We start from the raw sequence: 72089 nt of genomic DNA on the forward strand, positions 1-72089 counted from the left end.
GACGACGTGCCCTTGGGCGCGAGGCGGCGGCTTAGGTAGGGGAGTTCGGCTCCGTGGGAGGAGCTCCCCTCCTCAGGAACCTCTTGGCGGCGATGCGGTTGGCCTCCAGTGGATTAAGGTAGAGGGCTCGGGCGCGAGCAGGATCGAGGGAGGCAAGGGAACACTCGCTCTCTTTTGGTGGATCGATGGAGGAAGTGGGTGGCTGCTGGTTGGATGGATGGATCGACGGAGTGCAGTGGCTGGGCGCGGAAGGAGATGGGCAGGTGGGTGGATCGGGAGGGATCCCGAGGAAGATGCAGTGGACTGGTGGCAGCGGAGGGATTCGGAGGATGGGACAACTCTCCTAAATATTAGGGTTAGACTCATATTTATAGCTGTGGGTTAGATTGGATGCAATCTAGTCCTTCCGATCGAAATCAGACGGTCCGAGAAAAATAGGTTAGGAGAAACCAACAAAGAACCGAAGATACTTTAGGAGTGTTTGGAGATGATCCGGACCCATCGGTAACGACAGTCCGGTTCGGGTTCGGGGAAGTTTTAGACATGGGCGAGGGGTCGATGCACTGTGCAAAGATGGGTTAGGCAGACGAGGTCAAGTGTGTGGTTGGACTGGGATTGGTCAAGGAAGACAAACGGTCTGACAACATTGCCACGGAGAAGACAAGAGAGAAGAGAACAGTCTGGCAGAGACAAGGAAGAAGCGGCAACCACGAACGGATGCAAATTTTGAAAACATGATGGCAACGGAGTGCTGATGCAATGCAAATGATGACATGATGAATGCAACAAATAAATAAAATACACAGAACAATGAAATAACTGCAAGGCTTCTGGAGCGTCAGTCTCGGGTCGTGACAGGTCCGGCCAAGAGGATCTCCACTCCGGGCTCCACGCGGCTCGCGCGCCGCCCAACGCCGTCGGATGCGGGCGGCACGAGCCGGCGTCGTCCGCCCTCGCGCAGCGACGTGCGCACACCACCACACGATTTTCGGGCTACACCGCGGCAACAGCGCCACACACAAGCCGAGAACAGGCAAACATGCGAGCCGCGCTCACTGTGGCGCGAGAGCTGCTGCGTTGCAGGTTGGCAGAGGGTGGCCGCGATGCCCTGCTGGAGTGGGTCGCCGAGCTACTTGATGCCGCCTAAAGGGGGGCAACACCTTTCTGCACCCTGCCCATGTCGCAGTTCATGGCGGGGGCGCGTGCCGGACTGTGCCGTTTCCGCACCCCCCCGGAGCGTCTGGGGGACTCGACGACGTCAACACGGCCCGCAGCGCCGCTCGTCCTACCTCGACTGTGCCGCCCCCAGGCGAGGCAAGCTTGGGCGGTCCCTCCTGGGACCGTGCCGGGACGCCGCCCCGTGGTCATAAGAGCCTGGCGCCAGGCCTGGTGGCGCACGACGTAGGGCACCCAGGCTATGGCCCTGGCGCGGCAATTTCTGACGCCTACGTGCCCCCCATGATGGACCTATGTACGTGCCAAGGGAAGGCCTTCGCTCATTCCCCGAGCCAGGCTGGGTAGTGGGGACACAAGAGACTAAGGCTTTCCACGAGCCGCTCGGAAGCTTCACCGACCCCTTCAACGACAACAGCCGTTGGGTACAAGAGATATCTCAGGAGCATGATTATGCTAACCATAGACCGTAGGTGAACCAGGCCACAACGACGACCAGAGACCCCAGGGCGATGGCCCCGCTCCATGCGGGAGAAGCGCACTGGGGGCTGCGCGGGTGGAGCCCGGAGCTAGGGCCTCCCCCGCGCTGCTGGGAGCAAGGCACTGCACGGAGGTAGGCCCTCTGCCGGGGAAGGCACCGGTGACCCCTTCCTCCGGTGGAGGGCCTACGGGCGTCGAGGGTGCCGCTAGCATCTCCCTTGCCCCTTGGTATTGTCCTGGTTTCCGGAGGCCCCAACGTTGGTCGGGGAGGCGCAGGGCGCGGCCCTCGTCAGGCGACATGAGGCAAGGCCCATGCCTGTGAAGGTCTCCGCTCGTGACACTCTCACGTAATAATGAGTGGGGCTGTAAACGCCCCGGAGTCTCCTGGGTGCCGCCCCCGGGCTTCACAGGGGCTCCCTACCACGTCCACGTGGAAGCACCATGCTCTGCGCTGGCCGTCGACACTGTTCCCCAATGACTAGTCTCATGCCTAGTGAAAGCACTTAGCTCCGCGCTGGTGAGAAGACAAGAAGACTAGCTAGGTGCCAGATGCGGCTGTTTGCTTTCGCCCCTTTTTTTGTAACTCGATTCGCTGCCTTTTCGGACTGAGATTTGAAGTTCCTTGTGTTTATCAAAAATGGGGGGATTTTTCTCTTGATTTGTGTCGGTTTCTTGCTTTCTCACTACGCGTTTTACCGTGGGGCTCATGCGTGCTACCCTCCTGCGAGCGCCCCGCGAGTGGGGGCTGTGCGTGGTATCCGCGCGCCAAGGATCACCATGCACATACCTTGCCGTGATCCAGCAATCGGCTCCTCGCGAGGCCCTCTGGGGAGGGCCAACAGGCTTCCCAGGGGACTTAAAACCTCGCGAGCCCCGGAGGGCTCACCTCGGGGGGCAATGGGATCAACACGCCAGGACTCGCTCAAGACCTACGGAACCAAGATAAGTTGTAACAACTACCCCGCTCGAGAGCCCCCGGGACCGCGACGGCACATCCCGAACCCTGTCTTTTAAAGGCATTTTATGATTTCATACATTATAAGGCCCCCCCTTCAAAAATGCTTTCACGCCTTGTCGGGCTATGCCTGAAGGTTTTTGTGTGCAGGTCAAGGCAAAGGGAAATGCAGGTCTAGCCCTAGGCGTTGCCTTCGGCGCCGTCCTCGCCCTCTTCATCCACGCCACCCGAGCTGTCGCTGGCATCGTCTTCATTGGCGTCATCCGCATCATCTTCTCCGGCCGCGACCACGGCCGCGTCATCCTCATGAGCGAACTTTGCCGCCAGGGCGTCCACGTGGTCGTCCACCCAGTTCGCCAGGTTGTCCTGGATAACCCTGGGCACGGGGGCTATGGCAGCGTTGAAGTCAAAATGGGGGTCGAGGTTGAGGAGGTGACAGACGACCCATGAGAACGCACGCCCGAGAAGGCCATGACTTCTATCTTCAACGGGCTCACGAGCCCTCACGGCTCGATCTTCTAGGCGGGTCATGATCTCGGTGAATAAGCGGAGGTGGATGGTGTACTCTGTCGGATCTCGGGTTCCGGCAAAACCCTCAAGGTTCGAACTCTGGGGTGCACGGGAAGTTCTCCCCCTACCGATCCACGTCCTAGCTTTGCTAAAACCTCAAGGGCCAACTCGACGAACTCTCAACACAAAGAACACAAGATTTATACTGGTTCGGGCCACCGTTGTGGTGTAAGACCCTACTCAAGTGTGGTGGTGGTGGATTGCCTCTAGGGCCGAGGATGAACAGTTACAAGGGGAAGAACAGCCTCCTGAGGTTGAGGTGCTCTTGTGCTCTGTGTGTGGGTGAGGATGATCTCCGTCCCCGTCTATGGTGGTGGCTAGTCCTATTTAGAGGGGCCCTGGTCCTCTTCCCAAATATTGAGCGGGAAGGGAGCCAACAATGGCCAACTTGAAAGGGGACAACTAGTATAGCTTATCCTGACAAAAGAAGTGTTGGCCTGCCAAAGGCTCCGGTGGTGGCGCCGCCTTGCACTCCATGGTGACCTCCGTCCTGCCGTCCTGCTGGTCTTGGTCTCGTTGCACTGATATGGAAACCTTTGCTTGAGGCCTCAGTGCTCTGCGCCTGCGCTTGCCCCCTTAGCACCAAAGCGGAAACAAGGACACTGCACGCTGGCGCCCGCCTGGTCTCGACCGTCATGGCTCACGTCACGAGAACCTCGTGAGGTTTTCCTTGCCTTGATCTCTCTGCCCCTCACGAGCCAACCTGGTGAGGCTGCTCCTGAGGGGGTCTTGTGTCATCTGCCTCACGAGGCTTGGCCCCTCGCGAGGGTCTTGAATGCTTGTTGGTGAAGATGGGCCGTACGGGCCCACTTGCAGAGCCATGCCGTGGGCCACAAGCAGGCAAGTCTGGGGATCCCCGTTCCCAGAACACCGACAGTAGCCCCCGGGCCCAAGGCCGCTCGGGCTTGGCTTCGAGGCGAAGCCAAAGGTCAAGTGCGGAGCGCCATGGGCCCCAATAGCCTGCGGCCTTGGTCGACGCGTGGCAGTTGATTGGACATGGGCGTCTCCGCTTTCCCATGCTGCCTTGATACCCGCCTGGCTAGGCGGCCACCGCAACCTACACAGTTATTCTTCAATCGCCTACGCCATACTCCTCCAATTCCTCTGCTTCCCCGGGACTCCACTCCTCTTTCCGATCTGACCTGAGCTCCGCTAACTCCATCGCCATGGCGCCGAAACAGGTGGATAAGGGGAAGAAGCCTCTGTCTTCGACCAGTGCGCCTCCGACCGTCGAGCCCGCAGTTGGTCGATCGATGCTGCTCAATGATGAGGCCATGGGCAAGGTGCGCCCCATGCTCGCCTCTTGCTTCAATGTGTGGGGAAACACGGTAGCGTGGCCTGCGTCTCGAGCTCATATTGACAGGACAGTCGCCGAGGTTCCGCTCTTCATCGATGATCTCTGGGCTGGCCTAGTCCCCCCTTTTTCCGCCTTCTTCAACGCAGTACTTGAACATTACCACATCCACATGCTGCATCTCGACCCCCAATCCATGACTCTTCTCGCCGTCTTCGCCTTCGTTTGCGAGGCCATGGTGGGCATTGCCCCTTACGTGGCCCTCCTCCGCCACTTCTTCTCGTTGCATCTAGTGGGTCCCCGGTAGAGCTCGAGATGTGTGAGCTTCCATGCCATGGCCGAGACAGCCGGCTCGGGGATCGATTTTGACCTCCCGCCGTCCGCGGGCAGATTTCGGACGCGCTGGGTGTATGTGGACGTAGGGCTGCTCAGCCCCCTGCGTTCGCCTCCGTCGTCGCCTGCTGTCCCCAACTCCGGCTGGGGCCATGAGAAGCTCGTGAGCCCTTGCCTTGTCCCCGTCTGGCTTAGGCTGAAGAAGCTGAAAGACCTTGGTGTGACTACACCTATGGTGGTGAACGAGTTCGTCAGGCGCTGAGTGGCTCCACTCCAGCGCCATTCTCGACCGATGTGGGCCTTGCTCAAAAGCAAGGTCCGTGTGAGGCTTCAGGTGTCCGGGCTCCCTCCTGAGACGCGGCAGACGGTGCTTGAGGTCTTGGTGGGCGCTCCTTTGCCAGACGGCATGCCTCGGAAGAGTTGCTTGTTGTACCATAGCTCGAACAAGGAGGAGTTTGCGGAGCACATGCCTTCCTTTGATGAGTGGGGGCTGCGCCCAGACGGCCTGGTGGGGCCACGTGAGAACCCCGTCAACGTGGTTCCCCCCTTTGCTGTGGGTGCCGAGCTCACCCCGAGTGTGGAAGCAGGGGGCAAGCACCATCCAAGGCCGGTGCCCCCTGCACTGAGGTGTTGATGCCGCCTGGGGCTCCCGAGGCATCGTCCTCAGGAGTCTGTGATCCTTGCCCTGGGGCGGCAGTTGCGGGAGCGACGCAACGCGCGACTCCTGAGACCTCGGCGGGTCGCCGCGAGGTGGCGCCCGACAACCCTCCTCAGCTTGGCACCCCTGAGGCTGTCCCCTTAAGCGCTTCTCCTGCTACACCTCGTGCTAGCCAATGCTTTGGTCGGCTCTGCATGGACTTCGAGGAGCTCCAGAAGAGGAAGAGGTCCCCGAGCGACAGCGGTGGCATCTTCGGGCCGTTGAAGTGGAGGAAGTACATTGCCATTGACGAGTAAGTGTTGTATCTCTATGGCTTCTTAAGTGCTGCCTTCCTTCCTGACGTTGGTTCTCCAGGGTCCCTTCCGCCATAGCCGCTGAGTCTTCCGAGAAGCAGCCTCCTCTCTCTTCGACTACCACGCTGGCCTTGAGCGCCCCGAGCCCGCACGCCGCTCTTGGTGGGGGGTCGGTTGGAGAGGCGCACTCGCTTCCATGGCGCCTTGAGCCCGCGACCTTGTCATCCCTCCCTTGCGGCCTTGCTTGGAGCTTGGCGGGCGTTCCCAGGACCCCACGTCTGGTCATGGACGGTGGCTGGTTGGCTTCAGTCTTCGGCTCCTCTTCAAGCAGCAGGCCTGGACTAGTTCGGCCCCTCGCGAGGCCTCGCTGGCGCCTGGGGCAGCGCCAGCCCCCGGCCCCCTAGTGAGAGGGGGCACACCGCTTCAGGCCTCACCCACAGCCCCCGTGGTGGAGGATGAGATGGGCCGTGTGCTTGAGTTTGAGCACAAATGGAGCGTCGTTCGCCACGAGCTCTTTCAAGAGGCGATGGGAGCGATGAACCGGCTCGGCAGTGAACTCGCGGACGTCGACGCGCGCCTCGAGGCTGAGGGTCTTCGGCTAGCGGAGGAACGGCGTAAGCTGAAGGTGGCTATCAACCTTGGCCGCCATCAGCGTGATCTTGATAACGCGAAGGCCAAGGCATCTCTTGAGGTCTCTCGCGAGGCTTGCTCCCGAGCTTTGGAGGAGGCTCGCGAAGCTGCGGAGAAGTGCGCGTGGGAGCTCCGGGCCTGGAATGCGTCCCTGGAGCAACAGGTGGAGGCGCGTAAAGCCGCCCTTGCCTCGCTGAGGGGGACGCCCGCCGAAGAAGAAGAGGTCCGGAGGCACGAGGAGGTGTTGGCACTGGAAGCCGTGGAGCGTAGCCTCGAGCTTGAGCGATTGGAGACGAGGGAGCGTCAAGTTGCCCAAGCGGAAGATGCCGTTGGCGCACGCGAGGCCAAGGCTCAGGAGGAGGTTGATCGTCGGGTGGCCGAGGTTTGCGCGGGTCTTGAGGGTAGGCATGACCTGAAGCTGCAGCTTGCGGAGACGGACGCTGCAGGTAGGGCTGCTGCCCTTAGGCCCATGCTAGCTGAGGCAGAGAGGCGCGAGGAGGCCACGGCAGCCGCCCTGGTTACGGTGCAGGTGGATCTGGCCTCCGCCCGCGCCGAGCTGCTATCTCTTCAGAAGTGGGTTGCCCACGACGAGGCCATCGCGCGGCAGAACAGGGAGGAAGTGCTTCAGCGGCGGACATTGGAGCGCGAGCACACCCCCATGCTCCAGAGTCTCAGGAACAGGGCCAACACCGCGCTGGGCCATATCTGTGACGAGAATGCCCCTCATCCTCATACGGACGACTACGCCAGCCACCTTCGCTTCTTCTCTGATGTGGTGACGCGCCTGGTCATGACATTTCAATATGATGCATGCTCATGACATTTCAATATGCTGTGTTTTGATCTAATGCAACTAAAACCAGAGGGGTTTGGGTCATTTTAAACCAACGATTCAAAGTTCAAACTCACTTGTGATCTTAAATAGTGCTTTATCACGTTTTGCACTAAATTGCAAGTTAACTTGTTTAAATATGCATGAATCCAGTACAGATGGAAAGATTGGATTTTTCTGATCATTTTTCATATATAAAATTTTGCATTTGGAGTTACAGATTAATTTCTATGGATTTTAGAAGTTAGCACTATTTTCTGAAATTTCCTGAATAAGAATAAGTCCGGAAAGTAAGTTCCTGCGTCAGCACTGCATCAGCAGGTCAACTGGGGCTGTCCAGGTCCAACCTGACTAGCGGGACCCACTGGTCAGTGTCACAATTAGTTCATTAGCTAATTAAGGTTAGTTCAAATATTATACTAGGTTTGACCAGGGGCGGGGCCCACATGTCAGTGACCCAGGGTGGTCAAATCCCTGGTCAACTGGGTCAAATCGCCGGCGTTTAGCCGCCGGCGACGACCAGACGTGGCCAAGGGGTGCGGGTTTCGCAGTCTAGCGACCAAACGGGCGGCGGAGGGCATCTACGCGTAGCTGGAGGCGAGCCGCGTCAGGTGGTGGTGGTGGTTGCGCTCGGGGTCGCCGGAAATGACGCCAGCGACATGTTTGGCGGCTGCCGGAGTTCGGGCGAGCTCGAACTCATCGTTCCTGTGGTCCTGGAGGCACGAGGCTAGCTTCTACGTGGGCTATGAGGTGCGGTGAGTGCGTTGGGCACGGTGGTGAGGCCGTTGCATGGCCGGAGCCACGTCGGGGACGTACTTAGGCAGTGATGCGTGCGGGCGAGCTTCATGCGGTCGCTATGGTGCACGAGAGCAAGAACGGGGAGGGGGAGGACGGAGCAGGGCTCACGGGGATCTCAGCGGAGCAGACGACGAGGTCAGGGGGGGCAGTCGGAGCTGAGCAGGGCGGCAAGGTGGATCTCCGGCGACGGGCGGTGAAGACGAGGTCGAGGAGGCGTCTCCGGGGCGTGCGAGCGCTCGGGGCTCAGCTAGCTCGGCAAAGTGGAGGACGGCGGAGCTCGGAGGCACGTCAGGGCGATGAGGGGGCGACGGTGGCTGCGGTTTCTGCGGCGGGGCGGGCGCGCCTGCATCGGCCATGGCGGGGAGAGGATGAGGGAGAGAGCCAGGGGAAGAATGGGGTGTCGGCGGGGTCAGGGCGGCGCCGAGGAGTGACTTCGAGGCGTCACCGTGCTGTCCAAGCGAGGCAGGAGACTAGGGAGCTGCGTGGCGAGCTCGGCGTGCGCGGGCGCGCTCCTCTCTGCCTGCCTGGCAAGAAGAAGCAGGTGGCTGGCACGGGCCAGCATAGTGCTGGGACGGCCAGTGAGCTGTCACGTGGGCTGCGCCAGGTAGGTGGCCAGGTAACTTCTCTCTCTCTCTCTCTCTTCTAATTTAGTTTCTGTTTTCTATTTTTCTGCAATTGTTTTGACTTAATTAAAATGCTATGGTATTTTCAAGAACCCTGAAAATAATTGTGGGCTCTGTTTGGAATATTTCCAACAGCCCTCACTTAAGTTCAGAATTATTTGGACATTTAAAATATTTTATATCATTTAAATATCCAATTGCAAATAACATATGATTTAATCCAGTGACCTTGTGATGTCCTAGAAAAGTGTGCACCATTTTTGACAGAGGTTCTAGACCAAGGCAAAGATAATGAACATTTTAGAAGGGCATTTCAGGTTCATTGAAAAAGATTTTGGTAAACCCTACTTGGATTAAGGGGGTGCTGGGGGCTCTGTCATCCCCATTTCAAGTTTCTGAGGAAAAGTAAACATGATGCATGGATATTATGCAATGATAGGCAAGACGAAGCTAGGGCTGTGACAGCTCACCCCCACTAAACAAGAATCTCATCCCTAGATTCAAGCGTAGGGTAAGATGATGGGGGGACACAAACTAACATAATCTTCACGATCCAGGTTGCACTTCATAAAGGTGTTGATTCAATCACCATCTTTGTCTCGTCGTCTTGCTCTGAGAACTCCAGCCAACATGACAACGAGAGGAAAAGGAAACTCTGGAAGGATCGATCTTATCGAAGATCGAACAACTCAAGATAAACTCACGGAATGAGACATAGAAACATCTCCCGACCTGAGACACGATGCACATATCTAGAGGGATGGAGTGGAACAGATGACGAGGGTTCACTAGGTAGACAACAATTCCACACCTAAGAGGGTGGTGACCGGTTGTCAACGTAGCGAGGATTTGAGTTGCCATGACAGCATAAGGAGACACCCTAGAGAAGGATGACTCGTAGAATTATCCCTTAAGTGGAAAAAAGAATTACTTTTGATTCAGAGATCAGTAAAATTCTCTATACCAGCCTAGGGCGAATCTCGAGCAATCATTTGAAGGGGTTCGAAAGAATGACATACCCTGACTAGAATGAATGATGTGGACTACCTTGTTGAAGACAACATAATGGATGATCTCTACTTATCATCGGAAATGGATGGAACCTGTGGTAGGATGGCACAACGATGGTGCAAGATGGGAGTAAAATGCAAATGCTGGGAATGATTCTAGTAACTTGGGAGAAACCCAATAGTAGAGAGTGAGCCCACTGTTTGGAAAGGTTAGAACATAACCGAGGAAACTGGGAGCAAATCCCAATTAATGCCAACGATAAAACCTAGTGCTTGCGCGTGCTCTCAAGAACTTGAGCATTTCCATATTCATCAAGGTTTTACCAATATCCGTGTCAAGGATCCTGGTAACACAACATACTACCATGATGAATGGTGATGGACGATTCAGATGCAAAGGAAGCTAACACCTTCTCAGATTTCACCTTAACGAGGCCAAGGAAACAGAATCTGGATGATCGACCGAGAGACATTTAGCACTCCGCTTCTAATGTTCTCCTTGATGTGCTAGCGTAACCCATTTATTGATATGGGTTGGTCTCTAGGACATCAAGTAAAAGGTCGGACTTCGGGAACACAAGAATCCCTAAGGAGCAACTTATGGAGTATATCCTATGAGATCCTTATGGGGAGGTGGCCAACTTCCTCAATCAAGATACTACAATAATAGGTCTTCCGGCTAGGTGTGTTGGCCACGTCATCTACTTTACCGGGTTACAGAGAGACCAATATTATAGTTCTTGGGACACGTTCCAACCATCATATCTGCCTGAGATTCAGATCTGGTTGGTGTCAGGATACTCCAGACTCATCAAGTCCAGAAAGAAAAATGAAAGTTTGCAACACAAATCGACGAGATGGCGTTGCGAGATTCTCAGGAAATGGACTATGGTAGTAAGCTCCAAAACATGAGCTGGTTCTGCTAAATACATGTGAATATGCTGTCCAGACAAGCATGACCACATAGTAGTCTTACAAAGAAACACTACCAAGTCCTAGTTGGGAACCATCATCAAGGATATCGAAGTCCTTGCATAAGTCATATGATTAGCTCTTATGAAGAAACTTCTTCTCCCTGAACAAATCAGCCAGTGGCTTGGTGTGCTAGGGAATACATATGGAATGGAGGTAATTAATCTACCAAACCACATAATATTTCGCACATGCATGACTGGCTTGGGACGATTCCAGGGGAAGCAAAACTAACTTTCTCAAATTCACGGCGGCAACTTGCATTGAATGCACATGAATGCGAGGGAGTCACTTCTTTCATCCAACATATGCTTCACGAACGGGACATGAAGATAATGCTTATAAAAGTTTCCAAAACTAGCTTAATGTTCAACATGATTCATGGAGGAGACAAAATGCTGCTGATGGACACAATAGCAACTCATCGGAATTTCCATATCACTGGACTCCCGCCATTATGTGAACACGGTGATAGCATTGGTCAGACGAAAAGATGTAATGGTGTATGCTCGAGGGATAAACCATGAGTAAGACAACATTACGAACATCGTTGGTTCTGATTTGACTTGACGATAGCCCATACTCAAGTCAAAGTTTTACAAGACAATAGATCCAACAACTGATCACGAGGACCAATTGGTGAAAATATCATCTTTCTTCAACACACACACAATAACACAAAGATATCCCTACAGAAAGAACCAAATTTGGCAAAGCTTTTTATCTTCCAACTCTGCAAGTTGTTGTTTAGCTTAACCAACTAGCTCAGGGGTATCCAACATAGATTCTTGGAGAAGGGGTGGTTTATAAGAAACCAACTTGATCACGAACTCAACATAGCGGTCAGGTGACAACCCTGTTATACTTCCGAGAAGATATATGGAAAATCACGAACCACCGATATGTCACTAAGCTCGAGAACAATCTTGCTTTTCAGGGCAAGACGATATGACCAAATAAGCAAGGATTGACACTATCCTAACTCATTGATCGGAAAGTGCACCGGAAATAAGGACTAGGTAGCACGATAAACCTTAGGGTGATGATTCAATAATCAACACGCTAAGGATAAGATTATTGTCCATTAACTACCAAGCAACACAGTTGCTAGGAGTATTGATTTCCAACATCACGATTCACTTGTCGGCATTCCGGTTGCGACAACACGAAACCGAGGAATGGATAATTATGGCGAGAAGTATCACTATGTCAAGAATTCATAAGAGAAGGTGCAATTCTCATGACATTCCCGACATAAAGTGGGTAATACTTCAGGGTAGAACAGACCAAAAGCTTGATTGCATTTGATCTGCGGAATACAACTGCTTTGACCCAATCCTGGATATGGTTGAGGTACTGGGGTTTGTTTCTCCTAGTCATTCCGAATAGAATGGCTTGACGGACCACAAGAATAATAGGCATCGAGAAACACGAATGCGCGACTACTCCTCACTGTCAATTGATAGATGGGGGTCAGAATACAACTAAAGAGAGACAACTCAAAATAACATATGATTTTATGTGGTGTGGATGCATAGATTTAGTATGTCAAACAAGTTCAACATATTTCTTCCGGATAACCCATGGAGAGAGGTAGGATTGGCAGAGTCACAAGTATAATGGAGAATTCATCGAGAGCACTCTAGTTGTGATTTTTTTGGTTCAAACGAATTTCTGCCAAGGGTGGTTCATGATATTTGGAAGAATGATATACCACGGACCTCGAGGACTATCGCAAAGGTTACTAATATCCTAAAGGAACTAGCAAACACTATCAACATGAGGTGAGTGGAGTGAATCTCGGGTTCAAAACCCAGGAATAGAATACCTACTAACTAAATGGCATCACGGAATGCTTTCGAGAATGGCGGCCAGAATCATCACACTGGGAACAAAAAGCATTGCTAGATTACTGGGTGATTTTCCAGGATGCCTAGGGTCATAATACTAGCTCCATCTTTTATTTCGAGGTAGTAGAGTACCTCAACAGACCGTTTAGTGTGCTTAATCTGGCCCAAAAGGACATCAAGAACGGGAGGAAGGGATTTGCAAATGCATCAGACTGTTTAGAAACCTGGGATGACTTGGACAGCATAACGGCTGTAAATGGTCAAAAAAAGATTTGAGACATTCACAAGGTTTGGCATAGTCACTTAACAACATCATATCAAGGTTCTGGTTCAGCTGACAACATACTAAAAGTAGTAGAAACTGACTGAGGCCTGAAACCAACAATCCTAAGATTCTACGGATTAGTAACATGTGACCTGATAGAAAGATGAGATCCTAGTCCTTAACCCACGTAGGAAAGAAGAGGATGACTCACATCAGAAGGGCATAAGGTAAAGGAGTAAAAAGAGCCTTACGTCCCTTCCCACAACCAATTCCCTTATATAACTAAAGAATTTCTAGACTCAACTTCGACAAGTTTGGCTTGGTAATCCTACAGGCAGACAGGCTCTGATACCAAAGCTGTCAGGACCCCGATCCTAAGTCACACCGATCTAGCATGTAACACATCATATCACTTTGCGGCCTCACGCACGGTATTCCCACGGGTGCCACCTTACCTGGCCCGGGACCGTTGCGCCTTTAGGCTCACGTATATGTCAGGACCCCGATCCTAAGCCACCTTGATCTAGCATGTAACACATCATATCACTTTGCGGCCTCACGCACGGTATTCCCACGAGTGTCGCCTTACCTGGCCCGGGACCGTTTGCGCCTTTTGGCTCACGTATATGATACTGTCGCTAGCATCCATATGACAGAGAACCCGGGCCGACATGACTAGTCGTGAACCCAAAGTGGCACTAACTTACGGGGACAGGCATACATGAATCAACATCGAGCATGTCGGTCAGCAGCGTGCGAATCCGGGCGGTAGCACTGGGCTAACAGGACTCCGGTGAACCGGGCTGTAGCTGGCTAGGCCGGACTCCGGATGTCACCGCGTAACATTTCCCCGAAGGGACAGACACATGAACGAAGTGAATCACATGCCGGCCAGTCAAGTGTTCCGGAGCAGTAGTGTTGGGCTAGCAGGACTCCGGTGAACCGGGCTGTAGCGGACTACTATGGCTCATGAAAGCACAAGACTACATTTCCCCATAAGAGAGGCTACCAAGGATAAATAACTAAGTTGTCGGATCCCACACATACCAAGCATTTCAATCATACACACAATATGCTCGATATGTGTAAATACAACATGGCATCACAACATAACTCTACGACTCAAGTATTTATTCAATAGGATCCGAGGAGCGAGATATTACAAACATGGGTCCCATGATCCAACATTCAGAGCATACAAGTCAAAGCACATGTGGAAGCTTAACATGTCTGAGTACAGACATCTACAAATGAAAAAAGGCTGAGAAGCCTGACTATCTACCAGATCCTGCCGAGGGCACAAGATCGTAGCTGAGGTATCAAGCTAAACGTCGAAGTCCACACGGAACTACTAGCGAGACTGACGTCTCTCTGCAAAACATAAAATAGGAAAACGTGAATACAAATGTACCCAGCAAGACTTACATCAGAACTAACTACATATGCATCGGTATCAATAAAGGGGGTGGTGGAGTTAGACTGCAGCAAGCCAGCTTTTACTCAGTGGCTATCCTAAACTATGACTGTAAGTAACTCTTTTGAGGTGGCGCACATGAGTCCACATATTCACCATATCGTTACACCACTATGGATCCGCTGCCGTCTCCCTACGAGAAGGCCATCCATAGCACTCACGCTTATCTTGCGAGTTTTAGAGTATACACTTTCACTTGTCTATGAACTGTACAGGCAACCAAGTAGTCCTTTACCGCGGACGCGGTTATTCGAATAGATGATGTTAACCCTGCAGGGGTGTACTTCTTCACACACACTCTCACCACTTATCGCCGTTTACACGACATGTACTCGGCAACCTTCAAGCGGAAGCCCAACGAGGGTGTCGGCCACGGCCTACCTAAACACTCAAGTCTCTAGTCCAGGTTTATCGCCTATTCAGGTTTCATCCGCACGGAGTCCGGCCGATGTTTCCACATACGGCCCCGAACGATGCGTACAGGGCTCCGAGACACCAAACGGGCCCCCGGCATGCCCGGCCACGTGCCTACCGCATCACAGCCCACCCCTCGGGTCAGCGCTGCACACGGCCTCCAGCATACTACAAACACCAGAAACTACTTGCAACTCCTGGACAGAGGACAAGGGTGGATACGAAGCCGAGAGGGTCCATTGGTTTCGGGCCCAATGCATGGTAGTAGCTGAATCTTAAATCACACATACAGATCTCAGTGCTTAAGGACGGTTCCAATGAAACAACCCACCATGTACTCCTACATGGCCTCTCATCAATACCTTTACCAAATCGTGTTCACACACTTAGCTCAGACCCAGTAGGACATGTTCATCACCATTCCAATTCATCCCCGATGAATCAGACCTGACTCAACTCTAAGCAGTAGCAGGCACGACAAACATGTTGGGGAACGTAGTAATTTCAAAAAAATTCCTACGCACACGCAAGATCATGGTGATGCACAGCAATGAGAGGGGAGAGTGTTGTCCACGTACCCTCGTAGACCGACAGCGGAAGCGTTATCACAACGCGGTTGATGTAGTCGTACGTCTTCACGATCCGACCGATCAAGTACCGAACATACGGCACCTCCGAGTTCTACACACGTTCTGCTCGATGACGTCCCTCGAACTCCGATCCAGCCGAGTGTTGAGGGAGAGTTTCGTCAGCACGACGGCGTGGTGACGATGATGATGTTCCACCGACGCAGGGCTTCGCCTAAGCTCCGCAACGATATTATCGAGGTGTAATTTGGTGGAGGGCGGCACCGCACACGGCTAAGAGATCTCAAGGGTCAATTGTTGTGTCTATGGGGTGCCCCCCTGCCCCCGTATATAAAGGAGCAAGGAGGAGGCAGCCGGCCAAGGGAAGAGGCGCGCCAAAAGGGGGAGTCCTACTCCCACCGGGAGTAGGACTCCTCCTTTCCTTGTGGGAGTAGGAGAAGGGAAGGGGGAAGGAGAAAGAAGGAAGGGGGTGCCCCCCCTCCCTAGTCCAATTCGGACTAGCCTATGGGGACGGGTGTGGCCACCCTTTGGGGTCTTTCTCTCCTTTCCCGTATGGCCCATTAAGGCCCAATACGAATTCCCGTAACTCTCCGGTACTCCGAAAAATACCCGAATCACTCGGAACCTTTCCGAAGTCCGAATATAGTCGTCCAATATATCGATCTTTACGTCTCGGCCATTTCGAGACTCCTCGTCATGTCCCCGATCTCATCCGGGACTCCGAACTCCTTCGGTACATCAAAACTCAATAAAACTGTCATCGTAACGTTAAGCGTGCGCACCCTTCGGGTTCGAGAACTATGTAGATATGACCGAGAAACCTCTCCGGTCAATAACCAATAGCGGGACCTGGATGCCTATATTGGCTCCCACATATTCTACGAAGATCTTTATCGGTCATACCGCATAACAACATACGTTGTTCCCTTTGTCATCGGTATGTTACTTGCCCGAGATTCGATCGTCGGTATCTCGATACCTAGTTCAATCTCGTTACTGGCAAGTCTCTTTACTCGTTCCGTAATACATCATCCCGTAACTAACTCATTAGTCACAATGCTTGCAAGGCTTATAGTGATGTGCATTACCGAGTGGGCCCAGAGATACCTCTCCGACAATCGGAGTGACAAATCCTAATCTCGAAATACGCCAACCCAACAAGTACCTTTGGAGACACCTGTAGAGCACCTTTATAATCACCCAGTTACGTTGTGACGTTTGGTAGCACACAAAGTGTTCCTCCGGTAAACGGGAGTTTCATAATCTCATAGTCATAGGAACATGTATAAGTCATGAAGAAAGCAATAACAACATACTAAACGATCGGGTGCTAAGCTAACGTAATGGGTCATGTCAATCACGTCATTCTCCTAATGAGGTGATCCCGTTAATCAAATGACAACTCATGTCTACGGCTAGGAAACATAACCATCTTTGATTAACGAGCTAGTCAAGTAGAGGCATACTAGTGACACTCTGTTTGTCTATGTATTCACACATGTATTATGTTTCCGGTTAATACAATTCTAGCATGAATAATAAACATTTATCATGATATAAGGAAATATATGATACTTTATTATTGCCTCTAGGGCATATTTCCGTCAGTCTCCCAGTTGCACTAGAGTCAATAATCTAGTTCACATCGCCATGTGATTTAACATCAATAATTCACATCACCATGTGATTAACACCCATAGTTCACATCTCTATGTGACCAACACTCAAAGGGTTTACTAGAGTCAATAATCTAGTTCACATCACTATGTGATTAACACCCAAAGAGTACTAAGGTGTGATCATGTTTTGATTGTGAGATAATTTTAGTCAATGGGTCTGTCACATCCAGATCCGTAAGTATTTTGCAAATTTCTATGTCTACAATGCTCTGCACAGAGCTACTCTAGCTAATTGCTCCCATTTTCAATATGTATCTAGACCGAGACTTAGAGTCATCTAGATTTAGTGTCAAAACTTGCATCGACGTAACCCTTTACGACGAACCTTTTGTCACTTCCATAATCGAGAAACATATCCTTATTCCACTAAGGATAATTTTGACCGCTGTCCAGTGATCTACTCCTAGATCACTATTGTACTCCCTTGCCAAAATCAGTGTAAGGTATGCAATAGATCTGGTACACAGCATGGCATACTTTATAGAACCTATGGCCAAGGCATAGGGAATGACTTTCATTCTCTTTCTATCTTCTGCCGTGGTCGGGCTTTGAGTCTTACTCAATTTCACACCTTGTAACACAGGCAAGAACTCTTTCTTTGACTATTCTATTTTGAACTACTTCAAAATCTTGTTAAGGTATGTACTCATTGAAAAAACTTATCAAGCGTTTTGATCTATCTCTATAGATCTTGATGCTCAATATGTAAGCAGCTTCACCGAGGTCTATCTTTGAAAAACTTCTTTCAAACACTCCTTTATGCTTTGCAGAATAATTCTACATTATTTCCGATCAACAATATGTCATTCACATATACTTATCAGAAATGCTGTAGTGCTCCCACTCACTTTCTTGTAAATACATGCTTCACCGCAAGTCTGTATAACACTATATTCTTTGATAAACTTATCAAAGTGTATATTCCAACTCCGAGATGCTTGCACCAGTCCATAGATGGATCGATGGAGCTTGTGTATTTTGTTAGCACCTTTAGGATTGACAAAACCTTCTGGTTGCATCTTATACAACTTTTCTTTAATAAATCCATTAAGGAATGTAGTTTTGTTTATCCATTTGCCATATTTCATAAAATGCGGCAATTGCTAACATGATTCAGACAGACTTAAGCATAGATACGAGTGAGAAACTCTCATCGTAGTCAACATCTTGAACTTGTCGAAAACCTTTTTGCGACAATTCTAGCTTTGTAGATAGTGACACTACTATCAACATCCGTCTTCCTCTGGAAGATCCATTTATTCTCAATGACTCGCCGATCATTGGGCAAGTCAATCAAAGTCCATACTTTGTTCTTATACATGGATCTCATCTCAGATTTCATGGCCTCAAGCCATTTTGCGGAATCTGGGCTCATCATCGCTTCCTCATAGTTCGTAGGTTCGACATGGTCTAGTAACATAACCTCCAGAAGAGGATTACTGTACCACTCTGGTGCGGATCTTACTCTGCTTTACCTACGAGGTTTGGTAGTAACTTGATCTGAAGTTACATGATCATCATCATTAACTTCCTCACTAATTGGTGTAGGAGTCACAAGAACAGATTTCTGTGATGAACTACTTTCCAATAAGGGAGCAGGTACAGTTACCTCATCAAGTTCTATTCCTCCCACTCACATCTTTCGAGAGAAACTTCTTCTCTAGAAAGGATCCATTCTTAGCAACAAATGTCTTGCCTTCGGATCTGTGATAGAAGGTGTACCCAACTGTCTCCTTTGGGTATCCTATGAAGACACATTTCTCCGATTTGGGTTTTGAGCTTATCAGGATGAAACTTTTTCACATAAGCATCGCAACTCCAAAATTTTAAGAAACGACAACTTTGGTTTCTTGCCAAACCATAGTTCATAAGGCGTCGTCTCAACGGATTTCGATGGTGCCCTATTTAACGTGAATGTAGCTGTCTCTAATGCATAACCCCAAAACGATAGTGGTAAATTGGTAAGAGAGATCATAGATTGCACTATATCCAATATAGTATCGGTTATGACGTTCGGACACACCATTATGCTGTGGTGTTCCCGGTGGCATGAATTTGTGAAACTATTCCACATTGTTTTAACTGAAGGTCGAACTCGTAACTTAAATACTCTTCTCCACGATCAGATCGTAGAAACTTTATTTTCTTGTTACGATGATTTTCTGCTTCACTCTGAAATTATATGAACTTTTCAAATGTTTCAGACTCTTGTTTCATTAAGTAGATATACCCATATCTACTCAAATCATCTGTGAAGGTCAGAAAATAATGATACCTGCTACAAGCCTCAATATTCATCGGACCACATACATCTGTATGTATGATTTCCAACAAATCTGTTGCTCTCTCCATAGTTCTAGAGAACGGCGTTTTAGTCATCTTGCCCATGAGGCACGGTTCGCAAGCATCAAGTGATTCATAATCAAGTGATTCCAAAGTCCCATCAGTATGGAGTTTCTTCATGCGCTTTACACCAATATGACCTAAACGGCAGTGCCACAAATAAGTTGCACTATCATTATTAACTTTGCATATTTTGGCTTCATTATTATGAATATGTGTACCACTACGATCGAGATCCAACAAACCATTTTCGTTGGTGTGTATGACCATAAAAGGTTTTTATTCATGTAAACAGAACAACAATTGTTCTCTAACTTAAATGAATAACCGTATTGCAATAAACATGATCAAATCATATTCATGCTCAACGCAAACACCAAATAACACTTATTTAGTTTCAACACTAATCCCGAAAGTATAGGGAGTGTGCGATGATGATCATATCAATCTTGGAACTACTTCCAACACACATCGTCACCTCGCCTTTTACTAGTCTCTGTTTATTCTGCAACTCCCGTTTTCGAGTTACTACTCTTTAGCAACTGAACCAGTATCAAATACTGAGGGGTTGCTATAAACACTAGTAAGTACACATCAATAACATGTATATCCAATATACCTTTGTTCACTTTGCCATCCTTCTTATCCACCAAATACTTGGGGCAGTTTCGCCTCCAGTGACCAGTCCCTTTGCAGTAGAAGCACTTAGTCTCAGGCTTAGGTACAGACTTGGGCTTCTTCACTTGAGTAGCAACTTGCTTGCCGTTCTTTTTGAAGTTCCCCTTCTTCCCTTTGCCCTTTTCTTGAAACTAGTGGTCTCGTCAACCATCAACACTTGATGTTTTTCTTGATTTCTACCTTCGTCGATTTCAGCATCACGAAGAGCTCGGGAATTACTTTCGTCATCCCTTGCATACTATAGTTCATCACGAAGTTCTACTAACTTGGTGATGGTGACTAGAGAATTCTGTCAATCACTATTTTATCTGGAAGATTAACTCCCACTTGATTCAAGCGATTGTATTACCCAGACAATCTGAGCACATGCTCACTAGTTGAGCGATTCTCCTCCATCTTTTAGCCATAGAACTTGTTGGAGATTTCATATCTCTCAACTCGGGTATTTGCTTGAAATATTAACTTCAACTCCTGGAACATCTTATATGGTCCATGACGTTCAAACGTCTTTGAAGTCCCGATTCTAAGCCGTTAAGCATGGTGCACTAAACTATCAAGTAGTCATCATATTGAGCTAGCCGAACGTTCATAATGTCTGCATCTGCTCCTGCAATAGGTCTGTCACCTAGCGGTGCATCAAGGACATAATTTTTCTGTGCAGCAATGAGGATAATCCTCAGATCACGGATCCAATCCGCATCTTTGCTACTCACATCTTTCAACATAATTTTTCTCTAGGAACATATCAAAAATAAACAGGGAAACAACAACGCAAGCTATTGATCTACAACATAATTTGCAAAATACTATCAGGACTAAGTTCATGATAAATTTAAGTTCAATTAATCATGTTACTTAAGAACTCCCACTTAGATAGACATCCCTCTAATCATCTAAGTGATTACGTGATCCAAAGCAACTAAACCATGTCCGATTAACATGTGAGATGGAATAGTTTCAATGGTGAACATCACTATGTTGATCATATCTACTATATGATTCACGCTCGACATTTCGGTCTCTGTGTTCCGAGGCCATATCTATACATATGCTAGGCTCGTCAAGTTTAACCTGATTATTCCGCGTGTGCAACTGTTTTGCACCCATTGTATTTGAACGTAGAGCCTATCACACCCGATTAACATGTGGTGTCTCAGCACGAAGAACTTTCGCAACGGTGCATACTCAGGGAGAACACTTTTGTCTTGAAATTTTAGTGAGAGATCATCTTATAATGCTACCGTCAAACAAAGCAAGATAAGATGCATAAAGGATTAACATCACATGCAATCAATATAAGTGATATGATATGGCCATCATCATCTTGTGCTTGTGATCTCCATCTCCGAAGCACCGTGCTCGTGATCTCCATCTCCGAAGCACCGTCATGATCACCATCGTCACCGGCTCGACACCTTGATCTCCATCGTAGTATCATTGTCGTCTCGCCAACTTTATTGCTTTTACGACTATCGCTACCGCTTAGTGATAAAGTAAAACTATTACATGGCGATTGCATCTCATACAATAAAGCGACAACCATATGGCTCCTGCCAGTTGCCGATAACTCGGTTACAAAACATGATCATCTCATACAACACATTATATCACATCATGTCTTGACCATATCACATCACAACATGCCCTGCAAAAACAAGTTAGACGTCCTCTACTTTGTTGTTGCATGTTTTACGTGGCTGCTACGGGCTTAGCAAGAACCGTTCTTACCTACGCATCAAAACCACAATGATAGTTTGTCTAGTTGGTGCTGTTTTAACCTTCGCAAGGACCGGGCGTAGCCACACTCGGTTCAACTAAAGTGAGAGAGACAGACACCCGCCAGTCACCTTTAAGCAACGAGTGCTCCGAACGGTGAAACCAGTCTCGCGTAAGCGTACGCGTAATGTCGGTCCGGGCCGCTTCATCTCACAATACCGCTGAACCAAAGTATGACATGCTGGTAAGCAGTATGACATATATCGCCCACAACTCACTTGTGTTCTACTCGTGCATAGCATCAACGCATAAAACCAGGCTCGGATGCCACTGTTGGGGAACGTAGTAATTTCAAAAAATTTCCTACGCACACGCAACGAGAGGGGAGAGTGTTGTCCACGTACCCTCGTAGACCGACAGCGGAAGCGTTATCACAATGCGGTTGATGTAGTCGTACGTCTTCACGATTCGACCGATCAAGTACCGAATGTACGGCACCTCCGAGTTCTACACACGTTCTGCTCGATGACGTCCCTCGAACTCCGATCCAGCCGAGTGTTGAGGGAGAGTTTCGTCAGCACGACGGCGTGGTGACGATGATGATGTTCCACCGACGCAGGGCTTCGCCTAAGCTCCGCAACGGTATTATCGAGGTGTAATTTGGTGGAGGGCGGCACCGCACACGGCTAAGAGATCTCAAGGATCAATTGTTGTGTCTATGGGGTGCCCCCCTGCCCCCGTATATAAAGGAGCAAGGAGGAGGCAGCCGGCCAAGGGAAGAGGCGCGCCAAAAGGGGGAGTCCTACTCCCACCGGGAGTAGGACTCCTCCTTTCCTTGTGGGAGTAGGAGAAGGGAAGGGGGAAGGAGAAAGAAGGAAGGGGGCGCCCCCCCTCCCTAGTCCAATTCGGACTAGCCCATGGGGAGGGGTGCGGCCACCCTTTGGGGTCTTTCTTTCCTTTCCCGTATGGCCCATTAAGGCCCAATACGAATTCCCGTAACTCTCCGGTACTCCGAAAAATACCCGAATCACTCGTAACCTTTCCGAAGTCCTAATATAGTCGTCCAATATATCGATCTTTACGTCTCGGCCATTTCGAGACTCCTCGTCGTGTTGCGGAGCTCATCCGGGACTCCGAACTCCTTCGGTACATCAAAATTCAATAAAACTGTCATCGTAACGTTAAGCGTGCGGACCCTTCGGGTTCGAGAACTATGTAGACATGACCGAAACACCTCTCCGGTCAATAACCAATAGCGGGACCTGGATGCCCATATTGGCTCCCACATATTCTACGAAGATCTTTATCGGTCGGACCGCATAACAACATACGTTGTTCCCTTTGTCATCGGTATGTTACTTGCCCGAGATTCGATCGTCGGTATCTCGATACCTAGTTCAATCTCGTTACTGGCAAGTCTCTTTACTCGTTCCGTAATACATCATCCCGTAACTAACTCATTAGTCACAATGCTTGCAAGGCTTATAGTGATGTGCATTACCGAGTGGGCCCAGAGATACCTCTCCGACAATCGGAGTGACAAATCCTAATCTCGAAATACGGCCAACCCAACAAGTACCTTTGGAGACACCTGTAGAGCACCTTTATAATCACCCAGTTACGTTGTGACGTTTGGTAGCACACAAAGTGTTCCTCCGGTAAACGGGAGTTGCATAATCTCATAGTCATAGGAACATGTATAAGTCATGAAGAAAGCAATAGCAACATACTAAACGATCGGGTGCTAAGCTAACGTAATGGGTCATGTCAATCACGTCATTCTCCTAATGAGGTGATCCCGTTAATCAAATGACAACTCATGTCTATGGCTAGGAAACATAACCATCTTTGATTAACGAGCTAGTCAAGTAGAGGCATACTAGTGACACTCTGTTTGTCTATGTATTCACACATGTATTATGTTTCCGGTTAATACAATTCTAGCATGAATAATAAACATTTATCATGATATAAGGAAATATATAATACTTTATTATTGCCTCTAGGGCATATTTCCTTCAAAACAAGCATGAATGAGTAGGCACATCAGGGCTCAAACAACTCCTACTCATGCTAGTGGGTTTTGTCCATTTACTTTAGCAATGACTGGTCATCCAGAGGAAAAGGGGTTCAGCTACCGCAGCATGTAACAGTTAAATCGATGTTGTCCTAATGCAGTAAAAGAGAGCAGGAGCGAGAGAGTGGGATTGTATCGGAATGAACAAGGTGTTTTTGCTTGCCTGACAGAGTGGTAATGGGATACTGCCCTTCAGTTGGACACTCGTGAATATCCTCGGAGACAGAACCTACCACGAAGAACACATCGAAAGACAATCATCACATGGCAATATGCAACAATGTGATGCATGCAATGACATGGCAAAATGAGTGTGTCTTGGCTAATGCAACTGTAACACCCCGGATGTAACTTTCCATATTTGTAACTTCAACTTTTGCAATTTTCGGCTATGTGTTATGATATTCCCTCCGTGGTCGGGTTTGTTTTTCGTTTTGCATTTTGTTCATGCCATGCATCTCATATCATGTCATCCTGTGCATTGCATTTGCTTACGTGTTCGTCTTTTGCATCCGAGCATTTTCCCCGCTGTCCGTTTTGCAATCCGGCGGTCCCACCTCCTCCGCCGCACCCCTCTTGTTTTCTTTTCGTGAGCGGGTGTTGAACGTTCTCGGAATGGACCGAGGCTTGCCAAGTGGCCTTGGTATACCACCGGTAGACCACCTGTCAAGTTTCTTTCCATTTGGAGGTCGTTTGGTACTCCAACGGTTAACCGGGTAACCGCAGATGCCTTTTGTGTGTTGCAGCAAAACCCCCCCTCAAAACAGCCCAAAACACCTCTAAGTCACCGCCATACTCTCGGTCGTTCGATCACGATCGTGTGGGCGAAAACCGCACCCCGTTTGGACTCTCCTAGCTCCCTCTGCCTATATATTTGCACCTCCCCCTGAAATTTCGCGGATGAAACCCCAGCCTCCTTCCACCTCGCGCCACCGGACAAAAACCTCCCCGCCCGGACATGTCCGCCCGTCAACTGCACCACCGCCCCCGCCCACTCATGGCGCGCCACGTCACCCCGTCGCCCGCTCTCTCTCCTCCCCGCCGCCGCGGCCCGCCCGAGCCCACGGGAGGCCCGCCGGGCCCATCTGGTCGCGCCCCACTCGCCCGTCGCCCGAGACCGGCCCGCCGCCCGTTCACCGAGCTCCCCGCCGCCCCGGTGCGACTCACCGCCGCCGCACCTCGCCTCGCCTCCATGGCCGCCGTCGCCCTTGCTCGCCGCCGCCGTGGCCCCGCGCCTCCCTCCGGTGGCCGCACGACCCCGCCGCCGATGAGCTCCGCCCCGTCCTCCCTCGCCGGACCCCCGCCGTCCCGCCTCTTCGGCGCCGCGCCCCTTCCAACTCTGGCGACCTCAGGCGCCAGATCCCAATCCAAATCCCGGAGGTTGACTTTTTCCCCTCCCCTCGATTTCTCTATCCCGTAATGTTGACATTACATGCCTCTGTTCATCGCATCATAACTCTTCGCATATAGCTCTGTTTCGTGCGTGTAATATATCGAAATGTTCGTCTCGAGATGCTCTTCATTTTGTTCCATTGAACCATGTTCATTTGAGTCCATCTTGATGCGAAAATCTCTGGTGCAAAAGTGCTTGTTGCTGTTATCTGCTGTTACTTATCAGAACTTGAGGATTTGTTATTTTTGTTTCTTTTAATCTGTGCATCTTATGGGCACGAGCTCTACATGTGTTTTGATGTATGCGCCATCTTTACAGAGGTGTATGCCATGTATTTTTGTGAGCTCTATGGTGACTAGCACAAGCATGCAAACTAGGCTTCGTGATGTTTCTGATTTCTGCAAAGCCTGAAACCAGTTAACGAAACTTGCTATGTTTACATGGTTGCCATCATATCTTCTGGCCCATTTTGGCTTATGGTCAGTAAGGGACTTTTGTCATATGCATTTAGTATAATAATGGCATGCCTTATTTTGCCATGTTAAGTTCCTATAGCATGTTGATTGCTTGCTCTGAACATTGCTACCTGTTGCCGTTTATGCCATGTCCAGTAATTTCACCAAGTCTGTGAACCTGATATCTTTTGCACTTTTGCCATGCTTGTTTGAACCTGTTATGTTGTGATCTAGCCGTAGCTAAGTGTTCATCTTTTGTCAAGCATCTCCTGTAGACTACTTCCATATGCTTTGTTGCTATGTTGGAGTGTTGTAGCTTTGTTACTTGTTGAATTTTAAGTGCTATCTGGCTGTTAATCACAGATTCCAGTCATTATTGTTTTGCTTGCCATTTGCAAACCGTGCATCCGTTTCCGGTGATCTTTAGATCGATTTAGACCGAAATCATCTCATCTTTCCAGTGGCATGCTTGGTTTGCCAAGTTACTGCTTTGTTCATCATTTTTCCTCCGGAGCACGCATACGCATCGCATATCATATCCCGCATATTATGCAGGTTTTGCATCATGTTGCTTGTGCATTTCCCGTGATTGATTGTGGTTCTGTGCTTGTGTTCTTATTTTGGGTAGAGCCGGGAGACGAGTTCGTGAATGAGGAACCTGTTGAGTACGCTTACGAGGATCAAGTTTTCGACAACTCTCAGAACCTTGCAAACAAGATGACCATACCCTCGAAATCACTTCTATCTTTGCTGTGCTAGTTGTTCATTCTATTGCCATGCTGCGCTACCTACCACTTGCTATATCATGCCTCCCATATTGCCATGTCAAGCCTCTAACCATCCTTTCCTAGCAAACCGTTGTTTGGCTATGTTACCGCTTTTGCTCAGCCCCTCTTATAGCGTTGCTAGTTGCAGGTGAAGTTGAAGTTGGTTCCATGTTGGAAAATGGATATTTTGGAATATCACAATATCTATTATTTAATTAATGCACCTATATATATTTCGAAATTTCGCGGATGAAACCCGAGCCTCCTTCCACCTCGCGCCACCGGACAAAAACCTCCCCGCCCGGACATGTCCGCCCGTCAACTGCGCTGCCGCCCCACCCACTCATGGCGCGCCACGTCACCCCGTCGCCCGCTCTCTCTCCTCCCTGCCGCCGCGGCCTGCCCGAGCCAGCGGGAGGCCCGCCGGGCCCATCTGGTCGCGCCCCACGCACCCGTCGCCCGAGACCGGCCCGCCGCCCGTTCGCCGAGCTCCCCGCCGCCCCGGTGCGACTCACCGCCGCCGCGCGTCGCCTCGCCTCCATGGCCGCTGTCGCCCTTGCTCGCCGCCGCCGTGGCCCCGCACCTCCCTTCGGTGGCCGCACGACCCCGCCGCCGATGAGCTCCGCCCCGTCCTCCCTCGCCGGACCCCCGCCGTCCCGCCTCTCTAGCGTCGCGCCCCTTCCAACTCCGGCGACCTCGAGCGCCAGATCCCGATCCAAATCCCGGAGGATGACTTTTTCCCCTCCCCTCGATTTCTCCAAGTCCCATAATTTTGACATTACATGCCTCTGTTCATCGCATGCTAATTCCCTGCATATAGCTCCGTTTCGTGCGCGTAATATATCGAAATGTTCGCCTCGAGATGCTCTTCATTTTATTCCATTGCACCATGTTCACTTGAGTCCATCTTGATGCCCAAATCTCTGGTGCAAAAGTGCTAGTTGCTGTTATCTGCTGTTACTTATCAGAACTTGAGGATTTGTTATTTTTGTTTCTTTTAATCTGTGCATCTTATGGGCATGAGCTCTACATGTGTTTTGATGTATGCCATGCCATCTTTACAGAGGTGTATGCCATGTATTTTTGTGATCTCTGTGGTGACTAGAACAAGCATGCAAACTAGGCTTCGTGATGTTTCTGATTTTAGGGACTTGGTAATTTTACCAAGTCTGTGACTGCTGTTATTTTGTTGCGATGTATCCATGTGGCTAAAGAGAGATCCGTGCTCCTTTTGGAGATGTTCAGTAAGGATGTTTTGTAGATATGATTATGCCCTATCCATTCATGCCTCTGTTTGCAATTATGGAGTAACCTAGCATTACTCAATCTTGCTCTACTTTTGCTATAAAATATTTCTGGCAGATTGTTTACGTGTTATTCAATATTGCCAAGGTTGTTGTAGTTGTTTCATACATGCTATGTATTTGCTCTTGCCATGAATAGCTTTATAAACATGCCATCTTGCGTAGGTATGATTTTTTTGTCATGCATTGCTTTGTGGTGAGTGCATCAAGCTCACCAAGATGCCCTCTTAATGTCTGTTTCTGCCATGCTCTGTTTTTCTGCCATGTCTGAAACCTGTTAACGAAACTTGCTATGTTTACATGGTTGCCATCATATCTTCTGGCCCTCTTTGGCTTATGTTCAGTATGGGACTTTTGTCATATGCATTTAGTAGATTCATGCCATGCCTTGTTTTGCCATGTTAAGTTCCTGTAAGATGTTGATTGCTTGCTCTGAACATTGCTACCTGTTGCTGTTTATGCCATGTCCAGTAATTTCACCAAGTCTGTGAACCTGATATCTTTTGCACTTTTGCCATGCTTGTTTGAACCTGTTATGTTGTGATATAGCCGTAGCTCAGTGTTCATCTTTTGTCAAGCATCTCCTGTAGACTACTTCCATATGCTTTGTTGCTATGGTGGAGTGTTGTAGCTTTGTTACTTGTTGTATTTTAAGTGCTATCTGGCTGTTAATCACAGATTCGTGTCATTATTGTTTTGCTTGCCATTTGCAAACCGTGCATCCGTTTCCGGTGATCTTTATATCGATTTAGACCGAAATCATATCATCTTTCCAGTGGCATGCTTGGTTTGCCAAGTTACTGCTTTGTTCATCATTTTTCCTCCGGAGCACGCATACGCATCGCATATCATATCCCGCATATCATGCAGGTTTTGCATCATGTTGCTTGTGCATTTCCCGTGATTGATTGTGGTTCTGTGCTTGTGTTCTTGTTTTGGGTAGAGCCGGGAGACGAGTTCGTGAATGAGGAACCTGTTGAGTACGCTTACGAGGATCAAGTTTTCGACAACTCTCAGAACCTTGCAAGCAAGATGACCATACCCTCGAAATCACTTCTATCTTTACTGTGCTAGTTGTTCATTCTATTGCCATGCTGCGCTACCTACCACTTGCTATATCATGCCTCCCATATTGCCATGTCAAGCCTCTAACCATCCTTTCCTAGCAAACCGTTGTTTGGCTATGTTACCGCTTTTGCTCAGCCCCTCTTATAGCGTTGCTAGTTGCAGGTGAAGTTGAAGTTGGTTCCATGTTGGAACATGGATATTTTGGAATATCACAATATCTATTATTTAATTAATGCACCTATATATATTTCGAAATTTCGCGGATGAAACCCTAGCCTCCTTCCACCTCGCGCCACCGGACAAAAACCTCCCCGCCCGGACATGTCCGCCCGTCAACTGCGCCGCCGCCTCACCCACTCATGGCGCGCCACGTCACCCCGTCGCCCGCTCTCTCTCCTCCCTGCCGCCGCGGCCCGCCCGAGCCAGCGGGAGGCCCGCCGGGCCCATCTGGTCGCGCCCCACGCGCCCGTCGCCCGAGACCGGCCCGCCGCCCGTTCGCCGAGCTCCCCGCCGCCCCGGTGCGACTCACCGCCGCCGCACCTCGCCTCGCCTCCATGGCCGCCGTCTCCCTTGCTCGCCGCCGCCGTGGCCCCGCACCTCCCTTCGGTGGCCGCACGACCCCGCCGCCGATGAGCTCCGCCCCGTCCTCCCTCGCCGGACCCCCGCCTTCCCGCCTCTCCAGTGTCGAGCCCCTTCCAACTCCGGCGACCTCGGGCGCCAGATCCCGATCCAAATCCCGGAGGTTGACTTTTTCCCCTCCCCTCGATTTCTCTGTCCCGTAATTTTGACATTACATGCCTCTGTTCATCGCATGACAATTCCCTGCATATAGCTCCGTTTCGTGCGTGTAATATATCGAAATGTTCGTCTCGAGATGCTCTTCATTTTGTTCCATAGCACCATGTTCATTTGAGTCCATCTTGATGCCCAAATCTCTGGTGCAAAAGTGCTAGTTGCTATTATCTGCTGTTACTTATCAGAACTTGAGGATTTGTTATTTTTGTTTCTTTTAATCTGTGCATCTTATGGGCATGAGCTCTACATGTGTTTTGATGTATGCCATGCCATCTTTACAGAGGTGTATGCCATGTATTCTTGTGATCTCTGTGGTGACTAGCACAAGCATGCAAACTAGGCTTCGTGATGTTTCTGATTTTAGGGACTTGGTAATTTTACCAAGTCTGTGACTGCTGTTATTTTGTTACAGAGAGATCCGTGCTCCTTTTGGAGATGTTCAGTAAGGATGTTTTGTAGATATGGTTATGCCCTATCCATTCATGCCTCTGTTTGCAATTATGGAGTACCCTAGCATTACTCAATCTTGCTCTACTTGTGCTATAAAATATATCTGGCAGATTGTTTACGTGTTATTTAATATTGCCAAGGTTGTTGTAGTTGTTTCATACATGCTATGTATTTGCTCTTGCCATGGATAGCTTCATAAACATGCCATCTTGCGTAGGTATGATTTTTTTGTCATGCATTGCTTTGTGGTGAGTGCATCAAGCTCACCAAGATGCCCTCTTAATGTCTGTTTCTGCCATGCTCTGTTTTTCTGCCATGTCTGAAACCTGTTAACGAAACTTGCTATGTTTACATGGTTGCCATCATATCTTCTGGCCCTCTTTGGCTTATGTTCAGTATGGGACTTTTGTCATATGCATTTAGTAGATTCATGCCATGCCTTGTTTTGCCATGTTAAGTTCCTGTAAGATGTTGATTGCTTGCTCTGAACATTGCTACCTGTTGCTGTTTATGCCATGTCCAGTAATTTCACCAAGTCTGTGAACCTGATATCTTTTGCACTTTTGCCATGCTTGTTTGAACCTGTTATGTTGTGATATAGCCGTAGCTCAGTGTTCATCTTTTGTCAAGCATCTCCTGTAGACTACTTCCATATGCTTTGTTGCTATGGTGGAGTGTTGTAGCTTTGTTACTTGTTGTATTTTAAGTGCTATCTGGCTGTTAATCACAGATTCGTGTCATTATTGTTTTGCTTGCCATTTGCAAACCGTGCATCCGTTTCCGGTGATCTTTATATCGATTTAGACCGAAATCATATCATCTTTCCAGTGGCATGCTTGGTTTGCCAAGTTACTGCTTTGTTCATCATTTTTCCTCCGGAGCACGCATACGCATCGCATATCATATCCCGCATATCATGCAGGTTTTGCATCATGTTGCTTGTGCATTTCCCGTGATTGATTGTGGTTCTGTGCTTGTGTTCTTGTTTTGGGTAGAGCCAGGAGACGAGTTCGTGAATGAGGAACCTGTTGAGTACGCTTACGAGGATCAAGTTTTCGACAACTCTCAGAACCTTGCAAGCAAGATGACCATACCCTCGAAATCACTTCTATCTTTACTGTGCTAGTTGTTCATTCTATTGCCATGCTGCGCTACCTACCACTTGCTATATCATGCCTCCCATATTGCCATGTCAAGCCCCTAACCATCCTTTCCTAGCAAACCGTCGTTTGGCTATGTTACCGCTTTTGCTCAGCCCCTCTTATAGCGTTGCTAGTTGCAGGTGAAGTTGAAGTTGGTTCCATGTTGGAACATGGATATTTTGGAATATCACAATATCTATTATTTAATTAATGCACCTATATATATTTCGAAATTTCGCGGATGAAACCCTAGCCTCCTTCCACCTCGCGCCACCGGACAAAAACCTCCCCGCCCGGACATGTCCGCCCGTCAACTGCGCCGCCGCCTCACCCACTCATGGCGCGCCACGTCACCCCGTCGCCCGCTCTCTCTCCTCCCTGCCGCCGCGGCCCGCCCGAGCCAGCGGGAGGCCCGCCGGGCCCATCTGGTCGCGCCCCACGCGCCCGTCGCCCGAGACCGGCCCGCCGCCCGTTCGCCGAGCTCCCCGCCGCCCCGGTGCGACTCACCGCCGCCGCACCTCGCCTCGCCTCCATGGCCGCCGTCTCCCTTGCTCGCCGCCGCCGTGGCCCCGCACCTCCCTTCGGTGGCCGCACGACCCCGCCGCCGATGAGCTCCGCCCCGTCCTCCCTCGCCGGACCCCCGCCTTCCCGCCTCTCCAGTGTCGAGCCCCTTCCAACTCCGGCGACCTCGGGCGCCAGATCCCGATCCAAATCCCGGAGGTTGACTTTTTCCCCTCCCCTCGATTTCTCTGTCCCGTAATTTTGACATTACATGCCTCTGGTCATCGCATGACAATTCCCTGCATATAGCTCCGTTTCGTGCGTGTAATATATCGAAATGTTCGTCTCGAGATGCTCTTCATTTTGTTCCATTGCACCATGTTCATTTGAGTCCATCTTGATGCCCAAATCTCTGGTGCAAAAGTGCTAGTTGCTATTATCTGCTGTTGCTTATCAGAACTTGAGGATTTGTTATTTTTGTTTCTTTTAATCTGTGCATCTTATGGGCATGAGCTCTACATGTGTTTTGATGTATGCCATGCCATCTTTACAGAGGTGTATGCCATGTATTCTTGTGATCTCTGTGGTGACTAGCACAAGCATGCAAACTAGGCTTCGTGATGTTTCTGATTTTAGGGACTTGGTAATTTTACCAAGTCTGTGACTGCTGTTATTTTGTTACAGAGAGATCCGTGCTCCTTTTGGAGATGTTCAGTAAGGATGTTTTGTAGATATGGTTATGCCCTATCCATTCATGCCTCTGTTTGCAATTATGGAGTACCCTAGCATTACTCAATCTTGCTCTACTTGTGCTATAAAATATATCTGGCAGATTGTTTACGTGTTATTTAATATTGCCAAGGTTGTTGTAGTTGTTTCATACATGCTATGTATTTGCTCTTGCCATGGATAGCTTCATAAACATGCCATCTTGCGTAGGTATGATTTTTTTGTCATGCATTGCTTTGTGGTGAGTGCATCAAGCTCACCAAGATGCCCTCTTAATGTCTGTTTCTGCCATGCTCTGTTTTTCTGCCATGTCTGAAACCTGTTAACGAAACTTGCTATGTTTACATGGTTGCCATCATATCTTCTGGCCCTCTTTGGCTTATGGTCAGTAAGGGACTTTTGTCATATGCATTTAGTAGATTCATGCCATGCCTTGTTTTACCATGTTAAGTTCCTGTAAGATGTTGATTGCTTGCTCTGAACATTGCTACCTGTTGCTGTTTATGCCATGTCCAGTAATTTCACCAAGTCTGTGAACCTGATATCTTTTGCACTTTTGCCATGCTTGTTTGAACCTGTTATGTTGTGATCTAGCCGTAGCTCAGTGTTCATCTTTTGTCAAGCATCTCCTGTAGACTACTGCCATATGCTTTGTTGCTATGTTGGGGTGCTGTAGCTTTTTTACTTGTTGTATTTTAAGTGCTATCTGGCTGTTAATCACAGATTCGTGTCATTATTGTTTTGCTTGCCATTTGCAAACCGTGCATCTGTTTCCGGTGATCTTTATATCGATTTCGACCGAAATCATCTCATCTTTCCAGTGGCATGCTTGGTTTGCCAAGTTACTGCCTTGTTCATCATTTTTCCTCCAGAGCACGCATACGCATCGCATATCATGCATGTTTTGCATCATGTTGCTTGTGCATTTCCCGTGATTGATTGTGGTTCCCTGCTTGTGTTCTTGTTTTGGGTAGAGCCGAGAGACGAGTTCGTGAACGAGGAACCTGTTGACTACGCTTACGAGGATCAAGTTTTCGACAACTCTGAGAACCTTGCAGGCAAGATGACCATACCCTCGAAAGCACTTCTATCTTTGCTGTGCTAGTTGTTCGTTCTATTGCCATGCTGCGCTACCTACCACTTGCTATATCATGCCTCCCATATTGCCATGTCAAGCCTCTAACCATCCTACCTAGCAAACCGTTGTTTGGCTATGTTACCGCTTTCGCTCAGCCCCTCTTATAGCGTTGCTAGTTGCAGATGAAGATGAAGATTGCTCCATGTTGGATTATGTTTATGTTGGGATATCACAATATCTCTTATATTATTAATGCATCTATATACTTGGTAAAGGGTGGAAGGCTCGGCCTTATGCCTGGTGTTTTGTTCCACTATTGCCGCCCTAGTTTCCGTCATACCGGGGTTATGTTCCTGGATTTTGCGTTCCTTACGCGGTTGGGTGATTTATGGGACCCCCTTGACAGTTCGCTTTGAATAAAACTCCTCCAGCAAGGCCCAACCTTGGTTTTACCATTTGCCTACCTAAGCCTTTTTCCCTTGGGTTCTGCAGACTCAAGGGTCATCTTTATTTACCCCCCCCCCCGGGCCAGTGCTCCTTCGAGTGCTGGTCCAAACCGAGCGATGTCCGGTGCCCCCTGGGCAACCAGGGTCTATGCCAACCCGACGTCTGGCTCATCTGGTGTGCCCTGAGAACGAGATATGTGCAGCTCCTATCGGGATTTGTCGGCACATCGGGCGGCTTTGCTGGTCTTGTTTTACCATTGTCGAAATGTCTTGTAAACCGGGATTCCGAGACTTATCGGCTCTTCCTGGGAGAAGGTTTATCCTTCGTTGACTGTGAGAGCTTATAATGGGCTAAGTTGGGACACCCCTGCAGGGTATTATCTTCTGGAAGCCGTGCCCGCGGTTATGTGGCAGATGGGAATTTGTTAATATCCGGTTGTAGAGAACTTGACACTTGACTTAATTAAAACGCATCAACCGCGTGTGTAGCCGTGATGGTCTCTTTTCGGCGGAGCCCGGGAAGTGAACACGGCTTTTGGGTTATGTTTGACGTAAGTAGGAGTTCAGGATCACTTCTTGATCATTACTAGATGACGTCCGTTCCTTTGCTTCTCTTCTCGCTCTTGTTTGCGTAAGTTAGCCACCATACTTGCTTAGTCGCTGCTGCAACCTCACCACTTTACCCCTTTCCTACCTTAAGCTTAAATAGTCCTGATCTCACGGGTGTGAGATTGCTGAGTCCTCGTGACTCACAGATACTTCCAAACAGTTGCAGGTGCCGATGATACCAGTGCAGGTGACGCAACCGAGCTCAAGTGGGAGCTCGATGAAGATCTTGTTTGTTGTGTTGTTTCTTTTTCCTGATGATCAGTAGTGGAGCCAAGTTGGGACGATCAGGGATCTAGCAGTTGGGTTGTCTTCTTTTATTTTGGTTCCGTAGTCGGACCTATGTGTGTACTTTGAATGATGTATGATTTTATTATGTATTGTGTGAAGTGGTGATTATAAGCCAACTCTTTATCCCATTCTTGTTAATTACATGGGATTGTGTGAAGATGACCCTTCTTGCGACAAAACCACAATGCGGTTATGCCTCTAAGTCGTGCCTCGACACGTGGGAGATATAGCCGCATCGTGGGCATGACAAGTTGGTAATCAGAGCCATCCCCGACTTAGGAGCCCCCTGCTTGATCGAATCGCTGGCGTTGTTGAGTCTAGAACAAAATGTTTTGAGTCTTAGGATTATATATATCGGAGAGTAGGATTCTTTTTACTCCTCAGTCCCTTCGTCGCTCTGGTGAGGCCTCCTGACGTAGAAGTTTTGACTCTTCTCTCCTCAAATTTCACTAAATTTTTATTTTAGGATCACGCGGGTATCTTAGAATTGTTCCGATGGTTTTGTGACGAGATCATTGTTCTTGGTGCCTCCTGACATTTAGGGGTTGTGGCAGTGTCCTAGGGAGTTGAGCTCCGAGGTGTTGTCGTCACAATTTTATCGTTGCAGTTCTGGAATACCTGAGTTTCGCCGACATCGAAATCTCTTTTATGTAGTTGTTGGTGAGATCACCTCGACGCCACCCAGTACTGGGGCGGGAGTTCGGGAGTATTGCCATAACTCGTATAACGGATGCTTTTCGAAGGTTGAGGTAAATGATTTCCGAAGGTTTCTTGGTTATGTGTTGAAGGATGGATACAGCTGGATCTAGGTATTGTTAGTTTGGGTGATATATTTTGTGTCCCCTGTATCCCCAACACATGATTGCATAACCAGAAAGTTTCGGGAGTTTATAAGTGGGAATTCAAGTAGCTCCTAGGATATCTTTCCGATAGATGCATGATATGAGATTGGGGTTCGACGTCTAGTGGTCCGCCTTTCCACGGTTGGTTTTACAGTGGTCTTGTAGTGTCTTAAAGAGTCCTTGGCTATGCCGACTCGGGGACGCTTCGTATGTCATGTGCACTGCCTTGTACATGATGGTGCTGTACGATCGAGCCCGTGTGGGCCCCACCACGAAAACTTCGGACGAAATCTCTATCATATGTTTGTTCCGGCTTATTCCGCAAGCCAAATCCTTTGTTTTGTTTTGTGGTATTCGAGTTGCTTCATTGTCAAGTGTTGATCCATACCTTCCTAAGCGGTGTTCTCATATTTCTATGTGGTTGCTAATCCTTTCGATCATCGAGGTTGTCATATTAATTCTTTTCATCTGGTGTGCTTCTCTTCAAGTGGATCCGATCATTTCAACATTCGCGAGATCAATTCTAAGTTTTCTCAACGGTGCTTGTTTCATCCGTCCCAAGTTGCCTTTGTTTTTCCCACCCTCCCACCCTTTTCTTCAAGGACTCAAATTTCTTAATCAAGTATCCATTTTATTGATGCGAAGTCTCTTCATTCTTTTCTTTCAATGTTCTTATCCGGTGATTTCCCATGAAGATACTAACGGAGCCTTAACTTCATCATTATTCGTTCTTTTTCTTCTCCGGTGGATTAAATTCAAGCCTTCAATGTTGGTCACATTCCTTTCCTTGTTTCAAATGCTTTCCCATACCGGTGTACCTCTTAATCATTCCCCACTTGCTATTCAATTGTTCCGGAGTGCTGAAGATATCTCTGAAGATTTGTGTTTCCACTCCGCATCAATTCTAACTATTTCGAGCTGGTTACCTCATTCAAGCCATTTAATTCAACCGGTGCAATCTCCTTTTCAAGTAATCATTTCAACGGTGTTCCTTTTGAGTGGGCCCTAACCCACAGGTCTTTTCCCAGGATCTTACCTGACTCTTCTAATTTATCCGGAGCGATTCTCAAAATTCTCTTCAAAGTTTGACGTAAGAATGAACTTTGATTAGTAAAATGTCTTTCTCCAAGATCTTTCAAATTCTTTTCATCGTTGGTCCAACCTTTATATTTGTCATCCCGGAGTATCTCAACAATTCATGGTGGTGTTTCTCGTCGTCATTCTCGTATCACCAAAGAAGAGTTCCTCTTAAATCCTTACCCATTCTTCCAAAGATTCATGGTTCTAGCTTGATGCCATCCTCTCATAATTATTTTCGATTGTGAGAATTCTTTTCACCCATCCGGAGCAGTTCAGGAGTCTTTTCAAGTTGATTCTCCGGAGCCATCATCTCAAGCATTATTCATTCTCAGCTTCTCTCGTTCTCCAAATCTTATAGGTGAATCTTTCAAGTATCCTCTAGTCAGCTCTTGATCTCTGCGTTCACTTGTATCTAAATTCTTTCAAGTATCTTCGTTCATTTTCTAATTCTTCCCAGTGTTTCTTTATCTTTTCTTCGTTCATCTTCAGTTCTTATGGTGGTTCATTCAAGATTTCTCTTCCTTCGTTATCATATAGATTCATTCGTTCTTTCCAATCCTACCGGTGGTTCGTTGAAGACCTTCCCAAGTTTGCGCCATATCTATCTTAATCCTTTCTACGAGAATAACTAGTATGCCAAATCCGTTGCTTTCATCAATTTAAATTGGTGAAGGCTAAGCATATTCACTACAGGAATCAGCTATTTTGCCGTCTGCCACGGCGGACGGCAAAGGCCTTTGCCGTCAGCCGCGGACGGCAAAAGGCTCCGGCAAAGTAGGCTACGGTAAAGAGCTACTTTGCCGTCTGCTTCCTGGCGGCTGACGGCAAAGGGCCTTTGCCGTCTGCAGCGGACGGCAAAGAGAGCAGACGGCAATAATTGCGCTGTCAGTCCGTTAAGTGGCTAACGGCAGGCCTTTGCCGTCCGCCGCTGACGGCAACTTCTAGGTCTTTGCCGTCTGCCACTGTAGGCAAACTTTCTAGTGTCTTTGCCGTCTGCCACTGTAGGCAAACTTTCTAGTGTCTTTGCCATCTGCCACTGTAGGCAAACTTTCTAGTGTCTTTGCCGTCTGCCACTGGAGGCAAACTGACCAAATTGGTCAGCTCCCAGGAAGCACAGTTGGCTGCCACGTGGCTTCTTTGCCGTCTGCGGCTGACGGCAAAGAGCCCGTTGCCGTCGGTGGCAGACAGCAAAGAGCCTGCATATTGGCACTTTTTTCTGTTTTTTATTAAATCCAAAAAAATTCACAACAAATATATATGACATATATAGATATATTTCACAGGCCTATTTAACAGCAAACATATCACATATATCCAGCACATAAGTTCCATCCATTCATACATAAGCAAGTTCCATCCATTCATACATAAGCAAGTTCCATCCATACATATTACATAAGCAAGTTCCATCCATTCATACATAAGCAAGTTCCATCCATACATAAACAAGCACTCCATAGCTAAGGTGACTAGAATAAGAAGACTAGAACAAGAAGAGTAGAACAAGCACTCCATCCAGCACATAATGAAATCTGCAAAATGGCAAAATAAGAAAGTTAGAAATAGGTGACTAGAATAAGAAGACTAGAACAAGAAGAGTAGAACAAGAAGAAGACTAGAACAAGAAGTATATGTCATTTATGAGCTAACTTACGTGAAATGGATCATATATGAGCTAACTAAGTTGAAATGGGTCGTTTTATGAGCTAGCTAAGGTGAAATGGATCATTTATGAGCTAACTTAGTTGAAATGGGTCGTTTATGAGCTAACTAAGGTCAAATGGATCGTTTTTTAGGTAACTAAGGTGAAATGGATCTTTTTTTAGCTAACTTAGGTGAAATGGATCATTTATGAGCTAACTTAGTTGAAATGGATCGTTTTTGAGCTAACTTAGGTGAAATGGATCATTTATGAGCTAATTTAGTTGAAATGGATCTTTTTGAGCTAACTTAGGTGAAATGGATCATTTAAGAGCTAATTTAGGTGAAATGGATCGTTTTTGAGCTAACTTGGTGAAATGGATCGTTTATGAGCTAAATTAGTTGAAATGGATCGTTTATGAGATAACCTAGGTAAGATGGGTCATTTTGGAGCTAACCTAGGTGAAATGGGTCATTTTAAAGCTAACGTAGGTAAAATGGATCATTTAGGAGCTAATCTAGGTAAAATGGGTCATTTTTGAGCTAACTTGGATGAACTGGATCATTTATAAGCTAACCAAGGTAAAATGGGTCATTTTAGAGCTAACTTAGGTAAAATGGATCGTTTATGAGCTAACTAAGCTAATTATGCAATTTTTGACATAAGTAAGCTAAGTACAGATCGTTTTAGAGCTAACTTAGGTAAAATGGATGGTTTTGGAGGTCAGTAAGCTTATTAAGTCATTTTGGAGGAGAAGAAGCTAAGTCTAGGTCATTATGGTAAGCATTGGAGGAAATAAAGCTAAGTCTAGGTCTTTATGCATGTGTTAAGCAAAACACTAGATAAACTTACCATGATCCAGGAGGTGTAGGAGCGGGCTGGCTCGTGTCGGTAGCTGGAGAAGGATCGTGCGATGCTTGTCTGGAGTTACGCTGCACCAAAGATCATTTCCAATGTCTTGTTAGCATGATGACACTCAAATGTTAAGACTAGCAAGTAATGTCCATTCAAATTAAACTCACCGTGGTCCCAGGAGCAATCACTGGCATCGGCGGAGCGGTCTGACCGGTCTTCTCGCACACAGACTGCACATTTGGTTTTGACGACTCAGTCATACTAGTTAGTAATGAGACAAACACTACATGAATGTTTTGGCTAATCTGCAGAAGAAACTTACCACAAGGAGCTCGTACATGGCCCTTGCCTGCATGTCATTCCGTGCCCTCTCCTCCTCCAACATCTTTGTCGTCCTCTCCTCCAACTCCCGCTGCCTCTCCGCCGCCTCCGCCAGAAGTTTCTCCGTTCTATCTCTCTCACTCTGTATAGCAGCCTGCAACACCACTCACATGACCATTTGTAATCATTGATGGAAGCGCACACAATGTAATGGAGAAAGATAGCTGAGTACGTATCACTAACCTTGATGGCGAGTTGCACTGGCCGTTCACGAGGCCTTATCTCAGGAGCGGAGCTCGACTGGCGCGCCTTGATCTCCGGGAGAGTGCTAGGACAACGGATAAGTCCATCTCCAATGGCTATGGAGCCATGGGACCTCCCGCCACCAGATATCATCACCAGCTCTGGATCAATGGGACCCTGGCTCGGGTTAAAGTCCTCCCCTTTCCTCGCCTTCCCCTCATCTCTATATCTCACGAGCTTGTTGTGGGAGGAGATGTTGGTGAAGTTGTTTGCATCATCGAGGTCAGACTGAGAGAATGCCTTGACTTTCTTGAAAGAGGCAGTGTGGGCCATGGCATACAGGTCGTACACCTCTGGCACCTTATCCACCTTATTGTGGCGTGCCTGAAAGAGAGAAACAATGTAAATTAGTAATTAAAGGGCTCAAGCTAGCATGATGAATGAATTGCATGAATCATGAAGCAAACCACATACCCAGTTCCGCCCGAACTGATATAAGTTGGAGCTGCCTTGATGGTGTGGCACACCTTCCATTTGGGCACGTTTGTCCTTGGCCTCGTTGTGGAGGGCTAGCCATTCTTTTGAGCACCACTCATTGACCAACACCTCCCAACAATCCATCCGATCCGCACACCATCTCGGAGGCGCCTAAGTTAGCAAATAGAAACTTGAGCGCTACGGCTAAGAATTACTAAATGAAGGAACTTAAGTAGAAGGCCTTAAGAATTACCTTCATGTACTGCTCCTTACTCAGGAACTTATCGCGGCACGCCGGCTTGGTCTTCTTGATACCACGCAAGGCGTAGTAGTCTCGAACAGCCTGCACCCGAGCCTCGTGCCGTAAGTTCTGTAGTAGGCGCTTGCAGACGTTCTCGATAACATGTGCCGCGTCCTCCTCGTATCCCTCCTCACACCTGTAGAATGTCTGCAATCAAATGAGACAATATTGATTAGTACAATTAATAACTAGCTAGTTGAAGATTTTTAAATGTGTAAAGGAGAAATTACCCAGAACTTTCTGATCACCATGTCTGCCCTCGTGTCGCACAAGACACCGTCGATAATCTCATCCGGCGGGGCCGGGGCAGCCAAGTAGTGCTCCCAGCTCAATCCAAGCTCTGGAAGCCGACCCTCACCAGGCAACGTGACAAACCCCGGGAAGTTTTGCCGGCAAAGAACTCCAAGGACGGAGTTGGGCCGGCGGACACTATGATGGTGGTCCCAACCCCTGCAGCATGACAAGGCCAACGCATTAGTTATTTGAAGAAACGTGAATGCAGAAGGTACAAAAATATTAAATGCACTTACCTCTCCCCATCAGGGAAAATCAACCACCTCTGCTCGCGGGTCGCCGGCACGGACGGGAGCCGTGTAGCACCACGCTGGTAGACGGTGCCCCCCTCCTCCTCAATATCAGTCGGCTCCCCGCCATCATCAGCATGGCCACTCGGCTCCTCGGGCTGATCCGGCCAGGTACCCCATCCAGACGTGTGCTCCTCCGGGGTCTCGTGGCGACCCGAAGGCCCGTCGACCCGAGGCTCGTGGGCCCAAGACCCGTGGACCGGAGGCTCGTGGACCGGAGTCCGTGTAGCCTCCTCCTCGGACGAGTCCACCCTAGCAGTCACGTGCTCGGGTGAAACAGCTGGGGGTGGCGGCGAGGAAGGCGCCGTAGCAGTCACCCTACCTCCTCTCCCGCGACCACGTGCCCCACCTCCTCTCTTCCTACCTCGTCCCCTGCTGGGCACCGCGGTCGACGAAGAAGGGCCCGGCGGTGTCGCCATACTGTCCAGCAACGCTCGGCGGAGAGGTGCGTGTGGAATGGAAGACCTCACACCACGCGCCGACGAAGAAGGGGCCTTGGCGCGCTCCCGACCAGCGCCCACCATCTTTCAACACCTGCCATGACAAACAGTAAACGAAATTAGTACAACATAAAAAAAGACCGACATGAATAATAATATGTGTATCACTTAAGTGTATCATCATCAAGTACAACATAAAAAAATTTAATACCTGACACTACTAATAATCTCGATCAGTATCATCAATAAATGCATAATCATCATCATCACTATAATCAATGACGGGCTCATAGGGTTCAGTGGCATCAACATGTGGAAGGCCACCTTGACGTAATCGGTCAAGCAATGACAGGTCATCCGCAGCAGTAACCTCTTCTTGTTCCGGCTCTTCTTGTTCCTCCTCTGGGGTGATGTCGGATTCACTGTCGCTGTCTACTTCAATGTTTTGGGGTGAAGTATAGCGGTTCTTGAAACGCTTTTTGGAAAGACGTGTCTCTTGGAAGAATTCTCCTTCATATGTGTCTGGGTTAATGTGAGGTTCATAATCCTCTTCCTTTGGGGGAGATAGTCTAGCACGTGGCGGCACTTCATAAACGACATCCCAACCTTTCAGATTTGGATTAGTTTGGCAGGCCCACGGTAGATAGAATACTTGGGTCGCCTGTTGAGCCGTAATATAGACATCAGGAACATCTAAATGGGTGCTTTGGTTGATTTCAACTAGCCCTATATGTTCATGAGTCCTTCTAGTCTCCTTCGGCTGAAACCAATAACATTTGAAGACTACGACATTCGGTGGGTTTTCACCATAGAATAGAAGTTCATAAATTGCTTCAACTCTCCCATAATACTCGGTACCTCCTTCGCCGATAGCAGATACACAACAATTTGTAGACTTTCGGTCGGCCATAGATAGCTCTTTGCCATAGGTACGAAAGCGATACCCGTTGATGTCGTATTTGTCAAATGAACGGACCTTATAGTCAAAACCATTAGCGACTTGTCTCAATTCGGCGTCCATAGACTCTGAATTAGCCTACAAGTTTAATATGAAAGGATTGTTGCATTACGCACAAATTAGCGAATGAAATGAAATTGTCTAATAGAAATTACCGTTTGTTTGAACCAAGAGATGAAACCGGGATAGCCGCCTCCTTGCTTTGCGAGAAGCTCATACTCTTCGACAGAATCCTTTTGGATCACCGCTCCATACGAGAATAAGGCGACGTATCGACTGTATGAAATATCCAGGAATAAGAGCAGTTCAAAGGAAATAGAAGTTGCGAAACAATGTACCGAGAACTTACTCGATGTACGGCCGCACTTCTATCAGGTTGTTGAAGATATACAACGAAATGGTCCGCCATTGTTCGTTATCCAAAGATACTGGATTTGAAACACTGGCTGGTGCGAGATTCCCTTTGAATAGGCTGAGGTTGGATCCACCCTTTTTAGGGTCGTCAGCATTGTACCGAGGCTTCGGATTATGCAAATGACGATTTTTGGCTTCGTAGTGTGCTGTCACGAAGTTTGCCGCCTCCTCAGTGATGAATGCCTCAGCCATCGATGCTTCAATTCTACGTTTATTTTTACATTTTTGTCGAAGCGTCTTCTGCATCCTCTCAGTTGGGTAGCACCAACGATTTTGCACGGGCCCCCCCAATCTTGCCTCGGTCGGGAGATGCAAAATCAAATGTTGCATTGGATTAAAGAAGCCCGGTGGAAAGATCTTCTCTAACTTGCAGATCAACTCCGGCGCCAACTCTTCCATTTCTTCTAGCACGCCAGGCGATAGTTCTTTCGCACAAAGAACACGGAAGAAATAGCTGAGTTCTGCCAGTACTAGCCATTCATCCTCAGGGATGAAGCCACGCAACATCACCGGCATTACCCGCTCAATCCATATGTGCCAATCATGACTCTTGAGACCAAATATCTTCAATTTATCAAGACTGGCTCCCCTCTTTAGATTCGCTGCATACCCATCGGGGAACATCAACTGCATTTTCACCCACAAGATAATTTCCCTCATAGCTGGCCTTCCAAGATTGAACCATGCCTTTGGCTTCGTCCAGTTCTGCTTTCCTTTCGGTTCTTTCATGTTTTGTAACGGCCTATCACATAGCGCCTCCAGATCGACTCTAGCCTTAGTATTATCCTTTGACTTCCCATCTATGCCGAACAATGTACCAAAAAGTGCCTCGGCGATATTCTTCTCAGTGTGCATCACGTCGATGTTGTGTGGGCAAAGGAGGTCTTTGAAGTAAGGCAGATCCCATAAGCATGTTTTGTGAGTCCAGGCGTGCTTAGAATTATACCCCTTGAAGTACCCTGGACGCTCTGGATCTGGCTCGAGAGCGTTTAACTGATCCAGGGTCTGTTGGCCTGTCAATGCAGGTGGTGCAGAGTTTTTGACAACTCTACCTCTGATGAAGTTCTTCTTGTCTTTCCTGAACTTATGGCGAGGATTCAGGAACTGTCTATGCATGTCGAAGCAAGAAAACTTGCGACCGGCCTGAAGCCAACGAAACTCAAGAGCTCCCTTGCATGTGGGGCACGGGAACCTTCCATGCACACACCAGCCAACGAATAGCGCATACGCCGGCAAGTCATGCGTCGAGTACATGTACCAGACACGCATTATGAAGTTCCGTTTGCTATAGGCGTCGTATGTCTTGAACCCATTATCCCAGGCTTCTTGCAATTCGTCCTTAAGCGGCTGCATGTACACATTCATATTTTTCCCCGGATAGTTGGGCCCTGGAATTATCAACGTCAGGAAAATGTTCTTTCTTTGCATAATCTGTCCGGGGGGGGGGAGACTGAGTGGAAAGACAAATACGGGCCAACAACTGTATTGGGCTGCCGTCATACCAAACACACTGAACCCATCCGTGCTGATGCCGACTCGAGGATGCCTCGGATCTGCCGCTTTGTCAGCATGTAATTCATCAAACTTTTTCCACGCAACACCATCCGATGTGTGTACAATCATCAGATTCCCATCTGCATCTAGTTCGGTTCTTTTGCCCGTTTTGTGCCATGTCATCTGTCTGGCCGTCTCTTCGACCATGAAAAGACGTTGAAGTCTTGGTACGATTGGCATATACCGAAGAATACTAACTGGGATTTTGGTCTGTGTCTTCTCACCCATACCGTTGTCTACCACAACATACCTGGAAGACTTGCAAATGGGACAATAGTTCAAGTCCGCATAGTCAAGCCTAAACAAGACACATCCTTTCTCACAGGCATGTATCTTATCATAGGGCATCTTCAGTGCACGGAGGATTTTGTCCGACTGGTACAGGTTTGCAGGCATTACATGGCCTTTGGGTAGAAAGCGTCCAAATACTGTCATCATTGCATCGTAGCATTCTCTGCCCAAGTTGAACTGAGCCTTCAGAGCCATTACTCGTGAGATGGAATCCAACTGACAAAGCTCAGTGTGCTCATGGAGCGGACGTTTTGAAGACTCCAACATTTCGTTGAAGGCCTTTGCAGATTCCTCCATCTCCTCATCCGAATCCCGAGCATCATCGAAGTCTTGCACCATGTTTTCCATCCCGGTACCATGCTCGTCGGTGCGACGACGATCCACCTCAGCTCGGTCACGTTGGGCAGACTCACCATGAAATGTCCACACCGTATAATCGGGCGTAAAACCACTCTTCTGCAGGTGTTTGCCCATTTCAGCCTCTGTCCTCTTTTCCCAATTGCCGCACCGTAAACAGGGGCACCAGGTTTTCCTCTGGCCATTTGCAAATGCGGCTCGCACAAACCCCTTGGTTTTTGTGAACCATTCAGTGCTCCATTTGTTCTGACCAGTGTGACCGGTGTACATGTCAGGACCGGATTTTCGGGATATTAATTCCCAGAAAATGGCCCTTGTGCTCACCAGCCCCAGGATTACTATTAGCTGATGAGGCACCAACTTGATACAAAAACTCCAAGCAAAGTACAAAAATATGTAGTACAAGACCATTGTGGCCTATGAGTCCAACACTTGGTTTCTAGTGGTTGATGGCGGAAGCGGTCTGGGGTTCATCTGCATCTATGGGACTCCATTTCCCACAAGAACAGCTGACCAGGATAACTCCTATCTTCGCGAGGCTGCTATCACCTTTACATGGGTTCCGGGGCTGTCGTCGTAACGCTCTTCTCCACGCAAGAAATCTGGCCAAGACAATAGCCAGGGACAAGCCAGTGAGTACGTTTGAATGTACTCGCAAACATTTAGAACATGGGTATAATATAACAAGGGGTAATCATGCTCCGAAAATATTCTATGACCATAACGTCAGTCACGAGATAAACAAAATTCATGATGCACGCATGCAAGTTATTCATGAAAAATGCATTACGAGAGTAGACATAGAATGCACCGATCGAGTGTCTGAAGCGACGCCTCGAAAGGAAAGAAAAATAAAATCATGCCTCAGTCGGGCGCCTGAGCGACACCACATAAAGGGCTTATAAATAAAAGAAATAACACGCATGCCACAGTCGGGCGTCTATGCGACACCACATAAAGGGCTTATAAATAAAAGAAATAACAAGCATGCCACAGTCGGGCGTCTATGCGACACCACATAAAGGGCTTATAAATAAAAGAAATAACAAGCATGCCACAGTCGGGCGTCTATGCGACACCACATAAAGGGCTTATAAATAAAAGAAATAACAAGCATGCCACAGTCGGGCGTCTATGCGACACCACATAAAGGGCTCATAGATAAAAGAAATAACAAGCATGCCACAGTCGGGCGTCTAAGCGACACCACATAAAGGGCTTATAATGGATAATCACAGTGAATATCCAGGAGGTAGAACCATCCCAGGGATACTCAATAATTCAAATAATGCAAATGGTTAGTCCATAATAATAGTAATCATAATCGTCACATGTCACAAGTCATAATCCAAGTTCTGGTTTAACAGTTTTTCCTCCGAAGACCGACACTAAGACCGACACTTGACCTATCCCAGACTGTAGTCCTTAACCATGGACATGGCTATTCGAATAGATGTATAATCTCTGCAGAGGGTGTACTCTTTACCCACGGGTAACGGATTTCTTTAGTCCATCGGACTAATTCCGTATATGGTCTTTTAATTGAAAACACGCCTGACCTGCACACACCAGCTTAACTTACCGGTGTCTGGAATCACCCACGACACCCGTCAAGCGAAACTCTAAGTGGGGAGGCTACAACCTCGACGTAGCATGGGATCACAAAATTTATACCGCGCGCAAACTAGGGGAGCTACCCCTTCGGCTACAACCGAAACACCCATGCCCCGGACTGGATGACTGGCTTTAATCCATGGCCATGGGACCCTCATCACGGCCTCTCTGTACGGTGTGTGCTAGAAAGGGGTTGACAACTTACTGAACCGTACCCTACCTATGGCAGGGACAAGTGGTAGTACGAAGCAAGTGTGGGAGTTACTGGACAAGACTCGATCTAAGGCCGACTCAGGAGGTTCAAGTATTCCCTGCATGATTAGCATAACAAAATATTACCAATAACAGATAAGCTTAACACTCATCAAGCCCCACCATGCCATACCGGACATACTCGTCTCAACGAGGAACTAGGGACAAGCTCGCATCTACCCAAGACCGCGACTTTCCCGACTTCCTTCCGGCATGCATGAGAAGCTTACGAGGATGATCACTATCACCAGCATATCCTTTTATAACAGCAAGGAAATCTCCATTATGCACTCATGCGTATGATCTTACCGTCACATAAAATAGCGTATGCTCCAAGTCAAGGTGATGTTGTAACCGTATCAACAACATCCAAAAAAATATTAAGCCAGGGTTCAGAATGCTTGCCTTCTAGTGTATGCATGTGGGGTGCATTTTTTTAAGGTTGCCTTTTCTCCAAAATCCTATTTTGAGAAATATTCAAATAACACACATTTCAAATACAGTACAAAAAGTTGTCCCAAATATTTTTGAAATAAAGCTTAAATTGAACTAGATGAAATTTGAGGGAGGTAGGAAAAAGAATCAACTCATTTGGAGTTTTATTTTAAAAGATATAGCCAGTCAAAGATCAGTCAAAGTTCTGTTTTTAATAAAATCAGAAAAAGAAAACGCTTCGGGGGAGAATACGCTTTCGAAGCAGAGGAGACGTACTCGGGATTTTGCGCTATCACTTAACCAGAGTAGATGGGCGCGCGGGTCGCTGACAGTGGGTCCAGGGGGCCCACTGGTCAGGTTTGACTTGTCTTCCCTCCCTCCTCCCTCTCTGCCCGAACGGTGGCGGGCCTCCGACGATCGCCGTCGATGAACGGCGGCTCTTCGAGGGCAGCTGAGGGCAAAGATGGACCCGCCATACCTGGGCGGTCCTCCCGGTGGTCGTTGGGCAGGTGGGGACGGAGGAAGTCACCGGCGGCGAGCTCCGCGGCGGACGGTGGTTCGGGAGCAAAGAGGGCTTCGGGCTACGGTGGTCCTTGGTCGAGTCTGAGGTGCTGGGCAGCTCCGCAAGACCATGGGGAGATGGCTGGTGGCGTTGGATAGGCGGGGAAGGGTCCGGCTGCGACGTGCTGCACCGGATTGCGGCGGCGACCGAAGTAGCCGGAGGCGGGGAAGAAAGCTTCTTCCGGTCAATCCGCGGCTAGGGGAGCTCTAGGGGGAAAGTCTGAGGTTGCTTGAGTGCTAGGTTGAGCTTGGAGTCCCCTTATATAGGCGCTCGAGGTCGGTCCCGCGGCGGCCATGGATAAGATCGCCGGCGACCGCTGTGCTGTAGCCGCAGGACTACGTGGCGGCGACGAGCGCGTGCCCACGGCTTGCGGATAAGCTCGGGCTGTTCCCAGGGGGCAGCTGGCGCGCGCGGGTGGCTTGGGCGGCGCCGTCCATGGCAGGGGCTTGCTGCCGACGCCGGCGTGCCGCCAAAAGCTCTGACGGCGGCGCTGTAGTGCGCCAGGGGTGGCGTGGAGATTGGGCGAGTGTAGTGCTTGGTTCAGCAGGCGAGCAGGGGCCAGGGACGGGACGCGACGAGGGCGGCAGTGCGACGCGGCGGCTCAGTGCGCGCGCGTGCAAAACGTGCGCTCTGGGCGCGCCCAGAGCACGCACGGGGCATGCTCGACGAAAAGCCAGGGCAGCCTAGAGTGCGAGAGGAAGGCTGGCAATTAACAGTACTAGGTTAGGGATAGCTAGGAGCTTAGTGGACAAGGTTGCTGGGTCAGTGGATCAAGATCACAGTGCAAACAAAAAGACATGCCAAAACTGTTCCTGCACACAGGGTGTTCGACAGAATGCCATGGGCATCTAGGCAACTCTTGGGGTGGCCAAACTCTCCAGATCCTAGTCTCTTTAGGAGCTCAAGAAGGTGGTAAGGTTAGTTTGGCAAAAACAGGAAATTTGTTAGTGCAAGTTTTTGAGAAAACCAGTTTTGGGCAGAAACTAAAGGCTATCATTGCATGCACTAAAAATACTCCAATGGGTCCAATCTCCTGGATCTTAAGGGTTTGGTATGGAGGACTATAAGTAGGAAAAAGCTCATGGGTACTAGAGCAAAATAAAATGGGGTTGCAGTACAAATCACCAAACTGGAGCAGAATGAAGATGAGGATGATTCACTCAAATTTTTCAAAGAACATCACTGGGTTTTTGCATGAAGTTGCATTATAAGCATCCACATGACATCCCCAAATTTTGGTGGAAATTTTAAAAGCATTTATCAAATGGTTGCAGTGCAAAAGAGGCTCCAAATTAATGAAAGATCATTTTAAAAGTATAAAGCTCAGGAAAAACAATTATGCAAATAAATCCACTGATAAAGAATTGTTTTATTGAGAGAGCATACAAGTCCACTAATACTTTTGAAAAGTTTCCACTTGAGGTAAAAACCCACAATATTAAAGAGAAGAGGGGTTCTAAAATCAAAGGGGAAATCCAGAAAAATAAAAATTTAATTTCCTGGCAAAATTTTAATTAGTAAAACAAGGTCAAATTTTTGGGCTGTTACAACACTACCCCCCTTAAGAAAAATCTCGTCCTCGAGATTTGCTAAGGGTTGTTTTAAAAATAATACTCCCATAGTTGCAACCAAGAGTTTGCTCGTAGCACGAATTTAGGGTACAAACATAAGCTGCAACACACAAATAAACATAGCTATGATGTTTACAATGAAAACGGCAAAAGAACAGGGTCCTGAGAAAACGTCTGTGGTACTGGGGCGCACAACCAGACATCCTTTAATAATGGCGATACAGGATCACATAATTACAAGGCGTAGAAATAATAAGGCTCGCTACTACTCGAGTGACTTAGTCTACACCGTTAATATCTAAGCGGGCTTGCCTAGTGGACGTCGAAGCTTCTCCACGGGTTTCACCGTCGGGATTAGCCGGATGGGGTTGAGGGGCTGCAGGGTCGGGTTAGCGATGATGACCCTCGCGGGGGTTGTTGGCCACAACCCCGTTGGAGTGTGTTCCCAAAAGGCGACGAAGCGCTTCTAGGGACACCAACGTATTTTGGTCGATGGCTGGGGCAGACCTCAAGGGCTCGATCGGGTGTCCGAACAGCACGACTGGGTTGTCGGCGTCGGGCTCCACTTCTCCTCTCGCCGAGGCTCGGCGAAACAGTTCTCCACGAGCTGCGATCAGATCAAGAGTGATTTGATCGAACAGCTCCTCCAGCGCACTTACATAGCGCACCAGATGCAATAGTGCAGGATCCGTCTCGTGATCTCCGTTGGCAACCTGGGGGGCCTACCATACCCGTTATGACTGGGGTAGTAGTAGAACGAGCGACAGTTAACTCTGGGCGACAAGTGCCGGAGTTGAACTATAGCTTCTCGAGCTGCCAGTTGGATGGCTTGTGGCTCAAAGGGAGTGGTCCTCCCATTGAACCTGTAGGGGCGTTCTGGCGATAGACCCCTACCATAAATGTGTACGGGGGCCCAGAACTGACGGCTCTCACCGCTCATGAGTTCTTGGTACACAACATATTCTGGGGGCTCCTCTAATGCATAGGCACGGCGGGTGAGGTTTGCGAGCACGGTCACAAAACCTCCAAGGTTGGTTGCTGTGGTCTCATTGTGAACAATGGGGCCTGGCATCGTGAGTTGGCTTGGGAAAGAGGCTGTGCTGTGCTGGGTTGTGCCCTTTTTATAAAAAAGGGGCGGAGTCTTCCTTCGCACGCTTGCGAATGAGACAAGTTAGGTGTCGGTCACTGGCGCGTGATCGATAGGCTAAGCTGATAGGTCGGGCACCGACTGCCAAAAGCGTCGGGGTCACTGTGTGGCTATCTTACACGAGAAGCTTGGCCGGGGTTGGGCTAAGGTCTGGTGGGTTGGTTAACCTAGGTTTATTGACCTGGCCGGGGTTAGCCAATGGTCAGCCTGGCTCTGATACCAAGTCTGTCAGGACTGGATTTTCGGGATGTTAATTCCCAGAAAATGGCCCTTGTGCTCACCAGCCCCAGGATTACTGTTAGCTGATGAGGCACCAACTTGATACAAGAATTCCAAGCAAAGTACAAAAATATGTAGTACAAGACCATTGTGGGCTATGAGCACAACACTTGGTTTCTAGTGGTTGATGGCGGAAGCGGTCTGGGGTTCATCTGCGTCTATGGGACTCCATTTCCCACAAGAACAGTTGACCAGGATAACTCCTATCTTCGCGAGGCTGCTATCACCTTTACATGGGTTCCGGGGCTGTCATCGTAACGCTCTTCTCCACGTAAGAAATCTGGCCAAGACAATAGCCAGGGACAAGCCAGTGAGTACGTTTGAATGTACTCGCAAACATTTAGAACACGGGTATAATATAACAAGGGTAATCATGCTCCGAAAATATTCTATGACCATAACGCCAGTCACGAGATAAACAAAATTCATGATGCACGCATGCAAGTTATTCATGAAAAATGCATTACGAGAGTAGACATAGAATGCACCGATCGAGTGTCTAAAGCGACGCCTCGAAAGGAAAGAAAAATAAAATCATGCCTCAGTCGGGCGCCTGAGCGACACCACATAAAGGGCTTATAAATAAAATAAATAACACGCATGCCACAGTCGGGCGTCTATGCGACACCACATAAAGGGCTTATAAATAAAAGAAATAACAAGCATGCCACAGTCGGGCGTCTATGCGACACCACATAAAGGGCTTATAAATAAATGAAATAACAAGCATGCCACAGTCGGGCGTCTATGCGACACCACACAAAGGGCTTATAAATAAAAGAAATAACAAGCATGCCACAGTCGGGCGTCTATGCGACACCACATAAAGGGCTCATAGATAAAAGAAATAACAAGCATGCCACAGTCGGGCGTCTAAGCGACACCACATAAAGGGCTTATAATGGATAATTACAGTGAATATCCAGGAGGTAGAACCGTCCTAGGGATACTCAATAATTCAAATAATGCAAATGGTTAGTCCATAATAATAGTAATCATAATCGTCACATGTCACAAGTCATAATCCAAGTTCTGGTCTAACAGTTTTTCCTCCGAAGACCGACACTAAGACCGACACTTGACCTATGCCAGACTGTAGTCCTTAACCATGGACACGGCTATTCGAATAGATGTATAATCTCTGCAGAGGGTGTACTCTTTACCCACGGGTAACGGATTTCTTTAGTCCATCGGACTAATTCCGTCTACGGTCTTTTAATTGAAAACACGCCTGACCTGCACACACCAGCTTAACTTACCGTTGTCTGGAATCACCCACGACACCCGTCAAGTGAAACTCTAAGTGGGGAGGCTACAACCTCAACGTAGCATGGGATCACAAAATTTATACCGCGCGCAAACTAGGGGAGCTACCCCTTCGGCTACAACCGAAACACCCATGCCCCCGGTGTCGTGGTATTCTCACGGGGGGGTGTGAGGCGACAGATGCCACAAGGGCTTAGTGTGAGGGTAAGACTGCTGCTGATAGGACCGGGAGCGGGTATGCGAGAAGCACACGCTAATTTACCCAGGTTCGGGGCTCTCCGGAGAGATAATACCCCTACTCCTGCATGTCTGTGTATATATATCTGGGGTGTACATCGGGCAGTACAAAGTGCTCCTAGAGCGGTATCTGGGGGCAGTGCCATGTGCATCTGGCCCCATATATGCATGCACAAAGCATGCTTTAGTGGTCGGCCATGAGCATGGCCGCATGTGTGTGCTTGGGCATGCTTGCCCGTGGGATGGATGGATGGATGGCTAGCTAGCTCTCTTGCTAGCTAGCTTGCTTGTGTGAGTGTGTACGTGAGTCCATCCATGGATGGATGGATGTGTGTCTCCTTTTATAGTGTGAGGTAGCTTTGTATCTAAGCTATGTGGAGGTATGGGAGCAAGGCATGGTGCATGTCATGCTTGTCCCCTAGGTCACTTCATGAATAGTGCCAGGGGACAGGTGACACTATACATGACGGTGTCGTGGTACGGTTGTCTTGTCCGCGGTATGGCCGTCTCGTCGGGGTCTTGTCGATGCCGGGTCGGACTGCAGTCAGCAGCCGGCTAGTCGATGCAGTCGGTCAGCTGGCAGCCGGCCGGGCAGCCGGCCGGGTGGAGCAGTCGGACGGGGAGCCGGCAGGAGCGGCCGGGCAGTCGGACTGAGGGGCTTTGCTAGCCCCGATGTCTTGAAATATTGTCTTGCCGTCTTCGGGATACCCGTGTCCAATTACTCCGACAGTAGCCCCCAAGCCTCCGGGCAACTTGGCAAAGTCGGGCGGAGGTTTTTTCGCGAGTGTTCATGGAAATGATCATGCAAAAGACAAAGTTAGTCCATGCAGATATATCAAATGATTGCTTTTTAGCACTGCAAGTTTTATGCGGAGGGTGCCGACTCGGTTTCGTCCGAGCCCCCTTCAATCTTTTTCATGTTCCCTCCGCTCTTTGGCTTGTACTCCCGCTTGCCGGACAGCCGCTCTGCGGTCTGTGGCTGAGAGTGGGCCGCGGAGTGGAGTGTACAATACTCAGACTCTGGGAGCGAATTTAACCGAGTAGATACTCATAAAGAAAACGGTCGGGTCGCCCGAAGCGTTTTTCTTCCCGGACGTTTTTCACGTGGGTGGCCTGCAACGTTCACTCTTGCCAGTCGGACAGCCGCTGGCGCCAGGGCGAACAGTGATGCAACTATAATGAAATGCGGAGATAGCCCCCGAGCATCGCTCGGGGTTATCCGTGCTCTCGCGGTGAAAAAATCTGCGGGTGAGGAGCTCACATTGGTTTTCATGTAGTCGAGGCGGAGTTTGCCGAAGAGAGCCGGCGCACCCGCTGGGTGTAGCCTTCGAGCCCCCCGGGCGCTCGAAGGAGGGTCCCGACCGGTCAGGCTCGACCGGCCAGGTGGCGAGGAGTCTTGCAGTGCCCTTTTTCTTCTTCTGCCAGCTGCTGGCAACCAGACAAAACTCTTCTCTTATCTGCAATCTTCCGTGGGGGCGCGCCAGCGCACCCACTGGGTGTAGCCCCCGAGATTCGGGCCGACTGCTGAGCAGTCGGGCCGGATCTTCCGGTAACTATTTTGTCTTCCTTCTTCCTCGCGGGGGCGCGTCAACGCACCCGCTGGGTGTAGCCCCCGAGATTCGGGCCGACTGCTGAGCAGTCGGGCCGGATCTCCGGCAACTGCTTTGTCTTCTCTCCTCGCGGGGGCGCGTCAGCACACCCGCTGGGTGTAGCCCCCGAGATTCGGGCCGACTGCTGAGCAGTCGGGCCGGATCTCCGGCAACTGCTTTGTCTTATCTCCTCGCGGGGGTGCGTCAGCGCACCCGCTGGGTGTGCCGTCGGAGCAGGAGGCAGACCAGCCGGCTTGGTACTACCGACAGCGTGGGTCACGACTGACCGTCCGAGTGGCGAAGCAGACGGACGAATCATCCGGACATTTTTCTTTTCGTCTCTTGTGTCCCAGCCGACTTCTTTCTCCTTTCTCTCTCTTTTTTTAGGCTAGCAGCCAACTGTTGACTTTTCTTTCTTTGTCTCCAGCCGGCCCGAGACCGCACAGACGTAGCCGGCCGACGCACGCGCGGGGGTGGAATGACGAGCCGGCCGCGGGGGCGTCTGTGGGGAGGAGCCGGAGGCGCGGGTCGGCGAGTAAGCGGAGCCAGCCCGCGGGGACGGCCGGCTGCGAAGGCGGACGCCGGCTGGGAGCGGCGACCCGGCCAACGGGCGCGCGCGAGCCGGACGGCCGAGCGAGGAGGCGGCCAGACGAGGGCGACGTCGGGGGCGGGATCCGGCGGGCGGCGCAGGAGCCGGCCCTGGCCGGGCGCACGGAGCGAAGGCGGAGTCGGCGTAGCTGGGAAGCCGGCAGCCACGAGGCGGCGAGCGACGCGGAGGCGCGGGCCGGCTGTGGGCGAGGCGGCGACCCGGAGCCGGCCTGGGGAGGCCGGGCGCTGGGGAGGCGCGACCGAAGGCGGGCGCGGGTGGTACAAGCGACTGGCGCGGGGACCGGCTGCGGGTGCGGGGCACCCGGCCGCGACCCGAGGTGGCGAGGAGCGGAGGCCGGCCCAGGGCCACTGCGGCCGGCTGCGGCCGGGGAGGAGGCCGGGCGCGGCAGCGTTGGTGTGGGCGAACGCGGGGCAGTCGGCCCACGGCGGGGAAGAGTCGGCACGGAGCCGTCAGGTGCAGGGGAGCGCGGACGCCGGCAAGAGGAGGAGGCGCCGCGCGCGCGTGGGTGTCGGAGCCGGCTCGGAGCCGTGCGCGGTGGAGCGCTGGCGCCGGCGGGAGCGGGCCCTTGGCCGGGCACAGGGCCGACGCGGTCGGCGCGAGTGCTGGGGCAAGCACGCGGGAGGCATGGAGCCGGCCGTCGACGAGCAAGACCAGGCGCAGTCGGAGCGGAGGCTGGGCGGAGCTGGCACCGCGCGTGGCGACCCGGCAGGCGGCCCGGGAGGCCAAGAGTGGCGCAGCTGGCGCGGGCCGCGAGCAGGCGGGGCTCGCTGGACGAGGCGGATGAGCAGCAGGGCCGCGAGTCGGAGGCCGGCTCGCCGGGGCAGGGCGCGGGAGCCGCCGAGGCGGCCGGGCGATGGAGCGGAGCCGGGCCGGACGTGGTGCAGGTGGCGGGAGCGCGGAGGCCCGGGGCGCTGCTGAGAGCGGGGCCGAACCGCGGAGCCGGCGCGTAGGGGACGGCGGCGGCAAGCCGGACGGCGCGGGACGTGGAGCCAGTGCGCAGACAAGGGGACGTGCGCGGGCGCGCGAACACAGGGACGTGCGGGGGTTGCACTTTTCGTGTCCGGCCATTGTACGAGGGACGTACGAGCACTGTATGGCCGGCAGCTAACACTGAACGACTAGTGTATGCACAGTAGGTGGTGGCAAGGCTGTGGGCGTGTGTGCCGACGCACACGCCGGAGCGAGACGAGGCGCGGGGCGCATGGGAGGCCGGGACGGCGGCGACGCAGTCGACGCCGCGGTGGTGGTGATGAAGGCGAGGCCGACGGCGAGGACGCGCCGTCCCGCGCGGCCGCTCCGGGGGTGGGTCGAAGTCGAGCCCCCGAGCGCTACCGGAGAGACGGCGCGACGCCGCGGCGGCGATGGCGAAGATGGTCCCGACGGCGAGGACGCGCCGCCCCTCGCGGCCATTTCTAGGGCGCGTCGATATCGAGACCTCGACCGCTATCGGAGGGACGGCGCGACGCCGCGGTGATGATGACGAAGGCGAGGCCTACGGCGAGGACGCGCCGCCCCTCGCGGCCATTCCGAGGGTGTGTCGATATCGAGCCCTCGGCCGCTATCGGAGGGACGGCGCGACGCCGCGGTGGTGATGACGAAGATGGTCCCGCCCGGACTGCGAAACCAGCAGCAGCGCGGTAGCATAGTACTGCCCCACGGTGGGTGCCAACTGGCGTGGTATTCTCACGGGGGGGTGTGAGGCGACAGATGCCACAAGGGCTTAGTGTGAGGGTAAGACTGCTGCTGATAGGACCGGGAGCGGGTATGCGTGAAGCACACGCTAATTTACCCAGGTTCGGGGCTCTCCGGAGAGATAATACCCCTACTCCTGCATGTCTGTGTATATATATCTAGGGTGTACATCGGGCAGTACAAAGTGCTCCTAGAGCGGTATCTGGGGGCAGTGCCATGTGCATCTGGCCCCATATATGCATGCACAAAGCATGCTTTAGTGGCCGGCCATGAGCATGGCCGCATGTGTGTGCTTGGGCATGCTTGCCCGTGGGATGGATGGATGGATGGCTAGCTAGCTCTCTTGCTAGCTAGCTTGCTTGTGTGAGTGTGTACGTGAGTCCATCCATGGATGGATGGATGTGTGTCTCCTTTTATAGTGTGAGGTAGCTTTGTATCTAAGCTATGTGGAGGTATGGGAGCAAGGCATGGTGCATGTCATGCTTGTCCCCTAGGTCACTTCATGAATAGTGCCAGGGGACAAGTGACACTATACATGACGTTGTCGTGGTACGGTTGTCTTGTCCGCGGTATGGCCGTCTCGTCGGGGTCTTGTCGATGCCGGGTCGGACTGCAGTCGGCAGCCGGCTAGTCGGTGCAGTCGGTCAGCTGGCAGCCGGCCGGGCAGCCGGCCGGGTGGAGCAGTCGGACGGGGAGCCGGCAGGAGCGGCCGGGCAGTCGGACTGAGGGGCTTTGCTAGCCCCGATGTCTTGAAATATTGTTTTGCCGTCTTCGGGATACCCGTGTCCAATTACTCCGACAGTAGCCCCCAAGCCTCCGGGCAACTTGGCAAAGTCGGGCGGAGGTTTTTTCGCGAGTGTTCATGGAAATGATCATGCAAAAGACAAAGTTAGTCCATGCAGATATATCAAATGATTGCTTTTTAGCACTGCAAGTTTTATGCGGAGGGTGCCGACTCGGTTTCGTCCGAGCCCCCTTCAATCTTTTTCATGTTCCCTCCGCTCTTTGGCTTGTACTCTCGCTTGCCGGACAGACGCTCTGCGGTCTGTGGCTGAGAGTGGGCCGCGGAGTGGAGTGTACAATACTCAGACTCTGGGAGCGAATTTAACCGAGTAGATACTCATAAAGAAAACGGTCGGGTCGCCCGAAGCGTTTTTCTTCCCGGACGTTTTTCGCGTGGGTGGCCTCCAGCGTTCACTCTTGCCAGTCGGACAGCCGCTCTGCGGTCTGTGACTAAGAGTGGGCTTTTCATACCGCGCACGCTACTAAGCCGTCTGCGGGAACTAACGTCTCAGGCCAAGCGGCCAGCCCCCGGGCCAACTCTGGCTGGCGCCGGGGCGAACAGTGATGCAACTGTAATGAAATGCGGAGATAGCCCCCGAGCATCGCTCGGGGTTATCCGTGCTCTCGCGGTGAAAAAATCTGCGGGTGAGGAGCTCACATTGGTTTTCGTGTAGCCGAGGCGCAGTTTGCCGAAGAGAGCCGGCGCACCCGCTGGGTGTAGCCTTCGAGCCCCCCGGGCGCTCGAAGGAGGGTCCCGACCGGTCAGGCTCGACCGGCCAGGTGGCGAGGCGTCTTGCAGTGCCCTTTTTCTTCTTCTGCCGGCTGCTGGCAACCAGACAAAACTCTTCTCTAGTCTGCAATCTTCCGTGGGGGCGCGCCAGCGCACCCACTGGGTGTAGCCCCCGAGATTCGGGCCGACTGCTGAGCAGTTGGGCCGGATCTTCCGGTAACTACTTTGTCTTCTTCTTCCTCGCGGGGGCGCGTCAGCGCACCCGCTGGGTGTAGCCCCCGAGATTCGGGCCGACTGCTGAGCAGTCGGGCCGGATCTCCTGCAACTGCTTTGTCTTCTCTCCTCGCGGGGGCGCGTCAGCGCACCCGCTGGGTGTAGCCCCCGAGATTCGGGCCGACTGCTGAGCAGTCGGGCCGGATCTCCGGCAACTGCTTTGTCTTATCTCCTCGCGGGGGCGCGTCAGCGCACCCGCTGGGTGTGCCGTCGGAGCAGGAGGCAGACCAGCCGGCTTGGTACTACCGACAGCGTGGGTCACGACTGACCGTCCGAGTGGCGAAGCAGACGGACGAATCATCCGGACGTTTTTCTTTTCTTCTCTTGTGTCCCAGCCGACTTCTTTCTCTTTTCTCTCTCTTTTTTTTGGGCTAGCAGCCAGCTGTTGACTTTTCTTTCTTTGTCTCCAGCCGGCCCGAGACCGCACGGACGTAGCCGGTCGACGCACGCGCGGGGGTGGAGTGACGAGACGGCCGCGGGGGCGTCTGTGGGGAGGAGCCGGAGGCGCGGGGCGGCGAGTAAGCGGAGCCGGCCCGCGGGGACGGCCGGCTGCGAAGGCGGACGCCGGCTGGGAGCGGCAACCCGGCCAACGGGCGCGCGCGAGCCGGCCGGCCGAGCGAGGAGGCGGCCAGACGAGGGCGACGTTGGGGGCGGGATCCGGCGGGCGGCGCAGAAGCCGGCAGCCACGAGGCGACGAGCGACGCGGAGGCGCGGGCCGGCTGTGGGCGAGGCGGCGACCCGGAGCCGGCCTGGGGAGGCCGGGCGCTGGGGAGGCGCGGCCGAAGGCGGGCGCGGGTGGTACAGGCGACGGGCGCGAGGACCGGCTGCGGGTGCGGGGCACCCGGCCGCGACCCGAGGTGGCGAGGAGCGGAGGCCGGCCCAGGGCCACGGCGGCCGGCTGCGGCCGGGGAGGAGGCCGGGCGCGGCAGCGATGGTGTGGGAGAACGCGGGGCAGTCGGCCCACGGCGGGGAAGAGTCGGCACGGAGCCGTCAGGCGCAGGGGAGCGCGGACGCCGGCAGGAGGAGGAGGCGCCGCGCGCGCGTGGGGTGGGAGCCGGCTCGGAGCCGTGCGCGGTGGAGCGCTGGCGCCGGCGGGAGCGGGCCCTTGGCCGGGCACGGGGCCGATGCGGTCGGCGCGGGTGCGGGGGCAAGCGCGCGGGAGGCATGGAGCCGGCCGGCGACGAGCAAGACCAGGCGCGGTCGGAGCGGAGGCTGGGCGGAGCTGGCACCGCGCGTGGCGACCCGGCAGGCGGCCCGGGAGGGCAAGAGTGGCGTAGCCGGCGTGGGCCGCGAGCCGGCGGGGCTCGCTGGACGGGGCGGATGAGCAGCAGGGCCGCGAGTCGGAGTCCGGCTCACCGGGGCAGGGCGCGGGAGCCGCCGAGGCGGCCGGGCGATGGAGCGGAGCTGGGCCGGACGTGGTGCAGGTGGCGGGGGCGCGGAGGCCCGGGGCGCTGCGGAGAGCGGGGCCGAACCGCGGAGCCGGCGCGTAGGGGACGGCGGCGGCAAGCCGGACGGCGCGGGACGTGGAGCCAGTGCGCAGACACGGGGACGTGCGCGGGCGCGCGAACACAGGGACGTGCGGGGGTTGCCCTTTTCGTGTCCGGCCGTTGTACGAGGGACGTACGAGCACTGTATGGCCGACAGCTAACACTGAACGACTAGTGTATGCACAGTAGGTGGTGGCAAGGCTGTGGGCGTGTGTGCCGATGCACACGCCGGAGCGAGACGAGGCGCGGGGCGCATGGGAGGCCGGGACGGCGGCGACGCAGTCGACGCCACGGTGGTGGTGATGAAGGCAAGGCCGACGGCGAGGACGCGCCGTCCCCCGCGGCCGCTCCGGGGGTGGGTCGAAGTCAAGCCCCCGAGCGCTACCGGAGAGACGGCGCGACGCCGCGGCGGCGATGGCGAAGATGGTCCCGACGGCGAGGACGCGCCGCCCCTCGCGGCCATTCCGAGGGCGCATCGATATCGAGCCCTCGACCGCTATCGGAGGGACGGCGCGACGCCGCGGTGATGATGACGAAGGCGAGGCCTACGGCGAGGACGCGCCGCCCCTCGCGGCCATTCCGAGGGTGTGTCGATATCGAGCCCTCGGCCGCTATCGGAGGGACGTCGCGACGCCGCGGTGGTGATGACGAAGATGGTCCCGCCCGGACTGCGAAACCAGCAGCAGCGCGGTAGCATAGTACTGCCCCACGGTGGGCGCCAACTGTCGTGGTATTCTCACGGGGGGTGTGAGGCGACAGATGCCACAAGGGCTTAGTGTGAGGGTAAGACTGCTGCTGATAGGACCGGGAGCGGGTATGCGAGAAGCACACGCTAATTTACCCAGGTTCGGGGCTCTCCGGAGAGATAATACCCCTACTCCTGCATGTCTGTGTATATATATCTGGGGTGTACATCGGGCAGTACAAAGTGCTCCTAGAGCGGTATCTGGGGGCAGTGCCATGTGCATCTGGCCCCATATATGCATGCACAAAGCATGCTTTAGTGGCCGGCCAAGAGCATGGCCGCATGTGTGTGCTTGGGCATGCTTCCCCGTGGGATGGATGGACTGATGGCTAGCTAGCTCTCTTGCTAGCTAGCTTGCTTGTGTGAGTGTGTACGTGAGTCCATCCATGGTTCGATGGATGTGTGTTTCCTTTTATAGTGTGAGGTAGCTTTGTATCTAAGCTATGTGGAGGTATAGGAGCAAGGCATGGTGCATGTCATGCTTGTCCCCTAGGTCACTTCATGAATAGTGCCAGGGGACAAGTGACACTATACATGACGGTGTCGTGGTACGGTTGTCTTGTCCGCGGTATGGCCGTCTCGTCGGGGTCTTGTCGATGCAGGGTCGGACTGCAGTCGGCAGCCGGCTAGTCGGTGCAGTCGGTCAGCTGGCTGCCGGCCGGGCAGCCGGCCGGGTGGAGCAGTCGGACGGGGAGCCGGCAGGAGCGGCCGGGCAGTCGGACTGAGGGGCTTTGCTAGCCCCGATGTCTTGAAATATTGTCTTGCCGTCTTCGGGATACCCGTGACCAATTACTCCGACACCCGGACCGGATGACTGGCTTTAATCCATGGCCATGGGACCCTCATCACGGCCTCTCTGTATGGTGTGTGCTAGAAAGGGGTTGACAACTTACTGAACCGTACCCTACCTATGGCAGGGACAAGTGGTACTACGAAGCAAGTGTGGGGGTTACTGGACAAGACTCGATCTAAGGCCGACTCAGGAGGTTCAACTATTCCCTGCATGATTAGCATAACAAAATATTACCAATAACAGATAAGCTTAACACTCATCAAGCCCCACCATGCCATACCAGACATACTCGTCTCAACGAGGAACTAGGGACAAGCTCGCGTCTACGCAAGACCGCGAGTTTCCCGACTTCATTCCGGCATGCATGAGAAGCTTACGAGGATGATCACTATCACCAGCATATCCTTTTATAACAGCAAGGAAATCTCCATTATGCACTCATGTGTATGATCTTACCGTCACATAAAATAGCGTATGCTCCAAGTCAAGGTGATGTTGTAACCGTATCAACAACATCCAAAAAATATTAAGCCAGGGTTCAGAATGCTTGCCTTCAAGTGTATGCATGTTGTCACGACCGGATTTTTGGGATATAAATTCCCAGAAAAACGGCCTGTGCGCTCATTAGCCCCAGGATTACTGTTAGCTGATGAGGTACCAACTTGATACAAGAATTCCAAGCAAGTACAAAAATATGTAGTACAAGACCATTTAGGCTTAGGAGTACAACACTTGGTTACTAGTGGTTGAGGGCGGAAGCGGTTGGATACATCTGCGTCTATGGGACTCCATTTCCCACAAGAATAGCTGACCAGGATAACTCCTATCTTCGCGAGGCTGCAAACGTCAACGCGTAGGTTCCGAGGTTGTCACCGCGATGCTTATCTCCAAGCAAGGAATCTGGCCAAGACAATAGCCAGGGACAAGCCAGTGAGTACGTTTGAATGTACTCGCAAACATTAAGAACACGGGTATAATATATCAAACATGCTCCGGGTTAATTAGATGATCACACGTCTGTCACGAAATATACGAAAGACCAAGATGCACACATATGGTTAAAAATATACCAAAACAAAATACTGGGTGCCAAACGAGTGTCTGAATGACTCCTCGAGCGGAAAATGCAGAATAGTAATACTGGTGCCAAACGAGTGTCTGAATGACTCCTCGAGCGGAAAATGCAGAAATAATAATGCCGCAGTCGGGCGTCGGGGCGACACCACATAAAGGGCTTATAAGAGAATAATCACAGTGAATATCCAGGAGGTAGAACCATCCCAGGGATACTCAATAATATACGTAATATAAATGGTTAGTCCAAAAATAAATAAGGATCAAAATCCACATGTGCCACAATCATAAACAATATATACTACAGTCGTTTCTCCATCCAAAAAAACCGATAATTTAGTCAAGCCGTATCTCCATCCGAATACCGTTACTACGTTCCAGTTAAATCGTTCTCCATCCGAATACCATTACTGAGACTCAACTCAGACTGTGGTTTTTACTCAAGGACATGACTATCCAACAGGATATATCCTCTGCAGAGGGAGTACCATTTTCCACGAGTAACGGGATTACTCAGTCCCTTGGGACTAATTCCGTCTACGGTCTTTTGATTGAAAACACGCCTGACCTGCACACACCAGCTTAACTCACTAGTGTCTGGAATCACCCACGACACCTGCCAAGCAAAACTCTAAGTGGGGAGGCTACAACCTCGACGTAGCATGGGATGACACAATTTATACCGCGCGCAAACTGGGGAGCTACCCCTTCGGCTACAACCGAAACACCCATGCCCCCGGACCGGATGACTGGCTTTAATCCATGGCCATGGGACCCTCATCACGGCCTCTCTGTACGGTGTGTGCTTTGGAAAGGGGTTGACAACCTACTGAACCATACCCTGTCCCCTGCAGGGACAAGTGGTGGTACCGACAAAGAAGGAAGCTATTGATCAAGACTCGGTCTACAACCGACTCAGGTGGTCCAAGTATCCACCAACAATATTACCACTAGTGAAATAAATCACCACTCCTCGAGCCTCACCATGCTATGCCGGGCATACTCGTCTCGACGAGGGATTAGGGACAAGCTCGTGTCTACCCAAGACCACGACTTTCCCGGCTTCCTACCGGTGTGCAAGAGAAGCTCACGAGGATGACCCAAATCACTAGTGTATCCATTGCTGACCACAAAACAACTCCAAAGTGCACTCCTGCACGAGACCATATCGATACATAAAGCTATCACATACTCCAAGTCAAAAGGTGTTGTGATCGCATCCAAACACCACAACAAAATATTATGCCAGAGTTCAGAAATGCTTGCCTTCAAGAGTATGCATAGGATGCACTTTTTGGAAGCTTCCCTTTTCCACAAAATCCTATTTTGCAAATATACAAATAACAAATATTTCAAATGCAGTACCAAAAGTTGTCTCAATTATTTTTGAAATAAATCTTAAAATAAACTAGATGAAAATTGAGAGAGGTAGGAAAAAGAATCAACTAATTTGGAGTTTTATTTTAAAAGTTATAGCCAGTCAAAGTTTGGTCAAATCTCTGTTTTTAAATAAAACCAGAAAAGAAAACGATTTAGAAGAAAATACGCTTTCGCAGTAGAGGAGACGCACTCGGGAGTTTGCGCCTTCACTTAAACAGAGGGAGCGGTCACGCGGGTCACTGACAGTGGGTCCAGAGGGCCCACTGGTCAGGTTTGACCGTTTCTTCCCTCCTTCTCCTCTCTTCTGCCCGACGGGAGCAGGGCTCTGGCGATCGCCGTCGATGAACGGCAGCGCCTCACGGGCATCCAAGGGCGGGGATGGAACGGATAGACCGAGGCGGTCCTTTGGGTGGTTGATGGGTCGTCGGAGGTGGAAGGAATCACCGGCGGCGAGCTCCGCGGCGGAGAAAAGCTACGGTGGTGAAGTGACTTTGGTGCTCCGGTGGTCCTCCGACGAAGTTGAGGTAGCTGGGCAGCTCCGCACGGACTACGGGGAAGTTCTGGTGGCGCTGGTTGGGCGAGGAGCGGCTGGTTGCGACGAATCGCACGGGCTTGGCGGCGGCCGAGCTGGCCGGAGTTGAGGAAGATGGCCACTACGGGTCGATCTACTGCGTGGGAAGCTCTACGGGGAGTGTCTGATGTCGCCTGAAGCCTTGAACGAGCTCGGGGTTCCCTTTTATAACGTGACGAGGCTGGCTCCGCGGCGGCAGAAGATAAGATCGCCGGCGACCACTTTCCTGTAGTTGCAGGGTATCGTGGCGGCGACGAACGCGTTCCGACGAGCAGGAGGATAAGCACGGCCTGTGCTCCGGGGCAGCTGGCGTGCGCTGGTGGTTTGGGCGGCGCCGCCCGCGGCGGAATCCGCTGCCGACGCCGGCGTGCTGCCAAGGCGGCGCTGCAGAGTGCCAGGGGGAGCTTGGAGGGTACTGGAGAGAGGGCGAGTGCCTGGCGGGGTTCGGCAGGCGAGCAGGGGTCAGAGATGGGACGCGACGAGGGCGGCAGTGCGGCGTGTCGGCGTAGTGCGCGCGCGTGCAAAACGTGCGCTCTGGGCGCGCCCAGAGCACGCACGGCACCTGCTCGACGAAATGCCAGCGCGCTCTAGAGCTCGAGGGTGGAGCTGGCACTGCACAGGATGGAGGTAGGGGTAACAAGGCACTCAGTGGACAAGGTGGGTAGGTCAGGGGTTCAAGTCCACAATGCAAACCCGAGAGCTTGCCAAAAATGACTGTGCACACCAGGTGTTCGACAGAATGTCATATGCACTTCGGCAACTCTTGGAGTGGCCAAAATCTCCAGATCAGTGTCTCTTTAGATGCAGGAGATGGTGGTAAGATTAGTTTGGCAAAAACGGAAAGTTGATAGTGCAAGAATTTTAGAAAACCAGTTTTGGGCAGAAACTAAAGGCTGACATTGCATGCACCAAAAATATGCCAAAGGGTCCAATCTCCTGGACTTAAGAGTTTGGTAGGGAGGACTATAGGTAGGAAAAAGCTCAAAGGTATTAGAGCAAAATAAAAATGGGTTGCAGTACAAATCACCAAACTGGACCAGAATGGAAATGAAGATGATTCACTTAAATTTTTCAAAGAACATTACTGGGTTTTTGCTTGAAGATGAATTGTATGCATCCATTGACATCTTCAAACCCTTGGAAGAAATTTTAAAGAAATATTTAAATGGGTTGTAGTGTAAAATACCTACTGGACCAGATTTGAAAAATTGATGTGGAGCTCAAAATCTCCAATGACCAAAAAATGTTTTTGCATAAAAGTGATGGGGAAAACTCACATGACATCCCCAAATTTTGGTGAAATTTTTAGAAGCATTTATCAAATGGTTGCAGTGCAAAAAGGAGCTCCAAATTTATGAAAGATCATTTTAAAAGAATTAAAACTCATGAAAAATAATTATGCAAATAAATCCACTGATAAAGGATTGATTTTATAAAGAGGGCACACAAGTCCAAAAATACTCTTTGAAGGTTTTTTCCCACTTGAAGCAAAAATCCAAAAACCATAAAAGGTAAAACTGGACAAATGGAAAAGTTTTATTTCCTGGCAACATTTTAATAAAAAAAAAACAAGGCCAAAATTTTGGGTGTCACAACACTACCCCCCCTTAAGAAAAATCTCGTCCTCGAGATTTGTTAAAAGTTGTCTTGAACTAGAATTGTTTTGAAACAAATTTGTTTTTATCAAAGAAATCCTTCAAATGCACAAAAACAAAACGGCTACAGTGAGAGGGTAATAAGTGGTGTAAAACCACAGTGTGTTGCACTGGCGCAGCGTGGAAAAATCCACGGTTAGGGAAAACGAGATATTTCTACGGGGATACAGTAATTTATAATAAATTCTAAATTACTAAAATACGCTGGTCGCCCCCGAGAGCACAGTGCTCTCTCTGGCTGACATGTGGGCCCAGGGCCCACTGTCGGCCTCTTCTCCTTCCTCTGGCTCTCTCTCTCTCTCGCGCGTTCTCCCGCGCTTCCTCCACCGGCGATGCCTAGCTCGTAGGGCATCGAGGCCGTACCGTGGTAGTGCGCGGCGTGCTAGCTGCCGGTGCAGCGTGCACTCACCTCGCGGGCCAGGGCGCTGTCGGCACTGCTCGCGGACTCGCCTCCGAACACCGGCGGTCGAGCGACGAGTGGCGCTGGTGGACCTCGCCCACCGTACACCGATCTCGGGCTATAAAACGATCGCGGTGCTCCTCTCTTCTTCCTCACACCCGGCCTTGTTCCCACTCCTCCTCCCTTCTCCTCCATTGCTGCTAGCAGGAGCTCGAGCCGAGGCTCTAATGGCGGAGGCAATGCCGGACTGGTATGTGGTCCTGGTGTGTGGAGGCTTGGCGGTGCTGCTGGGGTTCTCCGTGCTCCTGTGCGCGATGATCCTGGATGATCGTCGTGATGCTGCCGCACGAGTGTTAGCTCTTCGCGGTGGCGGCGATCACGTGGATTAGGCGCGGCCTCGGGGCTAACTGCTGTCGGAGTGCTGGGGCAGCTCGCGCTCGAATGAACGCTCACAAATCTCTCTTACTGAGACTGTGGTGTCCTCGAGTGTGGTTAGATAGGCGCAAAAATGTGCTCAAGGATTTGTAATAGTGCTCGAGGTCGAGTGGTGGCTGCGGAGAGTATGCTGCTACGATGCTGCGCGAATAAAAAAATCTATGTCGTGAAAATATGCATATACGCAGCGATAACTCGGGGAAAGGAATCTCCTCAAAACATGTTGCGAGAGACAAAAAATAATTAACACAAAACTAACAGCAGTAAAACTGCTCACAAAACAGGAACTAAGGAAAATCGGATCCGTCGCACAAAATTTTTACGAACATGCTGTGATACATAAATACACGTACTGGGACAATAAATACATCGGAGGCGTTTACATGGAAAACGGTAAAAAGACAGGGTCCTGAGAAAATGCCTCTGGCACTGGGGCACACTCCTCTTCTATCGGGGGAAGCGGGTTGACCAGTCGATGAATGCGCCCTTCTTGGTCGGGCCTCAGTGGTCTGCCAATAGCGATCCGAGGATTTAAATCAGCGAGGCTCTGGAGATAACCCATTACTCGCTGAGTTAAACGCTCCTGAGCGATGACGTACTGGGCAAGGTTGGCCAGTACCGGATCTCTCTCAATGCGCCCACCGGGAAAAGATGCAACTTCTCCGGGTGCTGCACGGCTCGGAAAATAATAGTACCCTCGCTCACTGGCATAGGGCACTGCGAATCGAAGACGAGCGAGCGCCTCGTACGCAGCAGCTTCTATAGCCATATGCGGAGTCGGCATGGATTTCCCCACGAAGGAGACTTCCGTTGGGTCTTGGTTTGGGTAGGCGGGAGGGATGTGCACCACTGCCCAATATTTCGAGGTGGAAGGAGTGATCCTCGATTTGAGTAACTCGTACTGGGGTGGATGGGTGGCACTCATAGTACTGCAGGTAAAGTCCCACAATAACTTGACAAAACTGCCCGGGGTCGCGTCTGGGGTTCTCAGATAAATACTGGGGGTCGACATGGCAAGGAATGGCTGTGGGTGCTGCGCACAAAGGTGAGGGGTGCTCGGCAAGGTCACGAAGTGGCCTTTATATAGCACCGGGGCTGGGATATCTACCGGGGTGAAGGGTAACTGGCTGCCGATCCTGTACTCGGGTCAAAGCCACAGATATACACATCACATAAAGGTGACGCATTACTGTGGGCGCTGACGGGGTTGGTCTTGGCAGCTGTGCCCGAAATATAAAAATGCAACTGTACGCCAACGTACACATGCATAGCTACTACTCCAAAAATAAGAGCGCTCAAACAGACAGCATGCAACAAAAGCGATACAAGGCCACACATTACAAAGCGTAGGAAAACTAAGGCTCGATACAACTTTGAGCGACTTAGTCTACTTCGTTAATGTCTAAGTGGGCTGGCCTTGCGGACGCCGATGCTTCTCCACGGTTCTCACCGTCGGGATTTGCTGGTTGAGGCTGAGGTGCTGCAGGGTCGGGGAAATGGTGATGACCATCCCGGGGGTTGTTGGCCCAAATCCCGTTGGAATGGGTTTCCAAAAGGCGACGAAGCGCTTCTGGGGTCACCAAAGTGCTCTGGTTGATGGCTGGCGCAGACCTCAAGGGATCGATCGGGTGTCCGAACAGCACGACTGGGTTGTCGGTGTCGGGCTCCGCTTCTCTCCTCGCCGGGGCTCGGCGAACCAGCTCTCCACGAGCTGCGATCAGATCAAGAGTGACCTGGTCGAACAGTTGCTCTAGTGCGCTTACATAGCGCACCAGATGCAACAGCGCAGGATCCGTCTCGTGGTCTCCGTTGGCAACTTGGGGCGGCCTACCATACCCGTCACGACTGGGGTAGTAGTAGAACGAGCGACAGTTAACTCTGGGCGACAGGTGCCGGAGTTGAACTATAGCTTCGCGGGCTGCCAGTTGGATGGCTTGCGGCTCGAAGGAAGTTGTCCTTCCCGTGAACCTGTAGGGGCGCTCTGGCGACAGACCCCTACCGTAGATGTGCACAGTGGCCCAGTACTGACGGCTCTCACCGTACATGGGTCCCTGGTACACAACATACTCAGGAGGCTCTTCTAACGCATAGGCACGGCGGGTGAGGTTTGCGAGCACGGTCACAAAACCTCCAAGGTTGGTCGCTGTGGTCTCATTGTGAACAATGGGGCCAGGCATCGTGGCTCGGTTTGGGGGAAAGAGGCTGTGTTGTGATTGAGGCTAGCGTGCCCTTTTTATAGGGAAAGGGGATGGAGTCTTCCTCCGCACGCTTGCGATAGAGACGGGTTGGGTGTCGGTCACTGGCGCGTGATCGACGGGCTAGGCTGATAGGTTGGGCACCGTCCGCCGAAAAGGGCGTCGGGTCACTGTGGGGCTACCTTACGCGGGAAGCTTGACCGGGGTTAGGCTAAGGTCTGGTGGTTTGGGTTAACCTAGGTTTATTGACCTGGCTAGGATAGGATTAGCCAATGGTCAGCCTGGCTCTGATACCAAGTCTGTCACGACCGGATTTTTGGGATATAAATTCCCAGAAAAACGGCCTGTGCGCTCATCAGCCCCAGGATTACTGTTAGCTGATGAGGTACCAACTTGATACAAGAATTCCAAGCAAGTACAAAAATATGTAGTACAAGACCATTTAGGCTTAGGAGTACAACACTTGGTTACTAGTGGTTGAGGGCGGAAGCGGTTGGATACATCTGCGTCTATGGGACTCCATTTCCCACAAGAACAGCTGACCAGGATAACTCCTATCTTCGCGAGGCTGCAAACGTCAACGCGTAGGTTCCGAGGTTGTCACCGCGATGCTTATCTCCAAGCAAGGAATCTGGCCAAGACAATAGCCAGGGACAAGCCAGTGAGTACGTTTGAATGTACTCGCAAACATTAAGAACACGGGTATAATATATCAAACATGCTCCGGGTTAATTAGATGATCACACGTCTGTCACGAAATATACGAAAGACCAAGATGCACACATATGGTTAAAAATATACCAAAACAAAATACTGGGTGCCAAACGAGTGTCTGAATGACTCCTCGAGCGGAAAATGCAGAATAGTAATACTGGTGCCAAACGAGTGTCTGAATGACTCCTCGAGCGGAAAATGCAGAATAGTAATACTGGTGCCAAACGAGTGTCTGAATGACTCCTCGAGCGGAAAATGCAGAAATAATAATGCCGCAGTCGGGCGTCGGGGCGACACCACATAAAGGGCTTATAAGAGAATAATCACAGTGAATATCCAGGAGGTAGAACCATCCCAGGGATACTCAATAATATACGTAATATAAATGGTTAGTCCAAAAATAAATAAGGATCAAAATCCACATGTGCCACAATCATAAACAATATATAGTATAGTCGTTTCTCCATCCAAAAAAACCGATAATTTAGTCAAGCCGTATCTCCATCCGAATACCGTTACTCCAGTTAACGTTCTCCCGAACCGTTTAGTTAAATCGTTCTCCATCCGAATACCGTTACTGAGACTCAACTCAGACTGTGGTTTTTACTCAAGGACATGACTATCCAACAGGATATATCCTCTGCAGAGGGAGTACCATTTTCCACGAGTAACGGGATTACTCAGTCCCTTGGGACTAATTCCGTCTACGGTCTTTTGATTGAAAACACGCCTGACCTGCACACACCAGCTTAACTCACCAGTGTCTGGAATCACCCACGACACCTGCCAAGCAAAACTCTAAGTGGGGAGGCTACAACCTCGACGTAGCATGGGATCACAAAATTTATACCGCGCGCAAACTGGGGAGCTACCCCTTCGGCTACAACCGAAACACCCATGCCCCCGGACCGGATGACTGGCTTTAATCCATGGCCATGGGACCCTCATCACGGCCTCTCTGTACGGTGTGTGCTTTGGAAAGGGGTTGACAACCTACTGAACCATACCCTGTCCCCTGCAGGGACAAGTGGTGGTACCGACAAAGAAGGAAGCTATTGATCAAGACTCGGTCTACAACCGACTCAGGTGGTCCAAGTATCCACCAACAATATTACCACTAGTGAAATAAATCACCACTCCTCGAGCCTCACCATGCTATGCCGGGCATACTCGTCTCGACGAGGGATTAGGGACAAGCTCGTGTCTACCCAAGACCACGACTTTCCCGGCTTCCTACCGGTGTGCAAGAGAAGCTCACGAGGATGACCCAAATCACTAGTGTATCCATTGCTGACCACAAAACAACTCCAAAGTGCACTCCTGCACGAGACCATATCGATACATAAAGCTATCACATACTCCAAGTCAAAAGGTGTTGTGATCGCATCCAAACACCACAACAAAATATTATGCCAGAGTTCAGAAATGCTTGCCTTCAAGAGTATGCATAGGATGCACTTTTTGGAAGCTTCCCTTTTCCTCCAAAATCCTATTTTGCAAATATACAAATAACAAATATTTCAAACACAGTACCAAAAGTTGTCTCAAATATTTTTGAAATAAATCTTAAAATAAACTAGATGAAAATTGAGAGAGGTAGGAAAAAGAATCAACTCATTTGGAGTTTTATTTTAAAAGTTATAGCCAGTCAAAGTTTGGTCAAATCTCTGTTTTTAAATAAAACCAGAAAAGAAAACGATTCAGAAGAAAATACGCTTTCGCAGTAGAGGAGACGCACTCGGGAGTTTGCGCCTTCACTTAAACAGAGGGAGCGGTCGCGCGGGTCACTGACAGTGGGTCCAGAGGGCCCACTGGTCAGGTTTGACCGTTTCTTCCCTCCTTCTCCTCTCTTCTGCCCGACGGGAGCGGGGCTCCGGCGATCGCCGTCGACGAACGGCAGCGCCTCACGGGCATCCAAGGGCGGGGATGGAACGGCTAGACCGAGGCGGTCCTTTGGGTGGTTGATGGGTCGTCGGAGGTGGAAGGAATCGCCGGCGGCGAGCTCCGCGGCGGAGAAAAGCTACGGTGGTGAAGTGACTTTGGTGCTCCGGTGGTCTCCGATCGAAGTTGAGTAGCTGGGCAGCTCCGCAAGGACCAGAGGGAGCGACTGGTGGTGTTGGATTGGTGGGGGAGGGCTTGGCTGCGACGAACGGCACTGGATTGCGGCGGCGACCGAACTTGCCGGAGTTGAGGAAGATGGCCACTACGGGTCGATCTACTGCGTGGGAAGCTCTACGGGGAGTGTCTGATGTCGCCTGAAGCCTTGAACGAGCTCGGGGTTCCCTTTTATAACGTGACGAGGCTGGCTCCGCGGCGGCAGAAGATAAGATCGCCGGCGACCACTTTCCTGTAGTTGCAGGGTATCGTGGCGGCGACGAACGCGTTCCGACGAGCGGGAGGATAAGCACGGCCTGTGCTCCGGGGCAGCTGGCGTGCGCTGGTGGTTTGGGCGGCGCCGCCCGCGGCGGAATCCGCTGCCGACGCCGGCGTGCTGCCAAGGCGGCGCTGCAGA

This window comes from Triticum aestivum, chromosome 6D, assembly GCF_018294505.1.
Source record: "Triticum aestivum cultivar Chinese Spring chromosome 6D, IWGSC CS RefSeq v2.1, whole genome shotgun sequence".
Classification (NCBI taxonomy): domain Eukaryota; kingdom Viridiplantae; phylum Streptophyta; class Magnoliopsida; order Poales; family Poaceae; genus Triticum; species Triticum aestivum.